Here is a 72089-nt window from a genome sequence, read left to right on the forward strand (position 1 = left end):
TTATGAACATAAGCCTAATATAATTGAGCTATGTGAAAGGCGTTTCAAATTTGTTTGAACCATGGGAATGTGTAGATTAGATTTTGGTTGTAATTTGATTTGATCAAATGTTGTAAAAGGGCATAAGTCCTTCTTTACTTTAAGGTAATTTGTTTTATGCAAATGTTGTAATGAGCATAAGCTCATCCTTTACTTTGAAGTATTTCTTTCTTGCTTTATATGATATGCATGAAAATGAAGTAATTGGGTCCAACGCCCCTAAGACAACACGCCTTAATGTGATTAAACGCGTAACTAAAATCAATCTCCATCCCTAGACCGAGATTCAACACAAGGCTCGTGTTGAATCTAAACAAAGGTTCATAGTCATCCTAAGGCCCTAAGGCAACTATATAGTCCATCAAATAAATGCAAACCTTATGTTAGTAGTAACATATACTCTTGCTTTAAAAACCGTTTTAAAAGCATAGTGGGAGTATTATGTACAACTAAAACAATCATATGGACCAATAGTTGTAATAGGACCAAAATTGTTTTAATAGAGATTAAAATGTATATTGATATGTGATGAGACCTAAAACCCTCAACCAAACCAATATTAAGTTGATAAGCGGAGAGTGCTTAGAACACTCTTTCGTGGCCTTCCACCGTGGTAGGCTCCGATCGTTTGTGACTCGTACACCGGCTTCACCCTATAATGGGGGAGTACAAAGTGCGTGCTTACACTCAGGAGGAGTTCTATATACATACATGATGAAGTGAGGTAGGCAACGAGTTTAGCCAACATGATATAATTTTGAGGCTATGCTTGAACACCTACACGAACTAGGCATGGTGGGAATGACTTAACTAAGTACAATGACGCCAACATGATATAATTCTGAGGCATCATTTTCTAGAGGCCAAACTAGATGGGTACTTGCAAGAGGTTGTTGCAAATGAGTAAGCGTACTCTCTCATTATTATTAACGCTAGCCAACATGATATAATTCTGAGGTGGGCTTGGTAGTAGTGAGTATCCCATAACCTACTAAGAGTTTCATCCAAAACTCTCGAATTCCTATGAGGGATATGGAATTTGCCAAAAATTGTGGGTGGTGCTATTTGATTTAAAGACCCAAATCAAATGGCTTAAAATCAATCAATTTATATTCGTTATGTATTTGATTACCAATATATTTGCAAACGCTATCCAACACTTGACAAATAAAAGCCGAACGTTTAGTTTACGGACTTGGTACTACAAAACCATAGATTGTCTTTAATGGCTTGTAAAAGTACCAAAGTAGTCTCATCCTCACAATCTTCCTATTGATAATGTATCATTAGAAGAATATGTTAGAAAAGGTCTATCATAAAGAGGACAACACTTTTAATGTCATAATTCTTCAATTACAAATTGTTGTATGAAGAAATAGGAGTTGCTTTGAACAACCCTTAGTCAATGCAAACACTTAGTGCTTGTTTCTTTGTTACATGAACAAGGAACTTGAGAAGAAAGCACAAAGGCATGGACACTTTATGTGCCATGATTCTTCACTTACAATTTGTTGTGTGAAGAAATAAGAGTTGCCTTGTACAACTCTTGAAAGTTTGTAATTATGTTTAGAACATAATGGTTGGTTGACAAAAATAGTCCATTAACATGGACTCATGATGATTTTGAATCATTGAGTGTTGAAGTGTTAAACCACTTAACGAGACGGAAACTAGGCAAGGACTTCACCTTTGTTTCCCCTATCCTAATGGTTCACTAAGTTTATGGTAAACTATGTAGTGAACAATAACCACATACTCTCCAAATTGTTTGATGTGTATAACACAATTGCAAAAGGTTTCAAGAGAGATAGTGGGAGTTTAGGGACCACGACTAATGTAGTCAAAGGTGAAAGTCAAATAAAGAAGATAAATAACTCCAAGGGAACAAACTTTCTTTATGAAAGGATGGACATTGGAAGGGGTATTTGCAAGAATTGTCTTGCAAGTGTCAAGAACACACCTTTCGAAGGTGTTGTAAATTGTTCTTGAATAGTTCAAAACAGTTGGTTCTTCTACTTGAATGTATGATTCCGTATTAGTAACTATGTTTTACAAATCGTTGTAAAAGTGTGACTAATAAGAAGTAGAAGATATATGAGAGAAGAAAAGGTGCTTCACATACGGAACGTGAATAAGATATAGATCTCTGCGAAAGCAGATAGTACTTACTTCCTCATATGAACTACCAAAGAAATTGGATTATAGTAATCTAATTGATTGTCTCTATAGTAGAGATGATATGGTAGTGTTAACTGTTTAGAATATAATGATGCTTAAAACCCAAAAGGTTGCAAGGTAGTGACTAATCCCAACTAAATTGTGATACCTCTAAAACATAAGTTACGAGTTGGTGAAACAAGGATACTTTGGATCGTTAGATCCGGATCCAATACCTTCTTGTTAAAATTGTATAGAGGCGAAATGTTTGAATCTTTATTCTTTTGGAAAGAAGAAAGAATCACAAAGTTGTTGAGGTTAATTCACTTAGATGTTAGTGGCACTTGTCCACAACATAATACTACTCATGTTATATGACATTCACCGAAGATCACTCTCGGTTGGACTATAGTTTATTTTGAATAAACACAAGTCCGAATACTTTGCAAAAGGTTTCAAAGAATTCAAGAAATGTAAATAGATGAGTAATATATCTAAAGTATTTACCTCCTTAGATTTGATCCAAGGAAAGGTAACACTTTAGATGAGTTTCCTTGAAAGATATCAAGGAAAATAGCATCATAAGATAATGTATTTCTCCATTAGGAGAAGAACGAACTTGAATAAGATTTAGTTCGTTAAATGTTATCTATTACCCATATATAGGATATATACTTCTAAAACAATATGATTGTCGATGAGAAGATCTTCCAATATTTTCATGACTCCATAAGATGTAGTTGGAAAAGAAAGACAAATCTTAAGCATGTTAAAGATTTGGGGTTGTGTGCTAATAAGCAATATTCGTTTGATAACAATCTTGTAGGATATCCTTAAAATAACTTTTGGATATCGCTTCTATAAACCAACTAACAAATGTTGTTTTGTTGGGAAGTTCATTGTAATCCTACAATGTGATTTGCCTAAGAGCAAATGAACGAGAGATAGAACTCAAAGAATGGGTTCTTTGAGAGACAAGGAAGTAATCAACAAATATAACAACCTAGTTCCTATACCACAAGCTCCAAGGTAGTCGATAAGAATGAAAATCCTTATGACTACATTGAGTGCATATACGATATATACTCAAGGAAATGGTAAAGTACCATTTGACTCGAAATAATGAAACCTTCATAGCTAATTGGTAGCTTAAGGTAACTACAATCAAAGAGAATGGTTGACTTTGAAGAAACCATCTTTGAGGTAGGCTTGGTTTCAATTAATTCGAAGATTGCTAGCTACAACTAAAATGGTGATTCAATGTTTTGACATAATATGGGTTTCCGAAACCATTATTAAGATAGTCTTGATAATATATGTCCAAAACTATAAATCACAAGACATGTAAGTTGTAGAGATCCATCCATCATGGATCTTAGCAAGATAGTGGGAGCTATTTGCATTTTATGAGGAAAAAGGATCAAATCGTTTGATTTCTCATCAAGATGTAAATGAATCTTTTGTTTACGAGTTTTACAAAAGATTAGTGGGAGTTAATCATGTTCCTAAAATTTAAGTATATATGATATATTAATTTTGGAAATGAAAAGAATACTTCTTCGTTAAAGTTATGACTTTAATACATTATATGAAGATAGAATGTATATGGGAGATATAGTCTATATACATGGGATGGAAATCTATAATGATATATTTCATGATATAATTGGATTATATCAATCCCTAATAATAGACAATGGATGCTAGGAAGTTTCTCATATGATGATAAACTTCAATAAGAAGGACGATTCTAGTGAGACTAGCAAGTTGCCCTTCTCAAAGGGAACGTACCCTTTGACTCCCATAGAAATAATGCGTAAATTGAATCCTTTATGCATAAGCAGAAAGGTGATTTATGTATTTCATATTGTATGAAAAACATTGATATGAGTTGTACCTAGAACGGTACAAGACGATATCAGTGCAAGCCCAGGATCAGAACCGTGGCAACTGTCAAGTGAGTCCTTAAGTATTTAAGAAATACTTAAGGATAGATTCCTCAAAGAATGAGGAAGAATTAGAGTAACGTAATGGAAGCGTAAATGTATTAGATTATGAATCTGATACATCATTGGATGTTTCTTCATTATGAATGAAGAGATAAACAAATATCTCTTTATTATGACTAAAGAGATATTTGGATGGAAACATTAAAGTAATGACTTTAGTGTGTTCCATTATGAATGCAAGATATATTGCCATATAGAAGTTTACAACAATGTTGTTTGGATGGGAAAGTTCATTTATGAACTCTCTATTCGATTCCAACCAGAAAGTGTATGACACTAATGGGGCGATAGCTCAAGCCTGGGAATCAAGGTCTCATCAAGATCCGAACACAAATGAGAGACTGAACCACATGATTGAGAATCATGTATAATGGTGACGTCGTTATTCTCAAGGTTGCTTCTGTGGATAACACATATAGATATCCATTGACTAGGCCTACTACTCAGCCATTTATGAAATGACTACAGAAGAGGTATCATCACTGATGACCAATGCTGATTGGCTCTAGTGCAAGTGGGAGATTGTTGGAAATGTGCCCTAAAACCAATCATATGATGATACTTTACGGACATTTCAAATGTTAAACTAATCTAGTTTAACATATAAAGGGCAAAGATTATTGTTTGAGCCATCTCATATAAATGTTATATGCTTAAACGATAAAGTCCAAGGAATATGTGATTGGGAGAATGCAATTTAATGAAGTTAGATTAATGAGACCATTCTTTCGTAGACACATCCTAAATGTTCCTGATCATAGGATTACCAATTGGGCATTGACAGTCCGTTAAGATCAGTACGTACTGTGTCTTCTCTCAGGGAGAGTGACTAGTCTCGAGTCATTGGTGTGTGTGACATCAAGACAAGTACGTAGGTGCTCAATAAGAGAATGAGTTCACTGAACGTGATCAACGAAGAGTTCTTATATTCCATGTCACATGAGAACTCATGGTTGGGATAATGCAAAGTAGTCCTTTGACCTGAGGCATCACAGTTGTCTTGTGGTTAAGTCCTTAATCTTTGATTATGTCTAATTCACCCCCTAGAGGTGTCACGGCATCGTTGGGGTTAAGCCACTTAGCTATGGAGACAAGTAAATGCGCAACAAGGGATCTCTAACGTTCAAACAGTTGAGGGAGAATACTCTATGATATGATTTGGAATCTCTGGCCAGAGTATGAATGAGATTGGGGAATGCGTTCCAAATCACATTCAAGGAAATCATATAAGCAAACGATTCACATTGGATAGTAGACATGAGTAAATAAACTATCATACCAAACAATGTGGTCAAGAGTATTAGATTAGAGAAGGACCGTATTGCATTTGTAATCCCGAACTGAATAGGTTCTCTAACCTCTTCTGATTAGCTTGGGTAACCATGACATGCTGCTAGGCGTCAACCATGGTTTGTGGAAGCCCTATACGTGTATAACCACTAAAGGGAGAATTGAAAATTGTTTCAATTCACAATCGATGTAAAATTGTTTTAATCGCCCACTGCCTCGCTAAAAGGAACCTAATGGATCGCACACCATAAAAGGTAGAGATTGAAGATTAAACGGAAATGAGTAAGAATGATTAAATGGTTTAATCATTTATTTATGGCAAGGATTAATTAATATGTTAATTAATCAAACGAATAAGTTCGTTAAAGACTTCGGGATAGTTTTGGACCTTAAGGCCCAATGGGCTTCGAACGTCAAGCCCATTAACTTAAGTTGTATGACAATTTAATGAATAAAGATTCATTAAGGCCCAAAAGCCCAAAACTCCCTAAATGGCCGGCCATATGTGTATGAATTAGGGTTTTGGTTGTTTAGGTCACTTAAAGAAGTGACTATATAAATGACTTTATAGCCAAATATTCATTAATGTGATTAAGGGTTTATTTTGGGTGAAAATGGGTGAGAATTGTCTCTCCATTTTCTCTCTAAAGAAGCTAACACCTTGGAGGGTACATCTAGCAATACTACTACTCCAAGGTCACTCATTTCTTCTACAATCAAACCTTGGTGAAGAGACTTAGAGGTTCCCTATTTTGGGAACTTGGAGAAACCTATTCTTCCATCCAAATCCATGGATCTAAGAAGCAAGGAATGAAGGCCCCTATCTCTTTGGGTGATTAGCCTTTGCTTATGCAAAGAGGAATCTACAAAGGTATTAATTTCAACTCACTTTGTTTTGAGTTGATTATTGGTTCACCAATCTACTAGGCTTTGAATTTCATGGGTAATGTTTTGTTTTTGAATGCATACAAGCATGATTCCGCCTTTAATTTGTTAATTGCATGCCATATGATGTTATTCAAATGAACATGTTTTTCAAAATAAATCCTTCAGTCTCAACGTCTTATGGATACATTGTACAAAATGTAAACAACTCAAATACGACCCATGCCTCCACGATTGATCCTTCAAGCTTTGCCCTATTTCATGCACTCTTTTTTAATTTACTCCGTAGTTTGCATCAATAAACAAAATATCGTATAAAATTAGTCAAATCGTAAATACATCACGAATTAAAGTATTTATGACGATTATATACCTTTCTATCGGATACATCCATCGATAGCTGACCGGTCCAGCTAGAAGTGCCTTTTCCGGCAAGTGAATCATCACGTGGATCATGCTTGTGAAGAAAGTTGGAGGAAATATTTGTTTAAACTTGTATAGCACTTCAATAATATCGTCGCACAACTATTTAACATCGGACTTGAGCAAAGATCTTGCAGTTAATTGAGAAAAATATCTCGCCGACAACGGCTTCACCACGTCTTCAGGCAAGAGGTGTCTAATTCCCACTAGGATAAGACGTTGAAATATGACATGACAATCATGACTCTTAAGACCGGAAAATTTGCCTCCATCCATATTTGCACGATGGCTGATGTTTGAAGCATACTCATCTGGAAACTTTATAGAAGATAGAAACTGCAAAAATTCTTTCATCTTATCCGGTTTCACCAAAAACGATGCGAGCTTCTTTTTGGCTATGTCTCCGTCCCTCGTTATCCATAAACCTGGCCTAATGCCCATTTTTCCCAGATCGATCCGATGTCTAGTATAGTCCGACCAATGTATCAAACACATTTTTCTTAACATGCATTACATCGATATTGTTCTAAATTTTAATTCAGACCAATATCGGAGCTCGAACAACCTCGTCTTGTGTGTCCAGTTTAGATGTGTGTCTGATTTTGTCCTATTTACAGATTTGCCCAATGGAGCAAAATCCAACTGATTCACCTGAGCCAAAATTTCATCGCCGGACCATTCTCTAGGTTTTTACATGCATGAATTTTTTCATATCCCAATCCAAGACCACTTAGTATCTTCTTTGCACTTTTATGATCTTTAGGAAGGAAATTGTCCTTTGGAAGCATCTCTTGAAAACCTCCAAAAAGTAATCAAAACACTGGTTCGACATACAAAACTTTATTTTGCCATGCATCAACTCAACAATGGCTTTGAGCACTGAAAATCCTTCGTAACCGGGGTATAATTCTTGCTTGGCACTTTTTAATAGTTTTTCATATTTTTCGAATGCTTCACTGTCCATGGTGGGAGGGACGTCATCTTTTACTTCCTCATTCGTATTCAAACTAGCGGTTGGAAAAGCATTATTGCTAATGTCCATAATTCGGTCATTTGGCTCCACAACATATGCAACTGTATCCACTGCTTGGGTAATGTCGGATGATGAAGCATATTGTATTTGTTCTCCATGATGATTCCACGTAGTATAGGTTTTCATTATCCCATTTCTGACTAAATAGTATCGAATAGTTTCAAAATATTCAATCATTAAGTTGTTACACTTTCTACAAGGACACCGAATTTGAGTTGAACCGCGGTTGTTTGCAAATGAAAAATCGATGAACTGATTTATTCCATCCAAATAATCATCAGCACATCTGATGGGATTATGTATCCACTGTTTGTCCATTTCAACTGTAAACAAAATTTTTTTACAAGGGTTACAACAACTTCAATTATGACATGCCACTTTATGCCTCTAGTATGGGTCCTATCTCATTCAAGAATGTACAGTTACATGTTGTAATTTACGGTTCCAACACATTAGAGTTCGATCGTGGGAAAATTTCGACAACATCTCCCTGCAGCTCTTCAAGTGCAGGACGTAGATACAAAAAACTACGATGCACCTGAAGAACACAAAGAGATGCTACCACATTTCCCACGTTCAAACTCTAATGCGTGAATTGCAAAATACAACATGTAACTGTGCATTCTCAAACTATCCAAAATTTTGGGACAATTCAAGAATTAATTGGACTGCAGTCATGCTTTCGCATCCATTCGCGAAATCCAACTAATTCTCAAACGAAAAAGGAAGCTCATATGAACATTGCAAACCACTTTTTGTACATCCATACAAAAATGTTTGCATACAAATACATAAACTCACAACACCTATAAACTCCATACAACACAATTTAAATGAATGGAAATTAAATAAGTTAGTTAAGAAAAATTATACCTCCGAGACTAACAACAATCTCGACGGCCGGAGGAAATATTTCTAGGGGAAGGCAGCTGCTGCAATGCGATTGTTTTGCAACTTTTGCCTTCCTGTATTCTGGTTAAGTTCAGTAAAGTGAAAGACTTTGTACGCAAAACCTTGGGCTTCAACTTTTTGGCGCCATCCAACTACACTTTGCTGCGTTCTTATAACACATTGCGCATGTTCGTCGAACATTACTTTTTTTTAAACGTTCTTTTTACGAAGAAAAAAAATTCAATTTTTTCATTCACTCTTCAAATTTTTTTCAAACCACATAAATACTTAATAAATCAATAACTTATTTCATTATACCATTTGTGCATAATTAATTAATATACATATTTATTAAAATGAATTAATTTTATTAATATTAAACATTATGTACATATTTAATTAAAGTCTTCATACTGGAAAAAACTTAAAAATAAAAAACCATATTCTACTCATCCGCTGGTAGTTGTGGTTCTTGTTGTAGTTCTGCCGCACGTTGATTATCAAACTTCCACTCCCGGAAATGCGACATAAACATGTTATTGATAGCCTTCATCAGATTGGGGTCATTTTTGTCACTGTCCCAATTAGGCTGTCATGCAAAAATTAATAAATTAAAACCTCACTATTATATTATTTTAACAAACATTATTATTTAACTAATAAAATTAATACATACAGCTAACTCATCAATCATGTGCATCTTTAGCTCCTCGGGGATGGCTTTCCAAGACTCCCAATCCGCAGCATATTTGGTATTCACTAATGTTCCAATGTCGAACCAAAAGCTGGCGCGCTGTTCTAACTTCACAACCCTTATTACTTCGTCAGCAGTGATTCGGTAACGGCTGGGACCATAAGTGTGCTTGACCCGTACCGTAGCAAATTTCTTCTTGTCTATCCACAAAATATATTTTCATAATACTTAAGCTAAATAAAAAATTTATAAAAAAATGCAAAATTTACAACGCATACCTTTTCTGAAACCTTTGTCATATGTTGTATTTGACGAATGCGCACCACTGTCGGCCATCATACCAACAATCAAAGAATGAACTAATTATAATCTGCAGACTTGGTAAGCATTTTCGAAACGAATTGTGAAGAATAAGGAGAGTAGAAGCATATATTTATAGCAAGGTTAGGGACTTTGCGTGACGAAGACTTTTTCGCGCAAACATCTGCACTAAATACAGTATTGATTTCTTTGATTCTCTTGCACCAAATACGTTGACCTAAAACTGAATGCGATTTGCGCGACGAAGGTTCTGTTGCACAAGGTTTTGCACAACGACAGCCTTTGTCGTGCAAACCGTTTAGCGACGTTCCTAATTTGTTTGTAATTATTAAGTTTTTGTGCTTGGTGAGATTGAACAAGGGTTGACAGATTCCCCCATATCCGGGGATAAACTTCCTGTAATAACCTGTTAACCCCAGAAAACCTCGCAACTGCTTGACATTCTTAGGCTCGGGCCAGTCTTGGATTGCTTGCAGTTTGTTTGGATCAACTTCCACCCCCTCTCGAGATACAAGATGGCCCAAATACTCAACCCTATGCTGTCCAAATGAACACTTAGATCTCTTGAGATACAACTTATTGTGCTGCAACTTGTCAAAAACCAATCTGAGATGTGCCAAATAATTAGACCAACTCTTGCTATAAATCAACAAATCATCAAAAAAGACAAGCACAAACTTCCTCAAGTAAGGTTTAAAGAGACGATTCATTAAGTTTTGGATAGTTGCTGGAGCATTGGTGAGACCGAAAGGCATGACCAAGAACTCATAATGCCTTTCATGTGTTCGGAAAGCAGTTTTTGGTATATTAGTAGGATTCATAAGTATTTGATGGTACTCGGATCGTAAATCGAATTTAGAAAAATAGTTAGCACCAAACAACTCATCGAGGAAGTCATCAATTAAAGGGATTGGGTACTTATCCTTCACTGTGAGTGCATTAAGTTCCCTATAATCAATGCACAACCGCCATGTGCCCTTCTTCTTCTTCACCAAGAGCACGGGAAAGGAAAATGGACTATGACTAGGCCGAATAAATCCTGCATCCAAGAGCTCCTGTACAACCTTTTTAATCTTGTTCTTTTGTAACGTGCCGTAGTGATATGGTCTAATATTGGGTGGTTTGGCATCAGGCAATAAGTGAATGTGGTGATCATGTATTCTTGAAGGAGGTAATTGAGAAGGGGTAGCAAACAGCTTCTCAAAATCATCAAGAAGAGATTGCAGCTCCTGCAATTGGGAATGAGTAAGATCATTATCCTCAAAATGTTTAGTTTCCATGGAATACAGAAGTAACCCCATATTAGAAGTGTGAAGCTCCCTATCCAATTGTTGCAGGGTGACCTCTTGGATTGATGAATCTATAGGGGTAACGTGGTGCAATACAAACTATCGTTGGTTTTTTGTAAAGGCCATAGTTAAGTGTTGAAAATCCCACAAAACTGGGCTAACTGTGGACAACCAGTAAACTCCCAATACTACATCACAGCCTCCTAAGGGTAAGGAATATAAATCCACTGTGCAATTGTAGCCTCCCAATGAAAGAGCTATAGACTTAGAACACCCTGAGCTTTTGACTCGTCCACCATCCGCAATCATAACTTCAAAATGAGTCGTGGCTATGACTTGGAGGATCTAACGTTTCATCAACTTTGAATCAATGAAGTTGTGAGTGCTGCCCGAGTCTAAAAAGATAATGACAGTGTGACCCTCAATGGTTCCCTTAACCTTCATGGTTCGAAGGTTTGGTGTCATGGCAGTGCCATAAAAGGCATAAGAACTGAGTTCCATAACCTGCAATTCATGATTAACATCCTCAACAACACAATCCTCAGGAAGGGTGGCATCAATGAAATCCATCATGAGCAACTGTTTGAGATCGCATGTATGCCCTTTAACCTATTTATCCGTAAAAAACCAACACTCTCCCCAATCACGTTTCTGTTGGATTTTAGTAGGAGTCAACTTCTTGATGGGTAAGTTAACCGGACGCGGTACAATGGGAGAATGATGAGCTGTGATTGCAGATTTAATAGCAATAGGGACCCGAGAGGAAAGAAGTTTTAATTCAGCACGTTTGGTGTCTAATTGCATAGTAATAGCAATGGCTTCATGCACATTGGCAGGTTTTAAAAATTTAACATCGTATTTCAATTCACGTTTAAGGCCACCCAAGAAACAACTCATAAGAAAAATTGGACCCAGATCAGAGGTACATTTAACAAGGACTCAGCGCTATTATCAAACTCAGAGGGGCCAAACTCATTACAAAAGGCTTGAGTGAAATCCTCCCAACGAGGGGTTGAGCGAGTGCAATTCATCCATTGAAACCACTGCAACGGCTCACCCTCAAGATAGAATGAGGAGGTGAACACCTTTTGATTCTCCGGCGTGTGATAAAAGGCAAAACACTGGTCAGCATTATAGATCCAGGCCAACGGATCGTCCCCCTCCATGAAATGATATCAACTCGAAGAGACCACACCGATCAGGGCAATGGAGCCTCATCACCCGGACCATTGAGACCACGAGGGAATGGAATCAGATCTCGGTCACGTGGATAAGCAGGATCAGCGTTCCCCATTGCAGAGGACCTACCGCCTTAGTGCGAGTAGGGAGTTCACGCCGAAATTGCTTGAAATAGAGGGGAAGTTGTTGATCGAGGTGAGTGGCGAGATGGCTAGAGAGTTAAGAAGCAATGGCAGAAGCCACCATGGCGTTAACCGAAGAGTTGACATTCTCAGCAATAAGATTGGGAATGGAGGCGAAGGCGGCCTCCAAGGTAGAGACACGAGCATCCATAGTAGTTGCGCGAGTAGCGGCAGTATGGCGGGGCATGCAGCTATGGTGATACCAAAGTTAGTATCTCAATAGTCTAGGTTTAACCTTGACCTACAACTATGGTGGAAGTGTAGAGAGAAGAAGAAGGAAAATCGAAAAGAAGTTTAATATTGATTTTTCATATGTCCCCATTGCCACAATGTAAGGGAATATAACAACCACTTTGCTGCCTTCACAGAGTATGAATGCCAGCTCACAAAACAACCTTAAGTTTACTTAACTACCCTTCCAAATTAGACCCCCAATTTCCACTAATAATTAACTCCCTATTACAATTTAACCCAATGCCCTACTATTAAAGGAATATCACAACTGGAATCACAACACCTTGAGCATAAAGTAGTGCGCGGCGGGCTTGTGGGGGTAGAAATTGGGATCGTTGGAGTCAGGTCGGACCACAACACTCGGGAATTTGGTGTCCATGGAAATCAAAGGGTAATCGTCTCGAACTCGAGGTTATCAGACCACACCGAGCGGATCAGGATGTCTCGTGGCGGCGGAGGCTTGGGTGGAGGGGGGTCGGATGATGACAAAGGGGTTTGGGTAGGGAAGACGAAGGCGTTCTGGGTTCTGTTTTTTTAATTTAAAAAAAAAATTTAATGACACGTGGAGCCCAGTCATCGTCCACATGGGCGCTACGTCATAAGTTTACGGGAGACTTAACAGTCAGACTATCGAATGTACGAGACTGTCCTAAAATTAACACTTTAGGTAAAACTCTAGGATAAAAAAAAAACTTTATGTACTAAATGTTGAAAACCATGAAACTTGAGGTTAGTAAACTGAGATTTACCCAATATTAAAATAATACTATAATAACAAAAATAATGATAAAATAATAATATAATAATTATAAGAAATATATAAAATAATAAATAGTAATCTTTACAAAAGTACTTTTCAAATTTGTAGTTTCATAAAACCCCTATTATAATTCCAGTTTTGATTCAGATCACACTTACACGATCGTTCCGTCGAGAACTTCGAGAGTACGGTAAGATAGTAACTTGCACACATCACTAAATGACGGTCAACGAAAATCAACAATCTCGCCAGTAAGGGCATTTTCATCAATTCACTCTTTTAAAGTTAATAAAATCGTAGAACTAAGGACGGGTTGTCACACATTCTTTATGTAGGTTCCAATAATCTTTGACAAATGATAAGGAACTACATCAACTCATATTCTTGATCTTTCCAACGATGAATTGTTTAGGATGGCTAATAGTCACTTCCTCCAAATTGTGCTACACAAAATTAGGACAGCTCAAACTTTGAAGTAAGCCAATACACCCACAAAAGGTGCATTGATATATGTGGTTGGCTCCGATTGTGGAACATTATATCGAGAGTCTTGAAATGTATCATTCTCAGCAGGCCCTCCCACAACTGCTCCTATTAATAAATTAGGGTTTGGATCGGCGCTTTTGAAATACAAGTCTCCTTCATGGCACTCCATATGTTGTGGGTGCTTATCCATGGAAGGTATCACTGATCCCCGGTGATGTATTTTCTGAGGGAACTTTTGCCCAAATCCAACCATGTATGACATCTCCAATGGGTTGCTTCCTAGTATATAATCAACCTGCATTAAAATTACCAATTAACTTTCAGCCACAAATTATAATGTAACAATTAAAAATCTAATAGGTTTGTTCGGACATATAATGTTATATGTTGCCAGCCGGACAGACACATATGTGTTGAATTATAATCTTGTCTTGGTCCAAGACAATGGATCCAGCCCACGTTGAAAAGGGCAACACAAGCATAATGGATGATTCATGCAAATGCTAGAGAAAAGTTTAAGTTGGTGGAAGAGTCTAGAAGAATGGTGAGGATTCCACCAACATACAAGATTAGCGTAGATAATTCTAGCTTAGGAAGGTAGTGGAATTATCTAGATATCTCTAGCATGATGCTTCCATGCTTCTCCAAGGTTCCATCCATGCCTATAAAAGGAGAAGGCATCCACACCATTTGTAACAACCAAGAGAGCAAGTAGTGAGAAGTGAGAGTGCCAAGTGAGAAGTGAAAAGAAGCAACAAAGCTTCTAAGAGTGTTTGAGTGTTTTCTCTTGTACTAAGTTTGTGAGTGAATAAAAATCTTGTGTAATACATTGAGTGTTCTTTCTTTCTCTTGCCTATCAATTCCGCTGCATTACATTCTTCTTTGTGAGATAAACATTTCCAAAGTAGTGAAGTTTTTTTAAGCCCCAACAATATGTTGCTAAACTATAAATCTAAACCGGACATTTTGACAAATATGGAGACATATATGTACCTGTCCTTTGGTGAAATTCACCAGCCTATCTGGAGTGATAATAACATTGTTGCCACAGTTCATAACTTTGTTGGCAGCTTTCATGTAGCCAGCATAAACTAAAAGAAGAAATGATAAGGATGTTGAATGTTGCAGGTTACTTCCTCCAGGTTTGAACAATAGCCCACCTGATATATATGTAGAAAATTAATAAATCAAGATAGGGAAATACGTACCGATGTTTTACACGCGCATGCGTGTGTGTGTATGCATAAATGCTAGAAAATTTTATATATAAAATCATTAGTTTACTATTTCAAAATACGCACATAAATAAATGCACAGTGACAAAGTAAGAGTGCGACTAACATTTCCGTCTTAAACATATTTTGAATACTTTACGATAGTGATTTACATTTTGGAAAACTAATGACATAAATAGTTGGGTCAATTATAGGGAACTACCTGGTGAAAATGTGACTGATTTTGGAGCAGGTGATTCAGGCAATATAGAGCATACTAACTCGTCCGCCTTGGGAATAAAGGGACTAGAAATGGTGGGATCAGTCATGGCCCACTGCAAACAAAGTAAATAAAAGAAAAGAAAATTTAGCTGGATTGAAAACCTAACGTAGGTTGATCAAAAGGGAGGAGACGAAGAAAATGGTGTTAACTGAAAACTGACCTGAGAAACAAGTATGTTGATGCCAGAATGTTTTGAATCCCATCCAAATTCAGTGACAGAACCAGTTAAGTACGGACCGCCATTAACCTTTCTTATTACAGTGGACTCCAAGTAGTGTATGTTAGCTAGGACATAGTCCCAGTAATATGGTGCCTTGGTTACCTTGTATAGCCACGCAGCTCCCCAGAGCAGTTCATCCTGCAACAATTGTTTTATTAGTCACACAAAATTGTTTATGATGAAAAAAGTTTATTTAACACGACACGGTATCAAAATTTTTGACATCTAACTAAATTTGGAAAACAAATTATAAGGTCCCATGATCAATCAGTTATATACCATGTAGCCACTGAAGTCGCAGTAAAATGGGCATGCTCCTTCACCAATACTGTCATTGTAAGACCCCCTATACCTATCCGCGAATTCAAACACCTGATTAATAACCATACAAAGAAAATTTATTAACCTAAAAGGTTTCAATATATATAGCACAAAACATAAGTAGAATACTATCTAATGCTTGGAATTTTTTATTATTTGACCGTGAATCTCGATCAGAATCATCAAATTGATTGTTGTCTGGATATGCGAGACACATTAATTGACTCACAATACATGAACAAGTCTAGAAAGAAAATATTATATACCTGAATAGACCGGTTAAGAAGCAAAGCCGAGTAGAATCTGTCCGAATCTTTAAACACCATGGAAGAAGCTGCGAGTGCAGCTGCAATCTCAGCTGAAACCTCTGAGCCTGGCTTTTCTTTAGTTACTACATAAGAGGTTCGAGGGGTGTCCATGTCTTCAGGTCTTTCCCAACAAGTGTGGTCGCTATTGGGGTCACCAACAACGCCAACAACAGAATCAGGTACCTTTGTGGATTTAAGCAAATAATCTGTCCCCCATCTTATAGCTTCCAAAGCAAATGGAAGCTCCGAGCCCATTGATTGTCCAAACTCTAGAACGCTCCACGACAACATTGTTGTAGTGAATGCCATGGGAAAGTTGAACTTCACATTGTCACCGGCATCATAGTAACCTCCTACAAGATCCATCTGTGGGTGGAAAAAGAGCATATATATGTCATGCATTTAGGTAGTACTTGATACAAAACCTTTATCAAACCCTAAGCGCTTCCACGTACTCTTGAGTGGTTCATGAAATTAAGCATGTTTACTTATAGGGAATAGGAAATCATTCTGATTCTTGAGTGCTGTACGTTCACTAATTAAAACATGGGCATGAGAATCATTTCATCAAAGTAAAAATGTGAGTTTCTCAAAATTCTTAAGCAAACACCTGAAAATCGAGAATCAAATTAACTAAAGGGCTAGTTGATCCTTGCGTACTTCCCCTTTTCCGTGTTCCCGATTCCTTTCTTCTTGGAGAAACACTTAATTTGATGAAGGTATAGTAGGTGCTTATGTATAAATCATTTAAAAGTACTTTAAATAAACCGTAATTAAAGTAATTACAATTTATTTTTGTCGAACACTGCTGAAAGGACTTTTTATAGATTAAATAGTTTTTAGCCATTCTAAAAGCACAAACAAGCAAGTCATTAATTTATGGTTATTGTTTTTTTTTTTTTTTTTTCCAAAATTTATGATGATTGTTGACTTTTGTAGACTAAATAGTCAACAAGTATCTGTGTCGGACAATGGATTGTGATTAATTGATTAACTCAGAGAGAGTGAGAGAGAGAGACTTACACCAACATCAGAGCCATCCTTTAGAGCAGAATCTTTCCTCCAAGTGATTCGTTGTGAAGGTGGTAACTTTCCCGACCTTTGTCCTTCAAAAAACAAAAGACACTTTGACAATGCATCTGCGTAGTTATGTGAAGACGCGACTTGTGCTGTGGCCATTGCCAACATCCATGCTAATATTGACAACCTTAGAAGGGAACTGCCATACATGATTTTACTCATTGTTGCTCTTCTTTTTAAAACCCAATTTTTTTCACTATATATATCAAAAACTTAAAGAATTCTCAATTTTGGAGAAGAACCAATATAATCTCTCTGATTTGATGAAAAGAAACTCAGCAAGCACCTGTTTATATACTACTTAAACGCGTGTTTATGCGTGCCTAGATGTTATGAATTATATGCATGCATTGTACACACAGTTGGCTTATTTCGTAGATGGAAGTCTACGAGGTCATCAAATTTGGCCTATTTTCCATATAATTCTGCAGTTTGGAAGAAAGCTGGGTACAATTAACCCATTCAATATTTTTTTGTAACTTAATTGGTAACTTATTTATCCAATATTATTGTAGGTCAAGTGGTCAATTCAAAGTCACCTTTAAGAGCCATTCCATATGTGCTTGAATGATTTTCTTATTATCTGGGATGGGTACGTAGTATACAGGTAGTTGGCTTTTCTTTCCTTTTCTGTCACAACAGTTATCTATGCGTACAAGATCAATCTTCGTTATTTCTGTTAGACACACACGAATTTGTCAAAATAAATCATCTAGAGAGTTGTTAATCAATTGTCGCGTGAATTTAAATGAGAGGGATACCACAACAACACCACATGCTAGATTATGTAGAAATAGAACGTTATATTTCACCGTGATCAACATTAATGTCGCAGCATGCAAAGCCGCATTGGAAACATGATAAAAATATAACTTATATTGTGTGATTCTACTACTAATTACACTAAGATTTGTTGCTGTGCATTAGGAAGATTTATTTTCTCCACTTTTATTTTGTCTTGTAGAAGAAGCTCTGAGCAGAGTTCTAAACTTACTTAACTCTACTAGACGAATCACTTCTTTTGTCATCTCGAGGTTGTTGCCCTCCACAATCTTCATTTTTGTGGGGCTTTTTTTTGCACGTCAACATGTTCCTCTTGCACCATATAGAGAAGAAAAAAAAAAAAAAAAAAGTCTACTTGCGATCTTCAATGTGGCATGGTTTGAAGCGTGCTTTATCCTATTTAAATAATCATAATCGTTGGCTTATTGGTTATGGAATGTCAGTTTTCTTTTAGTTTGATAAATATGGTTGGAGGATTTGATTATCAACCCTTCTTTATTTCCCGTCATTTCTCCTATAACACTTCCTCTCCTTTTAACAGTGAAAGATGACAAAAGTAACTATCCTCCTCTACTGGGGCAAGTTTAATTTTCTTTTGGGCATGAGCTTCTTTGAAGTAAACATTTTGATTGCGCTTAGGCTAAAGTTATATGGCATTCTTTCATCCCTCCACGACTCTCTATTTTGGTTTGACGGTTTTCTCATGATAAACTTCTTATGAGGGATGGGCAAAATATTCGCGGGTATAGGTGCCCGCTCATTAATTTACTGTTTCGGTTATGGGTAACCATATAAATAAATAAACGGTTATGGGTAAAACCGTTTACCCGTGAAATATAAATGGTGATTATGAGTATTACCCGCGGTTACAAATAAGTACCCATTTAACCATTTGTTTTAATATTTTTAGAATTTTAAAAGTTTAAAATTAAAAACCCTAAAAACGTTTCGACCTCTCCCAACCCCGCTCCTCTCTCTCCTCGATGCCCCCTCTCTCATCTCTGCCAAAATAGTTTCATCGGTTTAATACTCACTCCAACGGGTAAAAGGGTTAAATAGTTAATCGTTTATAAACGGTTATGGGTATGAGAATACCCATTTATGCAATTACTCAACGGGTAAACGGTTATGCGGATAAGAGCTTAAACGGTTAAGGGTAAATAACCGCAGTTACCCTCTCGCCATAACCATTGCCCATACTTCCCACTAAGGCTGCACTTCAACAACGAGGTATTTGTTCGGCATCTATTTGTCGCTTGTGGAATGGTTCTGAGGAATCTGATACTCATCTTTGCTTTCGTTGTCCTTTATCAAAGCAATTTTGGATATGTTTGGCTTGTCAATTTGGTATTTCCTTGCCCATTTCTGGTTTTTTGGCAATATTTCGGGATACTTTCGTGCATAAGCCTTTCTCTTGTCAGTTACACAATCTCTAAATTTTTGCGAGCCTTTTTTACCGTTGTTACTATTTGGAAAGCACGAAATAATCTATTTTTTAGGATAGACCAGTTTCTTTACACCACCTATGCATGTTTATTATGTCCGAGCTCATTCATGTTGGGAAGTTTATCCCCAGATACTCTTATAGTTTGGTATTCGAATAATTTCGTCTTTGGATATCCAACCTATCCTTTGGAAAGCTCTTGTTATTGTGCTTTAGTCTCCGCCTCGGTATCCTTGGGTTAAGCTTAACATTGATGGTTTGGCTAAAGGGAATTCTACTTGTGGTCGAGTTTTTAGGGATTTGCATGATCAAATTTTTGGTGGTTTTTGCCAAGGTATTGGCCATAACAATTCTGTTTTTGCGGAATAATTAGCAACTATTCTTGATGTTTATTTTGCTTATCAGAGGGGTTGACAAACTTTTTGGTTGGAATGTGGTTCTTCTAGTGTCCTCGTTTGTCTTTGCTCGGATGACTTTGTCACTCCATGGCCTCTTTGTACACAATAGTTAACTTATTTGGCTCGCATCCGGAATCCTGATGATGAATTTTTATTGCTCTCACATTTACCAGGAAGAAAATGATGTCCCGGAAAGCTTTGCTAACATGAGCTTGGCTCCTCAACCTTGGTGTGGAATGATTCACCAACATCGGCAATTCTAGCTTCACTGGATTCTGATTTTCTTAGCTTATGGTTTTCGATTTTCAAATCAGTGTGCATCGCAGCTTATAGGTTAGCTTCACTGGATTCTGATTTTCTTAGCTTACAACTTATAGATTTTCTAACATTACGTGTTTAGGTGTTCCAAGCTTGTTTGTAGGTTTCTATATTTTAGGCTTTGTTTTGGAGAAGTTTGGTTCTATGTCCCCTCCCACCCTTTTTTTTTTGTTTTCAAGGGAGGTAAGATTTATGTTCCTCATAAAAATGTGCAACTCTATTTTTTTATTCAATAAAATTCACCTCGTATGGTCGAGGTTTTCTTAAAAAAAATACAAAGATTGTTGTGATATTAGAACATCTCTAGTGGAGTCTCTATATATGGACAACCACCGTATAAAATGAGTATAAAACAAATATAGGGATAAAATAAATCTCCAATGGATCAAAAAGTGAGTCCCTAAAGTACAGGGACTCGCTGGATACTTGGTATATGTATCCAAATATGAGGACTCTATATGGACTGAAATGGTGGACCCAATATGACAATTTAAGTGGAAAAGTAGGCATGGGTCCCAGTCACATGGCCTTGTCTTTTTTTTTTTTTCAATCATTTAAGATAGAGGGTCCAGATTGATTCTTGCTTTTCAAAATTTTAACCATTGAAAGATCAATGATTCCAATTAAATAACTGTTTCATTTAGGTTACTCTCTTATGTTTGTTTTCAATTTTTTTTTCTTCTCTTTTCATATTGCCTCTGTTGAAAGATTAACAGTTCCAATTTCGGTTACTCTCTAATGTTATTCTCTCATCATTCCTATAAATACCAAATTATCTAACAAAAACTTACCACAACTTCATCTCCTATACTCAGTTCACTTGTACTCAATTCACTCACTCTAGTTACGTTTTCGTGAAGAAAAAAATTGGTGTCATAATTTGAAATTTTTTTGGTTAAAATGTTCACAAAAATATTTTACGAGAACGTAATGTTAAATTAATTCAAAACATGTGCACCTAATTATCACATAAAAATGTAAAAACCTCAAATTTAGGGATTCGACTATAAGGACTCTCTCATTAGAGGCAATATACCTTTAGAGACATAATGATTCCCTTTAAGTCCTTAAGGGTGTGTTTGTTTGGGCTCACTAACTCTCCTTGGACTGGACTGGCTTAGCTATTATTGTAGTACCATGTTTGTTAGGCTGAAGGATTAGGTTTAACGGGATTAAGTTGGACTCGCTCCGACTGACTCTCTCACTAAAAGTTCTTAGCCAGACCCCCCAAATATCCCAGGATTGCTAAGACCCCCACGCTGCTTTGTTTGGCTCGTCCAAACCTTGTGCCTCGTTCGAACTTACAAGATCACAATCCTCGAAAATAAGGGTTTTTTTTTTTTTTTTTTTTTTTTTTTCATTTGGGTCGGTGATTTGGGGTCTTCCACCATCTGGGTCTTTTGGCATCTCAGATCTCGCATATACACACATCACTCTCTCTCTCTCAGAAACGCCCTTAACTTTCTCACTTACCAACCACCTCGCTTCCGCTGATTCTTCCCCCACCAGTTGCGCTCCTTCACTAGAATTCAATTTCCGACTCTATCATTTTCAGCGGACCATGATCTGAATCCGGTACGCCAAACAAGGTGCAACTATTTGGAATTGGGGATTTTGAAAGGTGTTTGGTTTGTGAGAAAATTGAAAGAAAGAAACGAAAGAAAATGGAATGGCAATTAGTAAGAAATGGGGAATTGCATGAAAGGAAATGGGATTTTGAAACGTGTTTCGTTGGTTGATTTTTTGCAAACGGATTCCAAGAAAGGAACAGATGTTTAGGCCAAGCTTGATGAAGGAAACAATCAAAAGGCAGAGAGGATTGAGGTTATGGATGTAGAAAAAAAGGGGAGTGAAGAGGCAGAGAAGACAAGGCATTCTAGAAAAAGGGTTTCTAGAAGGAAAAATAACAAGAATAATTAATTATAAAAAAATTCTAGATATGAATTAAAATAATATAATTTTAGAGTTTGTTAATTATCTTGCTTCTTAGTCTAACACTGCACCAAACACTTCACTAAATTAGTTTAGCTTAGTCTCGTCTAAACCAGTCCAGCATAGTCCCTAAAGTTAATCCAGTCCAAAATAGTCCGGTACAACAAACGCACCCTAAATGAGTACTTAAAGATGGTAGTGGGAGTCCCCGTTAGGAACTCCCATTAGAGATGCTCTTATCGGGTGTTATAATCGATCGTTGGATATTCTCTTCAAAAACTGGACAACCTAACCCGACCATGACTATTCTTGTGAACTGACCTTGACCACCCCGACCTTTAAGTTGTGAATGTTGAATATATCGTTGCCCGAATTAACTTAAGAAAATAACAAGAATAAAGGGGTAACTATGTGTAATTGGATGCACGTGTAACTCATTAAAGAGTGGTTTCACGTGAGATGGAGTGTTGAAGAATGTAAAGTCTTAGTTCAAAGACGTGACAAAATTAAATATAACTTATATTGAGTGGTTCCACCGCTAGTTGCATTGTGAGTATGTGACATTTTGTGATAAAACACCACACCTATTAATGTTGAAGCCATTAATAGTGGTCCCACATGAGAGGGAGTGTTAAAGAATGAAAGGTCCTAGATCGAAGGCGTGACAAAATTAAATAAATTTATATTAAGTGGTTTCACCACCAATTACATTGTAAATTTTTGTCATAAAACACTACATATGGTTATCAAACAGAGCCTATGTATTTTAGTTTCTTGAAAAGATAAAACTGGTTTAAGTATGTCATGCATATACCAAACTATAAAGATGCTCTGCTTTCTGAATTGAACAGATGAATGTTAGCCTTATAAGGTTATACAATTAAAACACAAACGAAAGAGTGACTAACCTGATTCCAATGGCGGCCATGGAAGTTGAGCACAAAAGTAGCAGAGCACAGCAACACCATGATCTTCTATAAACTCCTAGCCGAATACAACTACTTTATGGGAAGCATTATGTTGTGTGTTCTAGGGCTTATAGGGACCGGTGTTTTTATATAGGCTAAAAGCTAGGGTTTCCATCCATAAAGGAAACCTAAACTTACTTTATTAGCCTCCAAGTCAAGTATCATAATCATATTCAATTAAGGATTCCATCAATCCTATTTCCAATATAAGACACCTTATATAGGATTGATATCTTTAAGAGATCAAATCACAATTAACATTATTCTCCAATATTACATTCCTATTACATGTAGTAGACCACTTAAAGGTTGATTTATATTGGATAAATCCAACATTCTCCCACTTGGTCTACAAAATGTAATATTCACGTTTATACTTGAGATTGGAGACTAATGTCACTTTAGTGGCCATGTAAGAGTGATTACATCTCGTCCTTAATGCAATTTCTGTCAAATGCATTTCTTAACATGAAACTAACAAGGTTGTAGGGTTGACATAACCCAGAACCTTCATAATCACACATGCTAAGATCCTCATTCACATGAAACACAAATTATGATCAAGAGATGAAACTTTAAATAAACTTTAAATTAACCAAAATGTCTTACTTTATATCATCTCAGGTCCACTTTATTGTAACTCACAAGTTACACTTTATGCTTCTTTGAAGCCTTAAATCTGCCAATGCAGATATCCTTCATCTAATGAAACCACCATAACCTGCAGGTCTGAATACATCTCCAAAACAATCATGCATCACTTTCATTAGATCAGTAATAATACAAACAATGTTTGTAGCCAACGGACACAACTGAAAATACCAAATAGGCACATGTCCAAGTAAAATATCCCAAAAACTTCATAAAACAAATTAATTCAACACTTATGAGCAAGATGAATTAATATGTTTCTGACACTGATCTATGCACCATACCAGTTACTTTCATAGTGATTTCCAACACCTGCGGGCAAGATGGAAATCCTCACAACTGAGGTAGTACATAAACCATGTCATGCCATTTAATATGCAATTTGATAACAATTTGATATCTTATATATATTTTATCAGATGATTGACTAGCACACCAAAAAATGTGACTTAATGAATCCAACTAGAGATTAAAATGAATACATGGATTCTATACATACCTTATAGGTCATCTGCAAATGTAAGACATTACTAACACGAAACTCAAACTCCCACTGATCTGCAACATCGTTACTTAATTTGCAAATCAATACTTAAATCATACTTTTGAAAATATGCCTTTGGGAGTAGCCTTACTTAGTCAATGAATGCATATTACCTCAATGAAAGGTACAACTAAGCTTGAAAGCATTCACTGCTGTTACACAAAACATGTATCCAACAACCATCTTATATGTATTAATAAGTCCACATTTATGCTAAGTTCTTATGAGCCCCAAAATAAATGATCAACCAAGAAATCCAAATGATTGCAAGTAATAGAAAATGTACGCATATACCAAGTATCCATTCGTGCAACTTAAACATATTATAGACATTCAAGTAACACAAATTCATGGAAGATAGAATAATGCTTTCATAGATTCATGCAAGTCCACTTAGTGCTCAAAATTTTAGAACAACTCCCACTAAGTTTTCAGAGTTTATACTTGCAAATAAGTTAATGAGTGTGAAGCCCAATTTTTGTTCACTAATTCTCCCACTTGGGCAAACACTCATTAATATATTCTTTCAAAGATGTTCCTAAAGAAAATTGCTCTATATTTTAGACATAATAAAATAGACATCTCAACCAACATAAAGTTGTCAAACAGAATTTCAGCAACGAGTTACACTTATTTTAGAATTAATCATAATTAATTTATAAGCTTGATTGCTACCAAATTTATACTAATCAAAATAGACATACTAATATTCATAAAATAAAATTATAGAGCCGTTTTGGGTCAAAATAGTAGTCTAAAGTCACGTCTCAAAAAGACCAACACAATCTGCCAGTAAAACTGTCTATACGATCATGGGTTACTAGTAAATTCACCATAATTAACATACATGGCAGAAAATTACGAAAATTCGCAGACACATAGTAGACATTTATCTGTTGAACATATCCAAAATTCAGGTCATTTGGTGACCATTAGACATGTCATTCATCCGATTTAAATCAAGACACGCAATCTGCCAGAAACAATTATGTGCATCTATCATGAATTTATGCATCCATAACAAATTCAATTTCATATCATTTCAATTTCAATGTCCAAAGGAAACTTTAGTAGTCAAATTTCATCCTCTAAACAGACATCATAGTTCAAATTGAAAAGATTTACAAGCATAAGACTTAAACAATGCGTACCTTAGCAATCCTTGATTAACCTTCATGGGTCCAATACTTTGCATCAACTAGTCTCGTAAAGAGATACAAAATACATCATGATGCAACCGATTTCCATGCCTTCAAACCACAACCTTTTATGGGGCTCATTGTGGAAATATTTGTCCCTAATGGCATGGAACTTTATCCCAATTAACTTCATGAAACTAAATTAATTTACACCTGTGGGCAAGAAAATTAACTAATTTCTAGTACTAGATTTTATGTCACAAAAGTTCCTTCATGAAAAACTTCAACACTTGTAGGCAAGATGAAGGTTTTCACAACTTCTGTGAAATAAAACTCATACTATGCCATCTCAATTAAACTAAAAGAAGTAATCCACACCTGTAGGCAAGAAGATTATCCCTTTTATTCTAATTAAGATGCAAAATTGACCGAAGTAACTCAAAAACACAGTTTCATCGTCAACTAAGCCGTTGCGGCTTGCTTAGTTGAAAGGGCATTGATCAACTACGCCCTGAAACGATACAAGAAGTCACATGGATTAATTAACTGTAAGTGACAAAATTATGATAACCTGATTCGAGTTTTGAGTCTTGCCAACAAATGGCACTAATTCCTTCATGACTCCCTTTGACATTAAATTAATCTCAAGAAACCTGACAGCATACTTGAAAGAGATTAATCACATATAGAACAAATTTTATTCCACCAAAAGAATGTCAATACTTATCATTATGGAGTCAATTGTTTGAAATAGAAATACTTTATGTAATGCAAAAGTACAATACATTCCTTTAATTTAAAAACTAAATTGCTCAAATGTTTTCTTAAGTCAAACGGGTTCCTTTTCTTTTGTACCTTTCTTTCCGTAATACAAGGCTCCTAAAACATTAGCATCAAAATCGTGCATTAGCCTTGTAAATACCAAATTAAATAAAGGAACTACCAAAATTCTTTTCTTCCAAAAGAAACATCTCCAATACATGCCATACATTAGCCTTGATTAATTTCTTTTCTTCTCCCCTTATGGCACATAAAAATTGATTGATTAAAGCATTGTTTAAATTCTTTAGGCATGGGAAAAACTAATAAACTATATACAAGTTTGAAGACTTATGCTTATCAATTTAGTCACATGCTCTGAATGAAATACATACCTTATGCCTTCATATGTTCACCACTTCTTTATAAACATATTTATAATCACATGACCAACCACAATTCTCAAATAAATAGTTAAAATACAAATGAGAATTGTCACATAATTACTACAAACCTTATTCACTTGTATTATACCCTTATTCTTGTCATTGGATGCTTTCTGTCATTCTCAGTCAATCCATAAGTTATGCATTAGTCATGTACAATTAAATGACTATACTGAGATAGGAAAGCAAAATTGTAGACAAAACTAATTTGATTAGTCATGCAAATTCCGCATGGAGTTAATATCATTATAAACCGTACTTGAATTAATCCCCCATCATGCTTAGTATACTGCATTACTAATCAACACATTTGTGTTAGGACAACCCAATCCCTTTAATAAAACATGCCATATGTCCATTTTAGTTATTACCCATGAAAAACAGAGCAATAGACTTACTCTTGTACTAATGCCGAAACACCCAGACTATTTGTACAAAATATAGTCTCAAACAATAAAATAATTTATGCATTTTTACATATGCTTCTCCGCATGTTGACCATATACATACCATTTAGATACTGGTGTCATGATAATTTTACACATGCAATGTGAACTTCTAGATACATAATTGGCTTTAGAAAATTACGTATACTTAGCTTGATCAAACAATTGCTGGCACTTATGCAATTGCAATTCATGGCAAACAATATTAGTCCTTATTCAAATGGATAACAAAGGCAATAAAGATTTGGAGTTTAAGAAGTAATTCCAAAAACCTTATAAGGTATGTAATTATATTTTGAGGGGTGCTTAGTGTCCCCTTGTTGCCTTTCCACCCTGGAAGCAGTGATTGGAGCTGCTGGGACCAACCAATAGGCTCACTCATGCATATTACTAACGAAAAGCCACGAACAAGCAAGATATATATGCACTTTTATATGCATGCATCTTGGCATATCTTAAAAAATCTACTTTTCCCTCGTTCTGTATGCCACTTATATGCAGAATTAATCATGTTCAAAACATATATTTTCTCTTTGTTTTGATAACCAAGTTTAAAACTTAATAGTCAAAACTAACCATATGCATGATCAACTAATTAATTCGCAATTGACACATATAATGATCAATATTGTTTGCTTTGATAGGAGACTTTACCGAGCTTGTTGACTTGAGATGCTTCATAGTCTTCCTTGGCAAGATTAGTACAGAAGTACATATTTCTATATGCTTACAAAATTGACAACAACGTTAGCCAAAAAGTTGTATCTACCACTAAATCAATTCAACCAAAACATTGGCATGAATATCGAAAGAAAGCTTAAAGCATGCCATCTTCTTCCAGTCATAATTAATTCAGTAAAGATGAGCAAAGCAAACTGTTCCAATCTTTCTTTATGAGAACTGAATACAAGAAAGGAAGCTTGAAGTGCTTGAAAACCTACCATTCAACAATTATTAGTTTACCAATTTATGTGTGATATATCTCAAAATTCTCCAGTGCAAGGTTAGAACCGACCTCCATCAGGATCTCATATGCGATGCATATATGAACCTCCTTATTTGGCTTTGCTGATCAACTCAAATTCTCCGGTGCATGGTTAGAACAAAATGACTATTTCAATTGAACCAAAACATTAATATGAACGTTGAAATAGAAAACGTTAAGCACCATGGTAATTCCAATTATACAATTCCATGAAATAATGAACCAACTATTTTAATCTTCCTTTATTATAGTTAATTCAATATCATCATTTAGTGCTTCAATTAGAAAAGCCCACATTTGGAATTGAAGGGTGGTGGTAGTGGAAGAAAACTTGAACTCAACTGGCACCACTCGCAGAAACAGATTATCCAATTATGTAATTGTTTAATTTAACTGATAATTTCGGTCTCTAAGACCAAATAGGAATTGATGTAAAACATGTGCCGTGCATATCATACTAATATGCCAAGTATATACAATTATATGCAGAACCGTACTATGCAGTTTTCTAGCAGGTCCAACATGGTGATGTTGCCGAATGCAATCACAATTTGGATTTAAAAAACCGCAGTCCAAAAGAAAAGATATTATATAATCAAACTTCAAACCTAATAGGTTTTAATCATATAACCAGTGGCTCTGATACCAATTGTTACTTGATTCCAATGGCGGCCATGGAAGTTGAGCACAAAAGTAGCAGAGCACGGCAACACCATGATCTTCTATAAACTCCTAGCCGAATACAACTACTTTATGGGAAGCATTATGTTGTGTGTTCTAGGGCCTATAGGTACCGGTGTTTTTATATAGGCTAAAAGCTAGGGTTTCCATCCATAAAGGAAACCTAACTTACTTTATTAGCCTCCAAGTCAAGTATCATAATCATATTCAATTAAGGATTCCATCAATCCTATTTCCAATATAAGACACCTTATATAGGACTGATATCTTTAAGAGATCAAATCACAATTAACATTATTCTCCAATATTACATTCCTATTACATGTAGTAGACCACTTAAAGGTTGATTTATATTGGATAAATCCAACAATGAAGTGAATGTGCAACTACAAGCTACCACCACCAAATTATAAAGCCCGTAAAAGGCTAACTGAAATGAGGCCAGGTCTTATCTTCTTCATCACTAGATTTATTGCACACTTGAAGTGCTCAAATTTAAAATCCTGGAATTATTCCAATATAGTCTAACTAGTGGCGAAGCTAGGATTTGCCAAGGGGAGGAGCGAAATTCAAAAGAGTCAAAGGTTCAATCGAAGCGGTTGCTTTCACATTGGAGAGTGCAAAGTTTTGAGTCAATATTCATAGAAGAAAATAGTTTCTCCACCAAAGCAGTTGTAAGCAATAATATCAAAGCTAATGTAAGAAGCTTAAATTGGCTATGATAAGATCCTAAAAAATGTTAGGTGCTAGTCAAATAGCGGACTAAGACCTAGCAGCTAGGTGCCTAGATGAGATCTAGGCAGGAACCTAGATGGATTTAAATTATCGTAAAATAAGCACTAAACAATATTTACATTGTTTTTAAAAAGTAATACAATATTTATAAATAATGTGAGAGTTTATGATAAATACGGTGGGAGTCTTAAACAAGTCTGCCAAACACAAATCCATGATTTAAACTCGTGACCAAACAATAATCTTCCTCATGTCCAACAAGTCTGCCAAGATCTTCACAACCGACCACCGTGAACTCCTCGACTCCACCATTTCAAGACTTCCACCAATCTTGTCCTTCACAACCGCGCCGAACTCGATCATCGGCCATTCGTTGCTTATGCAAAGAGGAATCAACAGAGATATAATATTTCTCAACTCACTTTGTTCTTTAATTGAGTCTTGGTTCACCACACTCACTAGGCCTTGAATTTCATGGGTAAAGTTTTGTTTTTGAGTGCACAAGCATGATTCCGCCTTTTAATTGTTAATTGCATGCATAGATATTGCTCAAATGAACTAGTTTTCACAAATATTTCCTTCAGAGTGAAGGGGCTGAACCAGCGCTCCTAGGCGTGTTTTTTGACGAGAAGAGGGGTGGCCGCCACTCCTGCCACTGAGTCCAACTATCATTTTCTTTTGCTCGAGTCATATCTAATGAGAGCAATTAAGTCAAACATTAATCTTGATCTAATCATAAATTTCACTAATGCTTTTGGATATGTGGCTAGTTAGCAGTACCTTTTGACGACGATTAATTAAAAGGAAAACTAATGAAAATGATTTGAAAACTTTGAGTTTTAACGATAAAGACAAAATAAATGGTAAAGTGAATAGTACCAGGATTGACTTTTTAGTGTAAAAATGTGGTTTTTCGTTAAAGTGAACAGTACCGGGAGATTTTCGTTAAAGTTCCCTTAATTAAATTACCCGTGATTATTGATTAAGTCAGTCACATTAATAGTTAGTGTGACTTGTAAATTAGAGATGATCTAGGTCTGCTTACTTTTCCTAAAGCCTATCGGATTTAGCTAGATTAGGTTTAAAGCAATAGTATTAATCAATATAATATATTACTTTTTGTTGTTGTTACAGTATAGTACTTTAATTTCCACTGATAAAGCATAATAGTTTATCTAAATAAAATGCAGTGGAACTCAAATAAATAAATAAAAGCAGTGGTTTTACTTGCAAATATATATACAGATATGATTGTATGTGTTAGATATAGTGTGTAAGGTAGTTAAGTTGGTTAGCATATCATGAACTTAGATTGTGACAAGTGTCAACATCTTGTGAGCTTTATCTTAGCTTAGTAGTTAAGCTAAGATAGTTAGACATATATACATTTGTGTAAGTGTAATCTGATATATTCAAGAAAATACAATACAAACAAATACTTTCTCTCTAAACAACCTTTCTTATTCTTTGAGATAGTTCTTTCTTTCTTTGTTTACATGGTATCTTTCGCCTGAAAAGCTTCGGCTTGACGGTTTCTTGATATTGGTTCTTTTGCTTCCGCGTTCTATTGTGATTCACGATTGCTCTCTCTCTCTCTCTTAGGGTTGTGATTACTCTCTGTCCTCTATACTCGGTGTATCTTCTTCTCTGCACACCAAGTGTTTGTTATAATTTCTTAGTGAAAATATTTATCTGGGTTGTCTCGAATCTCTGCAATGGTGACTTATGCTTAGTTGTAGATTCTTCAATCTCCTATAACGTCTCTTATCTCCACAGTTTCTTCATCTGTGAATGTTAAACTTGATGATTCCAATTATCTTACTTGGAATTTTCAGATCGACTTGCTTCTTGAAGGTCATGGTCTTATGGGTTTTGTTCTCATATCTGCCCTCCACGGTTTGTTGCTTTTACTTCTGGGGATTCTAATGTTTCTTCAAGTGATGGGGGTTCTCTGATTGAAAGTGATGAGTTCAAGGTTTGGAAGATGCACGATAGGGCATTGATGCAATTAATCACCGCCACTTTATCTCTCTCGGCAGTCTCTTGTGCCATCGGTAGTACTAGTGCTCGTGATCTGTGGGTGCGTCTCAAAGAACAATTCTCTATTGTTACTCGAGCTACGATTTTTCAGATGAAATCTGAGTTGCAGAACATTAAGAAAGGTACTGATTCCATTTCTCAATACTTGCAACTAATTAAAGAAGCTCGGGACTATCTGGTTGCTGCTGGGGTTCATTTTCATGATGATGATATAGTTATCTTAACCTTGAATGGTCTTCCATCTAAATACAATACTCTGCGATCTATTATTCGAGGCCGTGAGAATGTGATTTCCATGAAGGATCTCCGGTCTCAGTTACTTGCTGAAGAAGCAATGGTTGACAATGTCCCTATTACTCCTTTCTTATCTGATATGGTTGCTGATGCTAAAATTAACTTAACACACAAATTAAACTCTCTTGTATCAATTGTAGTAAAGAATGTAAGTAGGGATCGTTTTGGACCGGGGATTAGGAGGGCTTGCTAATAACCTCTAAACTGACTTAAAAACATATAAACAAAGTTAAAAACACTAAACTAGACTCAAAGAACTCAAAACAAACTCAAAAGACTCAAAACAAGCTAAAAACGCTCAAATCTGCCTAAAAACACAAACTGGGCAGATTTGGACTCTAAATGCACTTTTGGATGAATTTTGGTTTTAACTTGATTCGAAACACTTAAAAACACAAACTAAATCAGTTTCTAACTAATATGACTCAACAAGGTAAAGGGGGTTTTGGTTTTGACGAATTTGAAAACAAAACAAGTAAATTAAAGAACTAATGAAATTTGCATGAATTTGAGTAAATTGAATGGATGGAAGGCTAGCTAGGAGGTTCTTCTCCACACATGACACATTTGCAAACAAAACGATTTCTAGTTGCTTTTCAATAAACTACTGATTCTCAACGCCCCAGATTAACTGTGAATTGCACTAATTAACCCTAAGATTTTCCTAATTTCATTGAATTGGATGATTGCATACAACAACCCAAAGCATTCCCCACAAGTTTCCTACATGAATTGCATAATAGAGATACGAGCAAAGATTATTAAGTTCTATGAAAATCATAAGCATTGATGAGACACTTGTAACTATGAATTGCATGAAACTTATGCCAAGAATTTACTTAACGCGATTGTGACAAACAACCTTCACTACTTGTGAATATAAGTTCACTATTTGTGCATGAAAATTAAGCGTGCACTATCATCTAACACATATAAATCAGTTTTAATTCAAACGGATAAGTAAATAGAATTCACAACTTATGAACCACAACTGGATGTAATCAAATCATATTGCAAGTCTGAACATGGTTTCGAATTCCCTCTAGCTAAATAGGGGTTTACCTACTCATAATTACAACAAAATCAGAAAATAACAAAGTAGACATTGAAAGCAAGAACGAAGTACACCTAAAACGCTCCAAAGTTCAAGCTTGAAAACCCAAGGACCTTTGTTTTCACCACCTTGTTGCAGTACAAGTATCTAAGGATGTGTATGGATATATGGAAAGGTTACGAATGTATTTAGGTTGGATGGATGCCACGACAAGGGGAAGGGAATGTATGGAATTGTGTTTGATTTTTGGTTGGATGAGTGCCACAGCAAGGGAATGGAATTGTATGTGCTTGTGGGATGTGGGAATATATGGATGAATGTAAGGTCTTTTTAATGGATCCTAGTTATGGTGAAGGGTGGATGTATTTATAGGCTAGGAAGAGGAGTGTATGGAGTTGTAATGAGTGGATGTAATGGGTGTAGTGGGTGAGTGTTGTGGTAATGAGTGGATGTAATGGGTGTAGTGGATGGATGTTGTGCTAATGAGTGGATGTAATGAGTGTAGTGGATGGATGGTGTGGTAATGAGTGGATGTAATGGGTGTAGTGGGTGAGTGTTGTGGTAATGAGTGGATGTAGTGGTTGGTGAATGTGTTGGGTGAAGAGTGGATGTAGTGGTAGGTGAATGTGTTGGGTGGTTGTAATGAGTGGATGTGTTGGGTGAAATGAGTGGATGTAGTGGTAGGTGAATGGATGTGTAGGGTGAAATGAGTGTGCTAAAATGGTTATTTATAGAGAGAGGATGATGCACAAACTTCAAATTTCGTCCATTCCTTTTGCTCAAAGCATAAGCTATCCATTCCATGCCCAAAAATGCTCCAAAATGCTCCAAAATGCACTTCTTTGCCACATTAACCCTTTGGACCTACAAACACACGAAAATAGCTTAAAATACTAAAATAACTACGAACTAACAACATAAATGCCAATAAACAAGCTAACTAAGTCGCATAAATATGCTCCTATCAAATTCCCCCACACTTAGCTTTTGCTAGTCCTCGAGCAAAACAAAACAAACAAAACAAAACAAAACAAAACACAACCTAGACCTTCCAACAATTGCCTCAGGGATTTTTAATGAAACATGACATGTTAAAAATCATCATTCCCACAGATTTTGGTCAACTTTACACTTGAGCACATACTTAATCATAGTCACCACTTACTAGTTCACAATTAACCAATTAAAACGATGTTTTGAATGTAGTAACATGCCTTAGAGAATTTGCTCAATTCCTTACAAGATACTCTCTATTTTCACACACACTTTCTGACTACACACCTTACACTAGTATATGTGAGAAGATTGATGTAAACACGAAAGACTAGGACTCACATATGTTATAACAAAGAAAGCAATTTTCTGGAGTTATTAAGCATGTTTAGATATGATCTCATGAATGGAATGCTACTACTTAGATACGAGAACCAGTGACACCATATGCTCATACCAATTTCGAACTCCACAAATTGAAACACACAACACTCAAGATTGAAGTCAATGGTTGTAACAGGGCTTGGGGGTAATGGCTAACAAAGAAAGGATAGGGATAACAAACGTTCTTAAAGCGATAGCAAGCAAAGCAATGAAATAGACACTTGGAAATCACTTTAGAATGCAGAATCAACTTTTAATTTCAAAGGGAAGATTTATGCAACACTTATGGTCGAATTCAATGTTTTGAACCCTTTCTTTAACAAACAACACTTTAGAGCTCTTTTTCATACATTTTTTTTTCAATTCTTTTTTTTTTCTTTTCTACCCGTGCCTTATTAAGGACTTTGGCACACACACACACATAAGAATCACTTTCCCCACACTTGCTTTCTGCAATACATTGATAAAAAAGGAGTTCATTTTAAGTCATGCTTTACTATGCTTCAAGAATAAGGGTATGGATGGTCCTAAAACTAGGCTAGGTAAGGATAGTGTTGGTTAACAAAGAACATAGGCTTAACAAGGCTCAATGGGGTTAAACTTAAACACATAATGAAATAGGGGCACTGCAATTTGGCTTTGGTGGTCACTACACAACTTCATCTTGAATGTGTGTTATGCAAATCAATAGCATGCTTTGAATGAAATAGGCATGAGTTCTAGCATTTGGACCTAAATGATGAAACGCCTTCTAGGTAGCAACCAAGCAAAGAAAAATGAGATCATGCAACGACTTTTTAGAAAACAATGGTGCACAGATTATTAACTCTCCAAATAAACGTTTAGGCTCAAGTCTTACAAGGTTGTAGCGTTCATTTGAGTTCCTTCCTTCAAGCATGTTACAAAAACTGATTTTTCCTTTATGATTGCATGTGAATTCATAATTTATAACCACAACCAAGCATACATCAAAGAGTAAATCAAATTTTCATCCATGTTTATAACTCTCTTTAATAGTTATGTAATTAAAAACCAAATCCTCATCATTGTGTTGGAAGGTACCCTAAGACACAAACAAACACACAAAAACAACTCTTTTTGGGTTTTTCAAAATAATTTTTCAAATTTTTATGAGATTTTCGGATTTTTATGTCAAAACACACTAAAACACTCGAAAACAGCATTAAAACACTTAAAAACAGCAAGGAACAACACTAGAAGTAATGGGTGATAAACTCCCACGAATTTCATGCAAAACAACTTGGTTACCCCCCCAACACTTAAATCAAACATTGTCCTCAATGTTTCAGGCAAAAACTCACACAAAAACAAGCAAACAAATAAACAACGAATAAACATGACAAGTATGGCAAAGTAAAAACCCGACATAGTACAGTTTAAGAACGCAAATCTGGTTATGGAGAGATGATCTTGTTGATTTTCCACAACTTTGATCTCGAACTGGTTTGGAATTCTGAGCAAGGAATATGAGAGTTCCATGGTTTCAAATCAAACTCCTTCTGCTGGGTTGATTTGATTATGCAGTCTGCATTCTTCTCTGCTTGTTTCTTCTGCACGGCAAGCAGACACTAGGTAAAGGTGATGGTCTGTTTCTTTTATCAATCTTTCCAAGTGCCCACCATTTGCTTTCTTTCTCCTTGTCCCTAGCTGAGGATGAATTAGCACATTGTTTCCACATGCTTTGATGTATCATTTTCACTTCCCTTATCTGTTCCCCAGGCAGATATGGTAGACGAAGAGGAAGCATAAGATGTTGAAGATGAGTACTCGAGAGCAAGGGTAGGTAAGCAATCAGGAAGGGGTTCCAGGCAGTTGATTCCAGATCAGAAGATTGATACCAAGTGTTGGCTGATTACTCTCTTTCTCCTTGTCCCGCAGATGAAAACAACGACAAGGAGAATGACAGGGAGAAAGCATGATATGAGATACTCTTGCTTTCAACCTTCATGATATGAAATACTTTTGCTTTGGATGAGTTGTTTGCAGAGGTACCCCAAGGAATAAGGAACACTGAGTGACTCGAGAGGCTTCGTTAGGAAGGCATTCTCGGAGATGAAGAAAAGTTATGTATGTTTTCCTTGCAATGGAGGGTGAAGGTTGACATTTATAGGAATTAATAACCGGTATTATTCTTTCACTCTTGTCGGCAACCGTTGAATGATTTAACAGTAACTTCACGTGCTTTCTACTTCACAAGAAATCTTCAATAGATTGCCCGTAATTTCTGTAAGGCTGAGTGTGCATGTGACAGATGCTGACACGCCTGGAAAAGCAAGTGCCTCTTTGATATTTGGAATCGGCACTTTGACAAACTGCCCGTGATTTCCGCAAAGCTGAGTGTGTATGTGACAGATGCTGACACGTCTGGAAAAGCTAACACGTCTGGCAAAGCTGAGTGGGCATCTTCAAGTTCTGAGCTCCGTCGAGTGCAGAGGTTGCATGTGACAAGTGTGGACAAATCTAGAAAAGAAGATTGGCCCGTGGTTTCTGAGCAAGCCCAGCTTTTGAGAAAGCTAGCGCCTCCTCGATTTTTGAATTGGCCTATTCGATTTCTGAGCTCGCCTCTTCGATCTCTGAAATCCCGTCGAGTGCTGATTTTTATAGAGGCACGCAGTACGTTTCAAAGCACACTTGAATTTCTGCCTGTAGAAACCCCCTTCTTGCACTTCTAAGATCTTGACTTGTTCGACCTCTTCTTTCTTCAACACCTTTGAAAATGTCTGGCCCCTCCGACCATCATTTTGACTTGAACCTTGGTGAAGAGGCAGCCATGCCTTCTCCAGACAACATATGGCGCTCATCCTTCATATCCCCTACTGGTCCTCTTACCGTTGGGGATTTGGTAATGAAGAATGATATGACCGCTGCGGTGGTGGCCCGGAACCTTGTCACTCCCAAAGATAACAGACTACTTTCCAAACGGTCTGATGAGTTGGCTGTTAAGGATTCTCTAACTCTTAGTGTGCAGTGTGCAGGTTCTGTGTCTAATATGGGCCAACACCTATTTGCTCGAACTTGTCAAGTTGAATCATTGGCGGCTGAAGTGATGAGTCTCAAACAGGATATTAGAGGGCTCAAGCATGAGAATAAACAATTGCACAAGCTCGCACATAACTATGCTACAAACATGAAGAGAAAGATTGACCAGATGCAGGAATTTGATAGTCAGATTTTACTTGATCATCAGAGGTTTGTGGGTTTGTTCCAACAGCATTTGCCTTCGTCTTCTGGGGCTGTACCGCATAATGAAGCTCCAAATGATCAACCTCTAATGCCTCCTCCTTCTGGGGCTCCGCCGATTACTGAGACTTCTCCTAAGTAGCCTTTGTGAAGGCTCTTTCTTGTATTTTTCTGCTTAATGTTCCTTTTTTTTTAAATGAATGTAAAATACCTTGCATATCTGTCAATGTTTCAAAAATAAACCTACACCAAAAACAATTAAACAAGCAACAAATAAACATGACAATCATGGCAAAATAAAACTGCAGAAAATGGAAGGTTTTTAGAAACGCAAAACCAATCGTGGAGTTATTAAAAAATCTTCCTTATTTGAATACATGGGTTGCCTCCCAAGAAGTGCTTGCTTTAACGTCTTCCAGCTGGACGATACCTCCATTTAAGCTTGAACAGGGCCCACGGCATGGAGGGGTACATTCTCCACGACATGCTCCTCAAAAGCCTCATAATAGGGCTTCAAACGATGCCTATTCACCTTGAATTCTTGTTGCGTCTTCAAACTTTGTATTTGGACTGCACCATGAGGAAAAACATTAGTAATAACAAAAGGATCAATCCATTTGGAACGCAACTTGCCCGGAAACAAACGAAGACGGGAATTGAAGAGTAGCACTTTCAGCCCTATAGAGAACGTCTTGCTACGAATCATCTTGTCATGGAATGCCTTCGTCTTCTCCTTGTAAATATGTGCATTCTCAGAAGCTTCATTCCTAATTTCCTCAAGCTCATTCAATTGAAGCTTTCTATGAAGACCAGCGACATCAATGTCCATATTGAAAGTTTTGACGGCCCAATGTGCACGATGCTCTAACTCAACGGGAAGATGACATGGTTTCCCATAGATAAGCCAAAATGGTGACATCCCAATTGGTGTTTTGTAGGCAGTACGATACGCCCACAGTGCATCAGTTAAGCGTAAGCTCCAATCCTTCCTTATTGGCCCAACAGTCTTTTCTAGAATCTGTTTGATCTCTCGATTTGAAACCTCAGCTTGGCCATTTGTTTGAGGATGGTAAGGTGTAGAAACCTTGTGGTTGACATTGTACTTCCTCAATAACGCCTCAATGGTCCGATTGCAAAAATGAGACCCTCCATCACTTATGAGTACTCGTGGCATGCCAAACCTTGCAAATATGTTAGTTCTAATAAAATCTACAACCATTTTAGAATCATTAGTCTGGGTGGCTTTTGCTGCCACCCATTTTGACACATAATCAACTGCAAGCAAAATATACATGAAACCATTCGAGGAAGGAAAGGGACCCATAAAATCAATACCCTAAACGTAAAAAATTTCAACAGTAAGGATGGAAACCTGTGGCATTTGATCCCTTGCACTTATATTTCCTGTTCTTTGGCATTTATCACATGTTAAGCAAAAAGTTCTAGCATCCTTAAAGATACTAGGCCAATAAAACCCACATTGTAACACCTTAAGTGCTGTTCTTTGTGTGCCAAAGTGACCACCAGATGCATATGTATGACAAAAGCTTAAAATGGAATGAAACTCAGAATCATGCACACATCGATGGACAATTTGATCAGGGCAATATTTCCACAAATATGGATCATCTCATACATAAAATCGTGCATCATTTCTAAGCTTATCACGTTGCTGTCTAGTGAGAGTGCTTGGAATTCGTTTAGACACCAAAAAGTTGACCAAATCAGCATACCAGGGTTCACTTACCTTAATGGACATCAATTGTTCATTAGGAAACGTTTCAGCAATGGGTAGGGAATCCTCATTATGCATCATATGGCTTAGGTGGTCAGCCACCACGTTTTCACTTCCCTTTTTATCTCGAATCTCAATGTCGAACTCTTGAAGAAGCAATATCCATCGAATTAGCCTTGGCTTGGCCTCCTTCTTGCTAAGCAAATATTTTAAAGCTGCATGATCAGTGAAAACAATTACTTTAGTACCAATTAAATATGATCGAAATTTATCTAAAGCAAAGACAACGGCAAGAAGTTATTTTTCTGTTGTGGAATAGTTTAATTGGGCATCATTCAACGTCCGTGAAGCATAGTAAATGACATGCGGCCTCTTATCCTTCCTTTGTCCTAAAACAGCCCCTAAAGCATAATCGGATGCGTCACACATGAGCTCAAAAGGAAGGCTCCAATCCGGTGGAACAATAATGGGAGCCGTGGTCAGTAACTCCTTGAGTTATTTGAAGGATGCTGTGCACTCCTTATTGAAGTCAAACGCCACATCTTTTTGAAGGAGATGACAAAGAGGTTGGGAAACCTTTGAGAAATCTTTGATAAATCTTCGATAGAAACCTGCATGTCCAAGAAAAGAACGAACCTCTCTAACCGAAGTAGGAGAGGGTAAGTGACGTACAAGATCGATCTTTGATTTATCAACCTCCATTCCTTTTTCAGAGATGATATGTCCTAAAACTATTCCTTGTTTAACCATGAAATGACATTTTTCCCAATTGAGAACAAGGTTAGTTTCAACACATCGTTTTAAGATCAAACTGAGATTATGCAAACAACCATCAAATGAATCACCAAAAACGCTGAAATCATCCATAAAAACTTCAATAATTTTCTCAACATAATCAGAAAATATGCTCATCATGCATTTTTGAAATGTGGCAGGTGCATTACATAAACCAAATGGCATGCGACGATAAGTAAATGTACCAAATGGGCATGTGAAAGTGGTTTTTTCTTGGTCTTCGGGTGCTATGACAATTTGATTATAACCAGAATAACCATCAAGAAAACAATAGAAAGCATAACCCGCTAACCTCTCAAGCATTTGATCAATGAATGGCAAAAGGAAGTGGTCATTCCTAGTAGTGGCGTTGAGCTTCCTGTAATCGATACACACCCTCCAACCTGTTTGGATTCGAGTAGGTACAAGCTCATTTTCGGCATTTGTCACCACAGTTACTTCGGATTTCTTTGGAACACATTGAACGGGCAAAACCCAACGACTATCGAAAATAGGATAGATCACTCCACAATCTAAAAGCTTGATTATTTCCTTCTTGACAACTTCCATCATCGGAGGGTTGAGTCGGCGTTGAGCCTTTCGAGATGTTTTAGACCCCTCCTCCAAAAGTATGTGATGCATGCAAGTGGTGGGACTAATTCCTTTTATGTCGGCCAATGTCCACCCAATTGCTGTACTCCCTTAGCACCCTTACCAACTTGTCCTCCTCTTTTGCCGTGAGTGTGCTTGAGATGATGACGGGCAATGTCTCATCATCGCCCAAGAAAACGTACTTTAAATGGCTTGGCAATGGCTTAAGTTCAAGTGTAAGTGGCTGCACAACTGAGGGAAGTAACTTATTAGCCGAAACTGAAATGGAAATTGGGTCCAAAAACTTACCAGATTGTAGTGGCAATGATTCGAGGGCAGCCACCATCTCAATCATGTCTTCATTAGGGGGTACGGCAAGGGAAAAATCATTCATGCCGTGGGGGTGCATGGTTAATGCTTCATTGTTTTGAATGTCCATTCCTCGTGCAATGACCAATTCAAGTGCATCGTCATTCAATTGTTCAAAATGGTCCTGTGCCAAAGAAGTAAATACATCAATAGAAAAACATGAGTGATCCTCACTAGGATACTTGATAGAATCAGAAAGATTGAAATTGATAACTTCCCCATCAAATTCCATCGTCAAAGTTCCATTAAACACATCAATCTTAGTACGGGCAGTTTTCATGAATGGTCATCCAAGGAGGATGGGCAATGTAGCGGAATGGTCCGACTCGTCCATTTCAAGCACGTAGAAATCCGCTGGAAAGATTAAGTGATTGACCTGCACTAAAACATCTTCCAAAACTCCTTTTGGATAGGCATTAGATCGATCGGCCAATTGTATAATCACACCATCATTTTTCAATTCGCCTAAGTGCATAGATGCATAGATTGAATAAGGCATGACATTTATAGATGCACCTAAGTCTAACATGGCAGATTCAAAACGAGTATTACCAATTACACAATGAATGGTAAAACTACCCGAATCCTTGCATTTAGTGGGCAGTTTACGTTGTAAAACAACTGAGACATTTTCACTTACCTTGACAACCTCCTTGCTCGAAATTCTCTTCCTAGTTGTGCAGAGTTCTTTTAAAAACTTGGCATACCTTGGAACTTGCTTAATTGCATCCAAAAGTGGTATATTGACTTGAACTTTTCTAAACGTTTCCAAAATATCCTTTTCAGCCTCATCTTTCTTTGATTGCATAAACCTACGAGGAAAGGGTACATTTGGAGGAACAACGTTAAAATTGATCAAAATTGGAACTTCCTTACCTTTGTTGGCCGAATTGGATGGTTTAGGAGAATTTGGGGCCTGTGGCAAAGGTGTTTCCACCCTTGTTGTGGGGGTGCTTTGCTTCTCTTCTTCAATTATCAACTCTTCAACCTTATTGGAACGTGATTTGGAAGGTTGAAGATCAGATCCAACTTGTTTTTCACTTCGTAAACTCATGGCTTTGGCATATTTGAATCCTCCATTCAGGTTGACAATGATTGAACTAGGCAACTTACCTTGCTCTCTGAATTGTCCTACAAACTCCGCAATCTGACCAATTTGCTTCTCCATTTGCTTCTCCATTTGGTCCACCCTTTTGTCTTGATTTTGCATTCCTTTGGCTTGATTTTCTTGCCCTTGAGACAAATTGGTGAGTAACTTAAGAAGTGTGTCATTATCTAAAGATGTACCTGAGGTGTTTTGGGCAGGTTGTTGTGGGGCTTGTGTTGGTGCGTATTGCTTGGTATAGAAGCCCGGAGGTTGCTGCCTAAAGCCTCCTTGTTGTTGGGGTTACTGAGGCTCCCTCCACTTGAAATTTGGATGGTTTCTCCAACATGGATTGTACGTATTAGAATATGGATCGTTCCTTGGCTGGTTTTGGCCTTGAAATCCAATTGCGTTGGCGCTTTCCCATCCACCATTTTCAATCACTTGAGGGCACTTTTTAGAGGCATGTCCTTGGATAGAACACATACCACATACACTTGGTTCTTTCATCCTCATTCCTTCGGCCATCTGAGACACAATGGAAGTAAGATTAGCTAATTGCGATTGAATGTCGGATGTGGAACTTACCTCATTCACTTGCTGCAGTGGGGTGTTCCTTTGCCCAATGCCTTCATATTGTTATGGATTCAACGGTTTGCGATTAGTGTCTTGGCAGCCATAGGTGTTTTGTCCACCAAAGCTCCTTCCGCCGATGCATCTAGCATTTGGCATTCAATTGGTAGAAGCCCTTCATAGAAATATTGAAGAAGAAGCTCCTCCTTCATCTGGTGTTGTGGACATGAAGCAACAAGGGTTTTAAAACGCTCATAGTAAGTGGGAAATGATTCACCTTGGTTTTGCTAAATGCCACTAATCCTTTTGCGTAGTAGAATTACTCGAGAAGTTGGGAAAAACTTCTCCAAAAATGCCCATTTCATACTCTCCCATGATGTGATAGTTCAGGGGGCTAGCTCATACAACCAATCTTTAGCATTTTCTAAGAGAGAAAAGGGAAAAGCCTTCATCTTCAAAATGCTCCCATCAACATTCACAGGAGTCATACTCGAGCAAACAACCTCAAACTCCTTCAAGTGTTTATTAGGATCTTCCATGGACATCCCATGGAACTTAGGAATGTGATGCAACAAACTTGATTTCAATTCGAACTCATCCGTCTTCCCTAGGGCATCCATGGGGTATTGGATACATAGGGGAGCGACATTGTCCAATCCCGAAGCGGAAAGCTCATTGATTGTTCGATTGTCCGCTGCCATGTTGGGATCTTCCTCTACAACCTGTGCCGTGGGCTCCTCTTCTTCTTCAAGTGGATGTTCTTCAAATTCAGGTTCAGGAATAGGTGGGTTACAATCTTGTTGATTCCTATTCCTTCTCAAAGTCCTCTCAAAATTGTCATCAAAGTCCAAGATATACTCACGAACCGGATGAGAAGTCTAAGTCATAAACTAGTACCTAAGACAAGAAAACAAACAACGTCAGTAACTAACATAAAAGCACACGAAAATAAACAAAAAGAAATAACAAGGGATTAGCAAAGTTGCTAAGGGATTATCAAAGTTGCTAATCCCCGGCAACGGCGCCAAAAATTTGATGTTAAAATTAACTTAACACACAAATTAAACCTTCTTGTATCAATTGTAGTAAAGAATGTAAGTAGGGATCGTTCTGAACCGGGGATTAGGAGGGCTTGCTAATAACCTCTAAACTGACTTTAAAACATATAAACAAAGTTAAAAATACTAAACTAGACTCAAAGAACTGAAAACAAACTCAAAAGACTCAAAACAAGCTAAAAACGCTCAAATCTGCCTAAAAACACAAACTGGGCAGATTTGGACTCTAAATGCACTTTTGGACGAATTTTGGTTTTAAATTGGTTCGAAACACTTAAAAACACAAACTAAATCAGTTTCTAACTAATATGACTCAACAAGGTAAATGGGGTTTTGGTTTTGACGAATTTGAAAACAAAACAAGTAAATTAAAGAACTAATGAAATATGCACAAATTTGAGTAAATTGAATGGATGGAAGGCTAGCTAGGAGGTTCTTCTCCACACATGGCACATTTGCAAACAAAACAATTTCCAGTTGCTTTTCAATAAACTACTGATTCTCAACGCCCCAGATTAACTGTGAATTGCACTAATTAACCCTAAGATTTTCCTAATTTCATTGAATTGGATGATTGCATACAACAACCCAAAGCATTCCCCACAAGTTCCCTACATGAATTGCATAATAGAGATACGAGCAAAGATCATTAAGTTCTATGAAAATCATAAGCATTGACGAGGCACTTGTAACTATGAATTGCATGAAACTTATGCCAAGAATTTACTTAACGTGATTGTGACAAGCAACCTTCACTACTTGTGAATATAAGTTCATAACAATTAGGTGAAAATCTCTTATATCCTAGCATCATATTTATGCATGAAAATTAAGCGTGCACTCTCAACCAACACACATAAATCTGTTTTAATTCAAACGGATAAGTAAACAAAATTCAAAACTTATGAACCACAACTGGATGTAATCAAATCTTATTGCAAGTATGAACATGGTTTCGAATTCCCCCTAGCTAAATAGGGGTTTAGCTACTCATAATTGCAACAAAATCAAAAAATAACAAAGTAGACATTGAAAGCAAGAACGAAGTACACCTAAAACGCTCCAAAGTTCAAGCTTGAAACGCCAAGGACCTTTGTTTTCACCACCTTGTTGCAGTACAAGTATCTAAGGATGTGTATGGATATATGGAAAGGTTATGAATGTATTTAGGTTGGATGGATGCCACGGCAAGGGGAAGGGAATGTATGGAATTGTGTTGGATTTTTTGTTGGATGAGTGCCACGGCAAGGGAATGGAATTGTATGTGTTTGTGGGATGTGGGAATATATGGATGAATGTAAGGTCTTTTTAATGGATCCTAGTTATGGTGAAGGGTGGATGTATTTATAGGCTAGGGAGAGGAGTATATGGAGTTGTAATGAGTGGATGTAATGGGTGTAATGGGTAAGTGTTGTGGTAATGAGTGGATGTAATGGGTGTAATGGGTGAGTGTTGTGGTAATGAGTGGATGATGAGTGTTGTGGTAATGAGTGGATGTAATGGGTGTAGTGGATGGATGTTGTGGTAATGAGTAGATGTAATGGGTGTAGTGGGTGAGTGTTGTGGTAATGAGTGGATGTAGTGGTAGGTGAATGTGTTGGGTGGTTGTAATGAGTGGATGTGTTGGGTGAAATGAGTGGATGTAGTGGTAGGTGAATGGATGTGTTGGGTGAAATGAGTGTGCTAAAATGGTTATTTATAGGGAGAGGATGATGCACAAACTTCAGATTTCGTCCATTCCTTTTGCTCCAAGCATATGCTATCCATTCCATGCCAAAAAATGCTCCAAAATGCACTTATTTGCCACATTAACCCTTTGGACCTACAAACACACGAAAATAGCTTAAAATACTAAAATAACGACGAACTAACAACATAAATGCCAAGAAACAAGCTAACTAAGTCGCATAAATATGCTTCTATCAGTTGCTAGAAATAATGGCAGTCATTCACCATCTTATGGAGATTCTACCAAAACTGGAGATTCTTCCAATGGTTCTTCATATGGGGGTTCTTCTGGGTTCAAATCGAATTATAGTAAGAACAAAAACAAGGGTAAATTTCAGCATAACTCCTACTCTCATTCTGGAGGTTTCAGGAATACATATGGGAATTACAATGCGAGTCCAGCTCCTGGAATTCTTGGTTCTTCTCCACCACTGCAACAGGGATTTTCCACTACCTCATGTCAGATTTATGGCAAGTTTGGTCATTTAGCTCCTACCTACATATTTCGAAATCCTAATAATGCAGTTTCTGAAGGCTGTCAAATCTGTGGGAAAAAGAATCATAGTGCCAAATACTATCACTTCAGGAATTCTACTATGTCCTCTCAAGCTCCGACAGCTATGCATGCTTCGACATCTCAATCTCATGAACCAAGTGCCCCTTCTCAGCAACTGTGGCTTACTGATTCCGGAGCTTTTTCCCATATGACTGCAGATTTGACTAATTTGTCATTGGTTTCCTCGTACCCTACTAATGACACCATTCAGACTGCGAGTGGTGCAGGTTTATCGATTTCTCATATTGGTTCTTCTACTCTTGACACTTCCTTTAAACCGTTGCAACTAAATTCAGTTCTTTATGTTCCTCGTTTATCTCAGAATCTTTTATCTGTGCATAGACTTTGTTTGGACAACAATTGTTGGCTAATATATGATGCATTCTCTTTGTGGATCCAGGACAAAGCCACAAGGATGATTCTCTTTCAAGGCAAATGCAGTAATGGATTGTACCCTATCCCAATTTCTGCTAAGAAGAAGGTTATCACTCATTCGGCTCTCACTGCTTATCTTGGACATCGTGTATCTTCTAGTCTCTGTCATAATAGGCTAGGTCACCCTTCCAATTCTGTGGTGCCTTTGATGTTAAAGAAATGTAATGTGTCTGTTTTACCTGATTCACTGTCTGTGATGTGTCATACTTGTCTGAAAGGTAAATTCTGTAAACTGCCATTTGTCAACTCTGTGTCTAAGTCCATTCATCAATTTCAAGTCATTCAAAGTGATGTTTGGGGTCCATCTCCTTGTAATTCAATAGATGGTTTTAGGTATTATGTGACATTCATTGATGAATGCACAAGACATTGTTAGTTGTTTCCTCTTATCAATAAAAGTGATGTTTTCGCTACTTTTGTTGGTTTTTCCAATTATGTGTCCAATCATTTTGCCACTTCTATCAAAATATTACAAAGTGATGGTGGGGGTGAATATCTTAGTAAATCATTTCAACAATTTTTACTGGACAAGGGGATTAAACATCAATTGTCTTACCCTTATTAAACATCAATTGTCTTGCCCTTATACACCTGAGCAAAATGGTTTGGCCGAAAGGAAGCATTAGCATATCATTGAAACAGCTATAACTCTTTGGCAAACTGCTTCTCTACTACCAATGTTCTGGTCTTTTGCGTGCCAAACTGTTGTGTATCTTATAAATCGCATGCCTTCACCTATTCTTGAAAATCAATCTTCATTTGAATTGTTATTTAGTGCTGTTCCAGATATACATCATCTCAAAGTTTTTGGTTGTTCAATATTTCCTTTACTAAAACCATATAACAGTACCAAATTGCAACCTAAGACATCCAAATGTATCTTTCTTGGTTATGCTTCCAAATACAAGGGTTTCATTTGTTATGATGTTTGTTCTACCAAGTTTTATATTTCCAGACATGTATTTTTTGATGAGTCTGAACTTCCATACCCTTCTCTCTCTGCTAAATGTTCTGTTAACCTACATTCTACTCCTAATTTTGTTGTTCTTCCATCATCTTCTTCCATATTAGTTAATCGTGACAATCATATCGTGTCTATGTCATCTACCTTGTCTGATACTATGGCATCCCAATCTACTCAACACAGTGGTACTTCTAGTTTATTACAATCTATTACTGCATCCACAGATCAACAATCCTCTTCTGTACTCCCTGTGGTTCCTGAGATTTCAAGAAGGGTATTTTCTGAGCCTTCTCATAAGTTGCCTTCTCATGAGTTCACTTCTGCAACTCCGAGTACTATTGTAATTGAACTGCAACATGAGTTTCAACCTGATAGTTTGCAGATTATTCTTCCAATTCCTCCTATGAATACTCACTCTATGCAAACACGAGCTAAGAGTGGTATTTCGAAAAAGAAGGCTTTTCTTTCAGTAGTTCAAGAAAGTGACAAAGTTGATATTTCACAAGTTGAACCTGCCACTTACAAGTTTGATCTTAAGTCTCCAATGTGGTTATCTGCTATGGAAGAAGAGTTGCAGGCTTTTCACACTCAACACACTTGGTCTTTAGTTCCACTGCCTCATAATAAAAATTTGGTAGGGATTAAGTGGGTGTTTAAGATAAAAAAGCATGCTGATGGTTCTATTTCCCGATATAAAGCCCGCCTTGTTGCCAAAGGGTTTAATCAAGAAAATGTTACCGATTATGGAGAAACTTTTAGCCGGGTTGTTAAACCAACAACTGTGAGGTTGGTTTTGGCATTAGCAGCTAATTTTGGATGGCCAGTATGACAACTTGATGTCAAGAATGCCTTTCTTCATGGCATTCTTCAGGAAGAGGTGTATATGACACAGCCACCGAGTTTAGTGATCCTCTCTATCCTGCACATGTTTGCCGACTACACAAGTCCTTATATGGGTTAAAACAAGCCCCAGGGGCATGGAATGACATGTTTACCTCATTTCTTCCTTCTCTGGGATTCCTTTCAACATATTCTGATCCCTCATTGTTTGTTAAACATGTTGGCAAGTCTGTGGTTATCCTACTCCTTTATGTTGATGATATCCTCATCACAGGTAGTGATTCAGCTGCTATTGATATCACTATTGGGGCTTTGACCAAAGAATTTGATATTAAAGATCTTGGTTCTCTTCATTATTTTCTTGGGACTCAAATCACACAGACGTCTAGTGGGATGTTTCTGTCTCAATCCAAATATGTGGCAGATTTGTTGGGAAAAACAGATATGGTTCATTCTAAACCGTGCACTACTCCTTGCTTACCGTATAACAGATTGGTAAAAGATGATGGACATCCTTTCAATAATCCATCTTTATATAAAAGCATTGTAGGTGCTCTTCAATACCTGACTTTTACCAGACCTGATATCGCATTCTCTGTTCATCAAGTCTGTCAATTTATGCATTGCCCTATGGAATCACACTATGCTGCTGTGAAACGAATTCTCCGGTATTTGCAAGGTACTATTGATTTTGGCATTCAGTTTAGCAAAGGGGATTTGGATCTTCATGCTTTTAGTGATGCAGACTGGGCGAGTGACCCAAATGACCGTAGATCTACAACAGGTTGGGTTGTGTATATCGAACCAAATCCTATTTCTTGGTCATCCAAGAAACAAAACACAGTCTTTAGATCATCTACAGAGGCTGAATATCGAGCACTCTCAAGTACTTCTGCCAAAATCGATTGGATCACACAATTACTTCAGTTTATGCAGATTGAGGTTTCTGGTCCAACAAGTTTGTTCTGTGACAATCTTTCTACCATTGCTCTTGCTTACAATCCTGTCATGCATCAGCGAACTAAACATATTGAAGTCGATGTCCACTTCATCCGAGAGAGAGTTGCCAAGAAGCTACTGCAAGTGCAATTCGTTTCATCAAATGACGAATTTGCCGATATTCTTACATAGGGACTCTCTACTCCTTTGTTTCGCACACATTGCTACAATCTCAGAGTTGGCAAGCCTCACTCTGAGATTGAGGGAGGATGTTAGATATAGTGTGTAAGGTAGTTAAGTTGGTTAGCATATCATGAACTTAGATTGTGACAAGTGTCAACATCTTGTGAGCTTTATCTTAGCTTAGTAGTTAAGCTAAGATAGTTAGACATATATACATTTGTGTAAATGTAATCTGATATATTCAAGAAAATACAATACAAACAAATACTTTCTCTCTCTAAACAACCTTTCTTATCCTTTGAGATAGTTCTTTCTTTCTCTGTTTACAGTATGTATTTATGGTAACCTTAACTATAAGCGTGAGAAAATTTGCTTAAAAAAGACTGACCTAAAACCTAGCAGGAAGGTTTACTGTTGAATATATCTTTGACTTATCTAGGTTAATTATATTAGATCAAGATATCGTTGTAATTCTGCCCAGGTTGATGAACAATATTGTTTCAAGTGTGGGATTATGATGTTAATCACTTAATTTCTTAGCGATTAAATTTCGGTTTTTGTATTGTTATCATTTTGGGTTAACATCTAGTCGCTTAATTTCTGTATAGAATAGGCATGCAAATTTGACGGAATAAATTTGGAGGTCTACTTCTTATTTTGGTCCATGTAGTTTTGCTGAAGTTTCACACGTGCTAATTTCTCGAAGGAAAAATAATTAATTTGATTATGTAATTAAGCGATTGATTGTCCTTGAGTTGCAAAAGTTCCTATATTACTGGTGTTAAATTGTGAAATAAATGTAAAAAAGTGAAACTTCTATCAAACTACTGGGATCAAATTACTTGCAAATCCTTTCCAAGCCAGATAACAGCCATTAGTTGAACTTATATATTGCAGATTGCTTTACAGAAAGCATGCATATGATCATGACCCATACACATTCTGCCATTCTTACTCTAATATTTTACGTATATGGAATACATATATGATAAGAATACAAATCAAAGTACTCTATTTGATTCAATAGAAACACTTATTGAGCAGTACTATAGCAGCAACTAGCTAGCTAGTGACAAAACAAGCCACAACTCTTATTTGAACAGGACGACATGCGAAAAAGTTAATAAGATTAACAGCACGATCGCGCAACAGCAATACGCAGTGGTACTGAAGCTATTTCATGCTTCTTAACATTCGAAGTAGCAAAAACAAGCCCAAACTCGAAGGTCTTCATGACAAGCCCCATGCTTAGCACCCTCCCAATTCTTGCATTGTTTGTCACAGTTGTTCGTGTTCCCACACCACCCCGATCATGTTTTGCTACGAAAGCGCAGACTTTTGCTTCGACCATTTGTCAACTGTATAACTTGACTTATATACCCATGTCAACCAATACCGATAGATATCTATGTTATTATATATCTATATTTATTGAAATTAATTTTATTTCTTTTTAGAATAAATGAAATGAATTTAAAGGATTTATATGCACATTATTTCGTTATGCTAATTATAGAACCTTGCATATGCATATAATAAAATGCATGGTTCCGACCCACCGGCTCACCCTTTGTTTTGTATATGTCAATACTAAATAATAATGATTTTTAGTATAATTTTAAAAGTCCAAGATCTAAGGCACGTACAAAGGGTTTCAAAGAAGTTATTAATTTTTTCTATATACAATAATATATTTACATAAAGAGTGAGAAATAAATTGGTATCAAACTCATCATTTACGATATTCAAATTAAAATATCTCACTTAAAATGAAGAGTAACACCACTAAATTGTATTATTAAAAAACAAAAGTCATATTTTAAAGTTACATGATGCCCATTACCATGCACACAAAATGGAGAACAAGTGGTAGTAGGGTTGGTCGTAGTTTTCCATTTTTATTTTTCGATTTCAAAAGGATTATTCTATTTTCTGATGCAAAATTATGCTGGCAACGATGTAAATGTAGTTTAGGTTTTTATTTTTTATTTTTTTCGGAGGGAGGGGAATAACATGAACAGAACCAAGGTTCTAAAAAACGCTAGGCGCTAGTTAGGCGGCGAGATGAGGCCTAGCGCCTAGGCCCCTAGGCGGGGTCTAGGCGAATTTAACTAAATCCATTATATTTCGTATAAATTAGTGTATGTGTATACTTAAAATATATATAATTTCATCATAAATTACAAAATAGAATGACACATATATTATGAAGTATTGGAACATAATGAAAACATGGGGAACAAGCATATAATGTGTGCTCATTTAAGTATTCAACAAGTCTCTTACAATTTATTGAAGAAAAAAAATGAAATAAAATGCAAAATGAGAGTTATCTATTTTCTGCCTAAGTGAGTTGCTGCCTAGACGGGTGCCTAGGAGGGTTTGAGCGGGCTAGGAGAGTGCCTCAGCATGTCGAGGCACCCTTTCTTAATTTTCAAACGCCTAGGCATTAATCGGGACGGTGACCAGCCGCCTAGTGCCGCTAGGCGAGGATTTTTAGAACGGTGAACAGAACATGTGTTTGGGAAAGCTTCCGAGTAATGATCCCAATAAAATGTTGAGATGTTACTTTTAGTACTAAAAGAAGAAATGTTAAGGAGACTCTTTGAAAGAGAGGTTTTTATGGAATTTCTCCAACCTTATAGTTTAATATGAATTTTCGTGTCAACATTATAATTTATTGTGCAAAAAACATGAGGTGTTAGACAGTCTATGAAAAATCTCATTTTTGAGAAAATTTCCTTATCATTTCTCTTCGCTGAAACATATTTTCCCCATGTTTCACTCCAACATACTCTATAAATACATGATTCCAGCTTGGCATTTGGAAATCGTCGCCTTCTCATTCCAACTTTACTTTTCTTAGTAAGCTTAATATACAGTATTAACTCATTTCCCGACAACTTGTGGATCATACTAATAACCAAATTATAAGAGATTGCAAGTTTGACCATATAAATGGTGTAACATTGATTGTATGCATGTACGATGATTATTATATACTTGAAATTTTACTAATAACCTAAGCAATGTTTGGGACGTGAATGAACATGAGCTCTACATGTTCATGTATAAAAAGTGGGATTAGCGGCTCAGTGATAGAGCGGCTGGCTGTTAACTAACTAATAGTAGTAGATTCCAATTCGTCTGTTTCAGATATAGCGTGTCTTTTTTTACTAAGATTGCTTGGGAGACACGGTCTAAACCCGATACTTGTTAACAGTAATTTCAAAGCTCAAATAAGATTAGAAATGTTATTTAAGAGGTTGTAGGAAGGTCCTAGTGCAGTACTGTAGGTGATGATATGTGCTTGCTTGGTTAGGACAAAGGTAATATATATATATATGATATGAAGGGATAACATGCCAGAACGTGAGAACTTAGATTGTCTACAAAACAACTGATCTTTGCTGCAGCTTGGGTTATCTATATATACAAAAACTAGCCTTTATTTTAGAATGAAACAAAATTATAATAAAGAAGAAGAAACTATATATTTACTACTGTAAATGCATATCTTATTAATGCATTCTTTTGCCAGCATTTCATTGAGTTACTTTTTTTGTTCTTGTTTTTTTTTTTTTCTCTGTGCGCAATGTAATTAACATTGCAGTTGTGATGGCGTGAGTTGGTGTAAAAAATGCCTGTAGAAAATGAATTGGAAATTGTTGGATCTTAAACTGATTCTGGAAATCAGCTCAAGGAAGGTGAAGAAGCAGCAGCAAATCAAGAAAAGCTAACGGCTAGTTTTTTTGTTTAAATGTAACCACTTGTTTAATATAAGTGATAGTTTTCGACACATGTAAGGTCAGATTAGAAGCTCCAATGAAAGACTAAGATTAGGAGGGTAGGAACTTGGTTGGTATGGTTTTTGTCAGCTAATTTCAATGGAGATAAGGGCTGACTAAGCTTTCCGAAGACCTACCTCAATGATATATATGTGTCTAAAAGGTGCTGTAAAATGCAGTCTCCAATAGCCGACATTCTCTTCTGAAATTCTGTGCAAACATCATCATTTTTTGTACCTTCCATCCTTTCCAAAACCAGCATACAAAATCATTATTTAATAAAACACTCTCAGAAATGACTAGTTACAATTAATCATTTGAAATACATGTATTTAATAATTTCATTCCAAATACACACAATTTTTCATGCACTATCACAACTTTTTTTGAAGAATCATGCATCATCACACTAATAAGACAATGTTATACAATCCAACTTTTTTTTTTCTTCCTAACTTTTTACTTGCATTTAGCATTTGAATTCTATAGCATTTTAAACTTTTTTCCTCTTCATTTCGTGCAATAATATTACTACTGTAAAGTCGACTACGGAGAGAGAGAAAATTTGAACTTGAAACACATTGCAATGAAGAGAAATACCTTATCTGTTGGGGCAATCCACCATCTATTAGTAGTGTATAAGATTGCGGGATTAGATCATTAGGGATTTCTGTAGCTATAGAAATTCAAAAGTCATATCGTTTGGTTAATTAGGTAACTTAGGTCAATGACCAAACAATTGGAGATTTTACATAAGTAGAACAATTATTATAAAGAAAAAATAAACATATATAGAGTGAAGATGGCATTGACAAGTCTATATCTCTTTGCATATAATCATATTCTTTATTCGGCTATATTGCTATAACCATACTCATACCTCGAGCTATATGCATGCTAGATTGAATGTGTCCAAAACTTGCCCTTCTTCTATAGATTTTGACGTTTTGTTTTGCTTTGCTATTTGATTCACAGACAACAATCCCATGTCAATCTGGGTACGTTTTAATTCCTATCAACATATTTTTGAGGTAGTTAACCCCCATAGATCTGTGGCAAACTTTAATTATCACTAGTAGGAAAAACTACTTGCAGGACAAAATTTTACGCAAGGACGCCTTGCGCAACAAAGAACATATCTTTGTCGCGCAAGGTTGGTGAATGTTACGCTACGGAGAATTTCGTTTTGAATGGTCTAGTACGGCTGCAGAAGCTTTTAACAAGCTTAAGGCTACCATGGTCTCACCCCAAGTCTTGGCTCTTCCTTGTTTTTCTAAACCTTTTGAAATTGAATGTGATGCTTCAGGTTGTGGTATTAGAGCAGTACTACAACAAGGAAGGAGGCCCATAGCTTTCACTAGTCAATCATTGGGTCCTAGGAACCAATCTTTATCCACCTATGAGAGGGAATTGATTGCCATTGTCTATGCTGTGAAGAAATGGAAAAATTACCTCCAAGGTCGGCATTTTGTCATCAAAACAGACCATAACATCCTCAAATATTTCCTGAATCAAAGGGCTAATACCCTTTTTCCAACAGAAATGGGTGTCAAAACTCTTAGGCTTTGATTATGAGATCCAATATAAATCGGGTCATGACAATGTTGTGGATGATGCACTATCTCGGGTCCATGGTCCTTCTCCACTTCTAGAAGTCTCTTTCATTGCTACTTTAGAATGTGCATCCATTTCATATCCATATGGTGGGTGGTTAGATGATCTCAGGAGGTACAATGAACATGATAATTGGATTGCAACAAAGACCAGAGAGGTTTTAGAGAGCCTTAATACTAGCAATGGAAACTCACCACTTGCTAAGTTCTCAATTGATAATGGGTTCTTATGTTACAAGAAGATGATTGTTTTAAGTCCCGACTTTGCGTGGAAAATTAAACTGTTGGAGGAACATCACTTCACCCCAGCTGCGGGGCACCAAGGAGTGGTGAAGACTTATCACCGATTGAAGAAAAGATTTTATTGGTATGGAATGAAGAAGGATGTGCGACAATTCATAGCTACTTGCCATGTATGTCAGCAAAACAAGTATAAAGCAACCTCTCCCCCAAGTTTGTTGCAGCCATTGCCTATTCCCCTTCAGGTATGGACTGATATCAGTATGGATTTCATAACTAAGCTGCCTATGTGCAAAGGGAAATCGATGATCATGGTTGTGGTGGATAGGCTATCTAAGTACTCTCATTTTATAGCCTTATCCCATTCGTACACAGTGGCTGGAGTTGCACAAGTTTTCCTTGATAATGTGTTTAAATTGCATGGCATGCCTCAGTCCATTGTGAGTGATAAAGACCCCATCTTTGTCAGTGCCTTCTGGAGAGAGTTCTTTAAACTAAAAAAATTCCAAATTGTGCATGAGCTCCTGATATCACCCTCAGAGTGATGGACAAACTGAGGTGGTGAATAGGTGTTTGGAAAGCTATCTAAGATGTTTTGTGGGAGGACAACCTAAATCGTGGGTGAAGTGGCTTGCTTGGGCCGAATGGTGCTTTAATACTTCATATCACACTTCCTCTAAATTCACTCTTTTTGAGTTGGTATATGGCTACCTCCTCCTCATGTGGGAGCATATGAAATGGCCAGTACTACTGTGGAGTCTGTGGAACAAAGTCTTATGGACAAGGATAAGGTGCTATTTGTGTTGAAGTCTAATTTGGAGTTGGCCCAAAATGGAATGAAGACCCAAGCTTATAAAAAAACGCATTGAGAGGCAATTTGCAATGGGAGATTCTGTTTTCTTGAAATTGGTCCCATACCAGTTATAATCTCTAGCACCACATGGCTACCACAAACTGTAACCAAGGTATTATGGCCCCTTTGAAGTGATTGAAAGGGTGGGAGAAGTCACTTATAAGCTCAGGTTGCCTATGGAGAGCAAGGTTCATCATGTCTTCCATATGAGCTACCTCAAAAGGAAGTTGGGGACTAACACTGCGTTGCATGCTGTTGTGCCTCAAGTTTTTAATAATGGGTTATCTGTGAAAACTCCTAAGGAAATTCTAGCTAGGTAGATTTACAAGAAGGGCACTTTGGCCGGAGTTCAATTGTTGGTTCATTGGATGGGACAAGATGTTGCTGATGTTTCCTGGGAGGATTTTGAAGACTTCAAAGCACAATTTCCAGATTGTCCTCTTTGAAACCTTGTTGACAAGGTTCTTGAAGGGGGAAGTATTGTTGTGATTCCAGTTGTGATATTCCTTTAATAGCAGGGCATTGGGTTAAATTGTAATAGGGAGTTAATTGTTAGTGGAAGTTGGGGGTCTAATTTGGAAGGGTAGTTAAGTAAACTTAAGGTTGTTTTGTGAGCTAGCATTCACACTCTGTGAAGGCAGCAAAGTGGTTGTTATATTCCCTTAGATTGTGACAACGGGGAGATATGAAAAATCAATATTAAACTTCTTTTAGATTTGCCTTCTTCTTCTCTCTACACTTCCACCATAGCTGGTCAAGGTTGAACCCAGATTATTGGGATACTAACACAAGGCCAACGTCGATGGCCTCAATCTGATCCAGGTCGATCACACCCTTTTGAACGACAGCAGAAATCTGTTGGATTTGGAGACCATGAATCTGTACATATGGGAATTCAATTTCCAGGACTTCGACGTCGTGCAAGACGCCTACGCGCATAACTCGATCAAGTTACTTCGCCACCAGGGGATCGATTTTGAATGGAACTGGATTTCTGGATGGACTCGGTCCGGTTCGAAGAGCTGATGATGTCATCGGGGCTTGTCTGCAACGACGCCGTGGAGGGGATGGAGTGTTCTGACTTTTGGGTGTTCTGGGTTCTGTTTCTGTTTTTTTTTTTAATTAAATTTTTTTAATGACACATGGCGCCTAGTCATTGTCCACATAAGTGCCACATCATCAATTAACGGGAGACTTAACAATTAGACTAACGGATGTATAAGATTGTCCTAAAATTAACACTTTAGGTATGACTCTAGGACGAAAAAAAACTTCATGTACCAAATATTGAAAACCACGAAACTTGAGGGTAATAAACTGAGATTTACCCTTTAATATTAGTTGGGAAAGGGACATATGAGAAAGGAAAAACAGAGTTGGGGGTGGAAGGTTTGCCCAATCATGAGGGGATATGGGCGGCCAATGAAGAGGAGAGAAGGAGGTGAGGAACAAATCAGGAAGGAGAGAAGAGGAGAAGGCCAATGGGAGGAAGTGAAAGGTGGGAAAGGAGAGAGAGAGAAGGGATCCAAACCCCGGGTGGTCCTTGGACCCGCGCAACAGCCTGATTTCTGGGCAGAAAATCCGATGCGTTCTCCGATGAAATTCTGGAAAATTAAGCCGAGCTACCACTTGGAAACATCTCACCATTGTTCCACCTTCCTTTCCCATTCAAAAATGGGGTTCTTTGGGCTTGGATTTGGAAGAACCGAAGCCGTTGGCTTCAAGGACACCCGATGGTAATTTGTCATTTTCTGCAACCCTTCCAGTCGATCTCCACCATCAAACAACTTCCCTTGAGCTCATGATCAATGCCCAATCATTGGTTGAAGCGTCGGAGTTGATTTGAGGACGAATCAAGAATCACCCATTCTAGGGTTCCAGCGGTTCGTAGAGATTTAAAGCTTTTCCCGACCAAATTGGACTTGGCCACAGGTATAAAACTTTCTCTACTCATTGAGACCTTCATTCCTGTCAAATTTAAGAATTTTTTTAAATTAGTTGATTTTTCCGACGAGTCTGGGAGGCAAGCCGCCACGTGCAACAGTGAGTGGGCTGAGACCCGACCTGCCCATCCTAGGATAATTTGGATGCCCTGATTCCATAATAGACATCTGATTGAAGAAATTCCATTATTTGGTTATATTTCCGTTAAGGGCCACCACTTGGTTATTATATGATTCGATGATCAGACCATTGGATCGTCACCAAACTTTAATGCGTTATAGTAGTAATATTTGAGGACATTAGGAACTTACGGATTGGGAATCCAACGTACGGATCTTCCCGAATTGGATTTGTAAGTTTGTAGAATAAAACGTTGACCGAAACTTAAATTGTGATTGGCGGAGATCCAACCGTCGAATTATGGTAAGATTTTAGTATGTTGTTTTAGAATCATAATGTGAATCTTTGGAAGTTAAGGATTGGAAATCCAAGGTGCGGAGCTTCCGGATCGAGTTACGTAGGGTTGTGGACCCTACCGTCAACCTTCGATCGGCGGTTAACTTTTGGTCAATGGGTTTCAAATGATTCTAGAACGTCCTTAGGGATGTGTTTTATGTAAGTTACATGTTCTATCGATAAGAATTCTGAGACATGATTTGATATTTGTTCTAGGCGACGATCGTTCGTGATGCCTCGATTTCGTGCTATGGAGTTGTAGCGCGGACTTCAAGTGAGTGGGTCTTTTCCTTTTTATAGTATTTATATATATACAATTGACAATTTTCATTTATGCATTTGAAAAAGAATTTCTTACGTACACCTGGATTAGACTAAAGTTTATAAGAATTAGCGAAATGATGGAACATATGAAATATGCTACATCCTACAAGATGCACAGGTATGCTTATAATCTTTGATGCCATAATTATATCTACAACTACGAATGTTAGTATATTGATTAGAACTATCAAATCATTGTGGCATGCTTATATTTATGTAGTCTGCTCATCATTGATGCACCCCAATGTTAGTGCTCGCCCAGGGCTAGGGCCAGTCTTTCACGTGTATGTTCACCTTCACACTGCATGCTTACCTTGGATCCAAGTAAGTGCCAGTCCTGTCGTACAGGTTGCATTAGGCAACTCCGACTCGTAGGTGATCGCGAATAACGTCAATCTTCACGTGATTGTAGCACTAGAACGTATATTATGATTACACCGAGTCTTGTCGTACAGGTTGCATTAGGCGACTCCAACTCATGTGCTAGCATAGATTGATGAGCATCAGTTCAGTCGTACAGGTCGCATTAGGCGACTTCAACTTGTGTGCTAGCATAGATTGATGAGCACCTAATTTTACTTATATTACTGTTCAAATTTTGTGATTTTGGATGTCCTGCATTTAGTTACAAGATATTGTGCCGTAATGAATTCTTGAGATTTTGCAGGCTACGGTAAGTATTTTTATACTATACGTAGTAAGTATATTTTGGAAACTTTGCTTGTTTTACGGCGAGGGGTTACAATGTTTTCAGAAAGGTTTTTATACAACTTTATTTTTAGGCCCACTCACCCTTATTTTTCGCCCCTCCAAGTTTTAATAGCTAAGCTTTCTTATCAACAAGGATTCATGGCAATCTTGGTATTGGAGATTACCTTCGATGGTATGATTCTCAATCCACTTTACTGTACTTTACTTATGTTATGTCATCACGTATGAAATGAGTTCATTCCCGCTCACAGCGCACTCTTATATTTAGGCACTTTTAGGTTTAAATTTATTCACATTTTCCACATCATTGCACTTTATGGCTTCGTTACCTTCCAATTATCGGCCATCACAACTCGATTCGGATTCCAAGTGAACATTCCGGGTTGGGGTGTGTCAGAATGTGATCATGATCCTTTAGAATTATTATTTACCTTCTAGTAAAAAAAATTGATCCTTTCTTCTATCTGTTTTTCTTATACAAAGGTTATGTGATCGTTCTGTCCTCCTACTATTCTTTGTACAAATAAATAAAATTTAAATAAATAAAATTTAGTGTTGTAGGAAATTAAGAACTTATTCTGCATAGCAAGAGGCTTGTAGCTCGGTGAATCAAAAGTATTGTTAACTCTTGCGTCTTAAGTCCCGAGTTTGATTGCTCCACTCCGATATCTCGTTTGTTTAAGAAAAGACTTTATCACCTTAAACAAAACTAGAAAGAAAACATATCACGAGTTATACTTAGTAGACATTACCAACCACCACACTAACTTCATTACACATGGAAAATGGGTATGCAAAGACCACAATATGTGTGTGTGTTTATCTGTGTGTAAAATTGCAATAGCATTCCGGTTTTCTCACACAATCATATACAGTCATGGCTAAGTTTCAGAACTTGTTTCCATGGACAGTGTCAATGGCTCTTTTGGTTCCAGCCATGGGCAACAAAACTGCCATTGGCCGAGAAAGCCATGAGCAATGATTGGGACGACGCACACCCAACGCTTTATGGTGACATGGGTGGATCAGGAACCATGAGTAAGTGAAGAATTTTTTATTTTATTCACTGGTTTCATATAACAACTCTCTCTCACGGTAGTACTGAACCCACTTAGTGCCGTACGTAATATGAGAAGAATGTGTATATATAACCGGCACATACAAAATTTTTGTTTCCGATACATTGATAGTTTTAACTTGATCTATTTCTTGTACTTTAAACAGAAGGCGCATATGGATATACGGTGATCTCTTCCAAGAAGGCTATGGCTCGGAGACAACGGCTGTACAGTACTATTCAACGACGGGCTCGTCTGTGGTGCTTGTTTCGAGGTAATGTGCGTCGATGATCCACAATGGTGTCCTGCTAATGTTAGGACTATCAAACTTACAGCAAACAACTTTTGTCCACCAAACTGGGACCCAACTCCTGACCATTGGTGCAATCCACCACAAAAACACTTTGACTTGTCCATGCCTATATTCACAATGATTGCACAGGCCAAAGCTGGGATATCTCCCATCAAGTACACAAGAGTCCCATGCTCCAAACAAGGAGGGGTCAAATTTGAGCTCCATGGAAACCCTTACTGGCTTGAGGTGTTGGTGTACAATGTCGGTAGTGCCTGAGATGGGATGAGTGTCAGAATCAGAGGCTGTAACACCGGTTGGCTTCAGATGTCAAGAAATTGTTGCCAAATGTGGCAGACCGAATCAACATGGCAGGGCAAAGCTTGTCATTCCAGGTTACCATTAGCGACGGGAGAACACTCAGAGTTTGATAACGTTGCACCAGAACATTGGCAATTTGGCCAAATCTTTGAGGGCGGAAGTAACTTTTAGTCTCACATATTAGAAATTCGATGATCTCTCTTGTGATGCAGATGGTCTATAATAACTATGGAATTCGTATTGAATACCAGCGTTGTTTTAACCCTTAATTAGATCAAGGGGCTCACCGTACGCTGCTGTCGCCCTTAGTTGTTTTAACCCTTCAACAACTTTAATGTTGAAGCAGAGAGGGAGGGAGAGACAGCAAAAATTGTATATATTAACATATCATTTAGGAATTTATAGTTATACATATGTAATCGACTGCATAGCGTCTTGCTCTTTAACTACACAAAATTACATCAACAAGTTCATATCAACTCTCACCACAGACGATGAGCGGAGATGGGGTTACCAGTCGCACAAATTACCAACATATTCTTCTGCAGAGCAGAATCTTCCGTTCAAAACTCACTCTGATATGAAGGCCCTGTCAACTTGGTAACTCGCACATACCCAGCTACTACAAATAGAATGTAACCATGGAAAGGAAGGATCACACTGAAACGTGAATGGATCCTATCTCAGTGAAAAACTTTCGCTGCACCCGAGCAGATTTTCCCAAACATTCAAGAAGTATCACGGGGTAGTGTCCTGCAATTGGTTCAAAAGAAATTCTGACCCATCATCCGCTTTCTCATCGTCATCATCCCCATTAACATTAGTTTTATCATTAACATCATCAGTTAAGCCAAGTAGTGATGCATACAACTTATTTTTAAGCTGTCCTGACTGGCTCAAAAGTCCCATGAAAACCTCTTTGCTTACCGAATCAGCTTCTTGCTCACAAAGTTCAAGGAAGGCAGAAATATTTACGGGCTTTGGCCTCCAACTCTTTGATCCCTCAGCAGAAAAAGCTTCTTTCCAGCAGGATAATGCCTCAGAAATTCTCCTCTCTTCCATGTGCCCTTCAGTGAGGGACTCCCACGTACTTGAGTTGGGTTTTCCTCCTACATCAACCATGTGGTTATAGAAACTTTGGGCAGAATCAAAATCCCCTTCTTTAATATAAAACGTTATGAAAAGATTTGCAATTCTAGGGTCGTATGTTGACTTAACTGTCAGCCATTCCTCATAAAGCTTCTCAGACCCTTCAACATCACCTAATCTGAGTAGAGAAGATATTATAGCATGGTAACCCAGATTCGGAATAGTGGGAAAACTTGCTTTGTATACATTCCACACCCGATAAGCCTCCTCTTTCTTGCCAACACTGCCATAAAGACTTAAAAGATAATGATAAGGTATCCGATCCCGACCTGTGATTCTACTCTCAACCTTCCTCAGGCAAGCTTCGGCCTTGTCAAGCTGCCCCATCTTGATGTACATTGTAGCCATTGTGCTGAATGTGGTCCAGTTGGGATTAATGGTTCTGTCCACTTTCATCTTTTCGAAAACCTCTTCCATCCGTTCTGCAGATCCTTGGGATCCACGAGACGATAACCAGATATTGTAGGAGTATATATCTAGCTGGATGTTTTTCTCTATCATTTCAGAAATAATCGAATCAACTTTATCATAGTCTCTGAGATTCATATAGAGTGTCATCATCACATTAAATGGAAGAGATTGCAATGCATGACCTTTCGTTCTCATTTTTTCCAGTAATGCTTCTGCCTTCTGTTTCATTCGAGCCCGAACATAGGCATTGAGTAGAGCCCCATATATTCTCCTGTCCTTTAATGTATCTGGCAGGCTCAGGAAGTAATTTTCAGCGCTAGCAACTCCCCGAACTTTAGCAAATAAATCTAGTTGAATTGCAGCATCGCTAGTGGATATTCTAAACCTCTCTCCTCTGTTGCTCATCCAATCATACACCTGACAGGGTGCATGAAAAATTCAGAACCGATAATAAGACATGCCATCTTGTCTCTCCAATTCAAAAAATACAGCAAATCAGGTGAAATTTACTATTTTACCATTTCTATCCTCAGACTTCTCCACTCCATGTCATTCAGTAATAAAATCTTAATCCCTCTCGCTTTGGTTCATATGAGTCAAAACCTTCCATATGGTCATAGAGCCCTTATGATATAAATCAATTTAGCGTGCACGTTACGTTTTCATTTGTATCTATTGGCTTACTATAAGGTGACAAACAAATATTGCTAAAAGTTTCAGGACATTATGTGAGTTGGCCTGTAATGAAAACATCTTTTCATATATTATTCCATTTCTCTCAATCACAGTATACTTGACGATTTGTCATTTTATACGAACATGCATAATGCATTCTAATATAAGCAATCTCAAGACATCTTGAGAGAATCAGCAGTTGTTACATCTAAAAATCTCATTGTTTTTTCAGCAAACAGACTCAAAATAGGCCTTTAAACTGATAAGTGGTTGCTTATCACTTTAGGCCAAGAGTATCCAAATACTGAAATTATAACCTCGAGAAACATATGAACTGCATTACCTAAATCAATGCATGATTGTACCAAAACAAGAGAAACAAAACTTTCAGACCAATCAATTTAAGCATTAAATTTGATTTTTCACTTACCTATCAATAAAAGTACACTCACAAACACCAAATTAACAAAAACCCAATGTAGAATTTACCAAGGAGCATAAAAACATAAGATTCAACTGAAGCATTTCCCAGTAAAACTATGAATTACCCACTAATCAAAACCCTAAACCCACAAAAAAAGCGCACAAAATACAATTTTTCAGTATAAATTTTACTTCTTTTACCTCAAGAGCTCTGTCATAGCGCTTGTATTTCCGCAATTCCTTGACCACTCTACAAAGCTCCCACTTGGTGAGCTTCCTGCCCTCCTTCTCCCACTGGTTCAACATGTCAGCAGACCGCACTTCAGGGTCCTCCGTGAGCGATATTTTCCGGTAAATGGCGTTCCATTTGACCATGGGCCTCCGCTCGTAGTCCACGGTGCCATAGTTGTGGACTTGGGATATGGAGCAGGAGATGGTGGGGAGTTTTAGAAAATTTATGGAACCGGGCAGGGTCCCAGTTGGGATTTTGCATAGGAGGGGGCGGGTGTAGAAGAGGGAGGAGGAGAGGGTGGCGTTGTGGTGGTGGTGGACGGAAGTGTGGGGAAGCATTTTGTTTGGTGGAGGAGGAGGGTTTATTGAAGGGTTAATGGAAATGGGGGATTGGAAGCGGGGGTGGAGGAGGGGAGAGAGAGAGTGGGAGACTGTTGGTTTGGAAGATAAAGTTTGTGAAAATACTTCATGGCCCTATTATTTTCATTTCCTCTCTCTTCTTTTGTTTTTCTTCTTTTCCTAAAAATAATTTATTTATTTATTTATTTTGTTTCAATTCATGATTGGTTTGATAAATTTAGTGCAAACAATAAAGTTAGATTCACACCAATTACTAAGCACAAAATTTGTTTAAATACAAATGGGAGAGAGATTCAAATTTTGAACATTTTTCAATATTGAGAAGAAAAGTATTACTAAATAACAAATAGTTAGTGTCAAATTCAACTCTGGTAACCTAAGAGCGTTTAGTCTAATGGTCAGGCCCTTGGTTTGTTACCAAGAGGTCTGGGGTTCGACACCTCTCAAGGTACCCACCTAGCAATTGCTAGCGTTTCTTGCCTACCAAATGTTGTGGGGTCAGGCGGGTGGCCTAGTGAGTAGTCGGGTCAAAGACCCGGAGACACTAGATTCCAAAAAAAAAAAAAAAAAAAAAATTCAACTATGGTGGATGACAAATTATTATATTTGGCATATTCCCTAGCTTAGGCTTAATTTATGATCTCCTAATGTAAATATATCATCATGTAAAACGCACAAATAATTAGTGTCCTAATGTAATTATTTTTTACTTATTTATAGTGGAAGTCTAAACTCTAAGTAATGTTTTGTTTTATTTTTTTCATACAAAGAACATTTGCACTAAACAGTGGAGGAATAAACTCACCATCCATGAAATTTTTTGATGCACAAAACCGGAGGGGTCTTGGGACAACGTAAATCCGACCGTGAATCTGCAAGAAAATAAATAACGCAAGATGTATCGTGGTTCATCCCAATGTTTGGGCTACGTCCACACTGATATTGTATTTCTCTGAGATGTTGAAGAGGATGGCGAGGGAGAGAGAGTTTGTGAGGTGAGAGTCAGGCCTCTGGGGGGTGAGGAGGCTCCCCCAATTGTGAGGGTAAGGAGTCCCTTTTATAGAATAAGGGCTCCTCACTTATTACATATTTGCTCATTCCTTTATTACATAATTACATTTGAGTCCCCCGAGTATTTATACGAGGTCTAAATATGGAGGCCTTAAATATGGTACAAACAGTAATACCTCAAGTATTCAGTCAAGAGAGTCTTTTGGTTGGAAACTTGAAATTCAGTCCATGTGTGGAAACTTGAACTGATGCTTGACTAGAAGTAGCACATGTTGCAAGGCGGCTCAGTTTGTGTCTTATGTTGCCTTGGTTGACTCGGCTTGTGGCATTGAAGGTGAGGGAGTCCCTTTTATAGAATAAGGGCTCGCTCCTCAATACATAAGTGATGGGCTAAGAGTGATGCTCGCGGCGAGGCAGTTGCTCAGCTGGCGGTGATGCTCTCTAACGAAGGTGAGGGAGTCCCTTTTATAAAATAAGGGCTCGTTCCTCAATACATAAGTGATGGGCTAAGAGTGATGCTCGCGGCGAGGCGGTTGCTCAGCTAGCGGCAATGCTCTCTAATGAAGGTGAGGGAGTCCCTTTTATAAAATAAGGGCTCACTCCTCAGTACATGAATAATGGGTTAGGAGTGATGCTCGCGGCGAGGCGGTTGCTCAGCTGGCGGCGATGCTCTCTAATGAAAGTGAGGGAGTCCCTTTTATAAAATAAGGGCTCGCTCCTCAATACATGAAGAATTGGTGCTCTCTAATGAAAGTGAGGGAGTCCCTTTTATAAAATAAGGGCTCGCTCCTCAGTACATAAATAATGGGCTAAGTCCCCCAAGTATTTTTCATGAGGCCCAGTTGAGGTCCAATATATGGTACATAATGTAGTCCCCCAAGTTTTCGATCAATAGAGTATGTTGGCTGGAAACTTCAAATTGAATCCATGTATGGGCCGAAGTGGCAGTTGTTCGGAGGCGGTATTTGTATACCTTACACTGAAGCTTTGTAGGTGAAGCTTTGCAAGTGAAGCTTTTGAAGCTGGAGCTTTTGTAAATGAAGCTTTTGAAGCTAGAGCTCTGTAAATGAAGCTTTTGAAGCTAGAGGTTTTGTAAATGAAGCTTTTGAAGGTAGAGCTCTGTAAATGAAGCTTTCGAATGAGTGATGCTCATGAATGTTTATGTTGATTGATATGAGTGATGCTCATGAATGTTGACATGAGTGATGCTCATGAATGTTGACATGAATGATGGTCATGGATGTTTATGTATAATTGACATGAGTGACGCTCATGAATGCTTATGTATGATTGACATGAATGATGCTCATGTATAATTTTGGAGTACTGGACGTACTTTTGATCACCTAGTTGGTGATAATAGTGGCAGGCTGCCGAATAATTTTGGAGTACTGGGCGTACTTTTGATCACCTAGTTGGTGATAATAACGGCAGGCTGCCGAATAATTTTTGTAGCACTGGACGTACTTTTAATCACCTGGTTGGTGGTAATAGCGGCAGGCTGCCGAATAATTTTTTGTAGCACTGGACGTATTTTTGATCACCTGGTTGGTGGTAATAGAGGGCCTGGCTCTTTTAGGCCTATGGGCCTTCGCCCTCCACATAACATTCCAGCCCATTACTTTGGGCTTGCCCTTTTTTTTCATTTTTTTTTATTACCCTCTAATGGGGTTTATACAGATGTCTCCGAAAGATAAGAAAAATAAATCACATCATTCAAAAAACAAGAAAAGTAAATCACATCATTCTGGTGGGGTGTTTATTCCTTTCTTTTGTAGTGTGGATGTTTATTCCTTGCTTTTGCTTTCTTCTTTTCTCTTTTATGCTGCATGGTCCACGAGTCCATCCCCAAGGCTCTATTTTTAGTGAAAAAGAATTCTTGTGAATCATGATTGATACCACCTCCAACCATATCCCAGAGGTGTAGGTCAAACGCTTCTCATTTTCCATGTCCCCGATAAAGTAGTCCATCATTGCCATAATAGCCACGACTATTTGCTTTTATTATTGTTTTCCCGATCTGCCAAAATATTGTTGAGTATTCTGAACTTATCACATGGTTGTTGGGTAAAGCTCTAAATGACAGTTCAAAGTAACAGAGCAATGAGCTCGTGGATCGATGCTTAACCCCTGATGTAGTCAAATGCCGGAATCGGAGAGGAAGCTCCTAACAGAGGCGATGGAGCTGCGATCGAGCGCTATGACGGGATTTGGGTGCAGGAGAAAACCCGAGTACGATATGACTGCTTTCCTCATCCCACGGTGCCAATTCTCCCATATTAACCCTGCTATTGTTTGACCTTTCCCCACACCAGCTTCATCCCCAACGAAGAATCCTGCCCTCTCACCATTTGGAAGATGTTGCAGGTGTCTCTGACAAGCGTTGACCAATATCTCAATCTGTAAACATGACAAAGCCTTTAAATTTTCCAAATCAACCTTGATTTTCAGATCGTAAGTGGGCTCAGGTGGCTGCACAGTAACCAAGGACGATGTTTCGACAACATGATCTGGATAAGGAAGGCCAATGGATAGTTTTAGAGGGCGATAGTCTGTAAATGTTTCGCCTGCCATGCCACCTTCATCCTTTTTTCGCTCTACTTCGGTGGCGACCTCATTGACCTTCTCGGGTGGAGAAGGAAGGGGCAAACGAGGCGGGAAGAACTGCTGGAGTTTCGAGACATTGACAACCAGGTCGAAGTACCACCGCCCCATGTAGAGTTGCAGATCCACGCTCTTAACGACTATCATCGCCTTCTTCGTCGCCATTGTTGCAGATAAAGTTTTTTGTGTTCTGGTTTTTGAGAGAGCGATGGTTGCAGGGCGAGCCAGCGCAGCAAATCCCTCATTCGAGCAGTTTCTTTTCCTTAGTTTTCAGTAGCCAAATAGAGATCGCTGCTTCTTCAGACACTGACATCACTGCTTCGTAAAGACAGAAAATGATGTTGATGGATCTGAATGAATTTTGCTCTGCTCATGATTTAATTGGAAGACAGCTTAGAGAGAGAGATGTTTATATGGGGGTGGCCTCATGGGTAGTGTAGAAGCCATCTGGAGTATAAGACTCGACGGCTTTCTGGGTGAAAATGGGGAAGTGGGTGGAGGCCCGTAAGGCGGACAAGTCGGAGGTGCAGGACCATGTCGGGTCGGTGGGCCGGATCTGTGCGTTGAGCTTGGCGAGGTTGAAGACTGATGGGTCAACGTGGCCGGTGCTCTACTCAGAATCTATGAAGGTGTTGGGTCAGATCAAAGAACAGCTCAAAAAGCCGGTTTGGGGAGTACCCAGATGCGGAAATGTTTGAAAGATTGCAAGTTTGCAACGTTTTTCACGAAGGAAGCCCATTTTGTTGGATGAGCCCACCTCAGAGTTGGACTCCACTACAGCTCAGCGGATCCTGACCACACTAAAAAGGCTTGCTAGTGGGGTCTGTGTCTTCTCCATTTCATGTGCTCTGCTCCTGCAGTTGAGCTCTCTGTGAGAGGCATGGTTGCCTAGAAAGATAAGAGAGAGAAAGAGAGAGATGGAAAATGGGTTTTTGGATGGTTTCTTAAAACTGCACAGAGTCTGCGAAGGTTTTCTGGAAAAGCACAAAGAGTGAGGTTTTCTGGGTTTCTGGGTTTCTGCAGATTCACGGCGGAGGTGAAAAAATGAAAGAGAACCGACATAACTTTTCGTATCGATTCCCACAGACGGTGCCAAATGTTGATGCACAAAACCAGATGGGTCTTGGAACAACGTAAATCCGACCGTGAATCTGCAAGAAAGTAAATAACACAAGATGTATCGTGGTTCACCCCAATGTTTGGGCTACGTCCACACTGATATTTTATTTCTCTGAGATGTTGAAGAGGATGGTGAGGGAGAGAGAGTTTGTGAGGTGAGAGTCAGGCCTCTGGGGTGAGGAGGCCCCCCCAATTGTGAGGGTGAGGAGTCTCTTTTATAGAATAAGGGCTCTTCACTTATTACATATTTGCCTCTTCCTTTATTACATAATTACATTTGAGTCCCCCGAGTATTTATACGAGGTCTAAATACGGAGGCCCTAAATATGGTACAAACAAGATTCAAACATAAAAATACTACTAGTTAGTAGTAATTTGCAATTCTAAAGTAATTTTAAAGTACAAAATTTGAGTCCAATTAATAACCCAAGAACCAAGAGGTTTTCTACGTTAAGGATGTCATCAATTTTTTTCAAAAATATAGAAAAGGACTTTCCACATCTTTCTTTAACATCTTTCTTTAAGGCTACCCATAATGTATTTTAATAATCAAAACAGTCTACATTTTATATTTTATTTCGATAATCATCACATAAAAATTTTCAAGAAAATTAATTAGTCATCTTAAATTTTCGAGAAATTATAATTTATTGGATAAAATAAAATGAAACTATAGATAATCAAATCGTAAAGAGGAATGCTAGCAATCTTCTCATATTGACATTTTCATTTAACTTTTTCATCTCCCCATCTCATCTTGCAATGATGCTTAATGATTGGAACTGTCTACTTTTTACATCACTATTTAAAAATCATCAATGCAAAATATTAACTAAATACGAAATCATTTAGTCATCTAATGGTTATCCAATAAATAAACAAACCATGTTTGTCATTATACACTTAAATTTTTTACCATATTTATCAAACAATTAAATGATATATTTGATTATTGGTTGATTTTTTTACAGAGTTGATTTTTAAAGGGTGATCTAGAAAGTAGACAGTTCTGGTAATCAAGCAACATTGCAAGATGAGGAGAGCCGAGAAGGTAGAGCAAGAATGTCCAAATAACAAGGTTGGTAGCATCTTAATGATAAACCAATTTCATTTTTAACCCATTTTTTGCAAGTATATTAAGTGAAATTAAAATTTGAACAATTATGATCATTGGATTAAAACCAAAAAATAGGTCTTTATTTTTCTTAAATAAATATCTCAACCATAATCTTTTGATACAAGCGAGACATTGGCAGATGAAAATTGAAGGGAGGACATCAGGTGCAAAGAAAAACACTCATACCAACTAGAGCTACAAGTTACTTGATCAACTCAAGTACTATTATTAAAATCCACAGAATTTTCAAACTGAATCCGCCAACTTGGGTTCTTCGGTTGTTGTGGGGGGAACATATTCACCAAAACCACAAGCCTCTTCCTCAACAAAACCATCATCTCTAACCCTAAAAACTGCATGAACCAAAATAATTGGCACCGTACAAGCTAAAGTCACAAACAGATATTCGGCTGCATCCGTAAGTATGAGCTCAATCATCGTCCCAATGGCCAACAAAACCAGCATCAAACGCCTTTCGACGGTCTTGTGCAGCAGCAGAGAATCAGGTACTACCCTCAACAGCGCAAGGTACGAGCATCCCGCTGCCGTCATTATCACCAAGAAAATTAGAGACATCCGGCGCTGAGGCACTAGGGTTATGGAGAGTACGATCCATATGAAGAGTGTGTAGTACGATCCGAAGTAACCAAAGTTTCGGGTGAAGCGAACCGCGGCAGCTTCTGGGGTTGCCGGGATGTTGAAGAAGCAGAAGAGCTTGAAGTCCTTGCTCATTTTTCCGGTTGAATCTTTCGGTTTATGGGGATCATCAGTAGGTGTTGGTGTGGAGATGGTGGACGGCCTTTTCATGGTGCCGTAGTCAGCCATTTTCTGACCAAACAAATATGGTGTTTAATTTGAATTGAAGGGATTAGAAAGGTACTCGCTGATGTTTTGGATCGAATAAGTTATAAGTTTTGAAAGGGTAATGCATTTGTATATATACACACACGCATGATAGAGAGTGACAGTAGCAACTTCAAGGAAATAAGTCAAGACGGACGTTTTAAACAAAGTGACGATTACTACGACATTTTTGTCCACATTTGAGTGGAAATTTCAGGGTGAATTACAAGAAGAGCGTCCTGGCTAAAAACAAATCTGTTGCTGTGCGGCAAGTTAATTTCAAATTCTCGAATTCTCAGATTTGTTTGGTTAATTCTCTTGATACATAAGAGATACTCTTATTACCAGTTCATCACATGACAAGTTTTTAATGTACGAATGACATACTTTTCGTATCCTTGACAAACATATGTTCAACGATTAAATAGGGCTGTAAGTAGATAGGATAAAATTATTTCTTATTTTGTTCCTTATTGTAAATAGAGTTGCTAAGTAATTTGCACATTTATGTAAATAATATTGCCTATTGAATACATTTACAACTTTCAGAATGTTTTATATGGTTCTAAAACCCGCAGCATAGCATGGGCACTCCTTTCTAGTTTGAGCTAAAAGAAACAAAATGATAAATTTGGCATGGCTCGTTCAACGTATCCTCTCTTGTTTGTAGGGGTGGGCACTATTAGGAAAAAATATTTCTTATTAATTCAATGCATAACTTTACACTTTGAGTATTTATACAAGGCTATCACAACCATCACAGTTGTCATCACAACTAACAAAAGGAATAACTAAACTAACTAACTAAACATTCCTTAGCCTCTAAGTATTATCCCTTGAAGGTATAATTACATTTTTATCCTTAATATCCCCCCGCAAACGAGATTGTGGTATTCGCAGTTGTAGTTTGTCACGAAGAAGGATGAACCGAGGCTGTGATAGAGATTTGGTGCAAATATCTGCTACCTGATCCTGTGTACAGATAAACTGCACAGAAACTTGATTGGCTAGAACCTCTTCACGAATATAATGGTAATCAATCTCGACATGCTTTGTTCTAGCATGAAAAATGGGATTTTTTGCTAAGGAAATGGCAGAGAGATTGTCACACCAGATCTTGGGAAAATGAGGCAGAGAATAAGAAATGTCAACCAGCAGTTTACATATCCATGTGATTTCTGCAGCTGTATTGGCAAGAGATCGATATTCAGCTTCAGTTGAGGA

General features: G+C 37.6%; 4 protein-coding genes and 1 pseudogene across 10 annotated transcripts; 1 reads left to right on the forward strand and 4 right to left on the reverse strand.

Moving 5' to 3' along the window:
• Positions 1 to 13675: 13675 nt before the first annotated feature.
• On the reverse strand, positions 13676 to 17448 carry LOC126629760 (endoglucanase 4-like). Of its 3 annotated transcripts, none has more exons than XM_050299876.1 (7): positions 17242 to 17448; positions 16177 to 16584; positions 15869 to 15961; positions 15501 to 15727; positions 15310 to 15392; positions 14866 to 15032; positions 13676 to 14167 (listed from the first exon to the last, which is right to left on the reverse strand). In XM_050299876.1, exons 1-7 carry the CDS (start codon positions 17446 to 17448, stop codon positions 13850 to 13852), a joined length of 1503 nt encoding a protein of 500 aa, XP_050155833.1. In that variant the 3' UTR covers positions 13676 to 13849. The 3 variants fall into 3 exon arrangements, with proteins under 3 accessions (XP_050155833.1, XP_050155834.1, XP_050155835.1); XM_050299877.1 differs by having other exon boundaries at positions 15310 to 15421; positions 15530 to 15727; positions 17242 to 17415; XM_050299878.1 differs by having other exon boundaries at positions 15519 to 15727; positions 17242 to 17415.
• Positions 17449 to 32790: 15342 nt separating this feature from the next.
• Positions 32791 to 49628, reverse strand: LOC126628836 (uncharacterized). Of its 5 annotated transcripts, XM_050298689.1 has the most exons (4): positions 44730 to 49628; positions 37924 to 43516; positions 37490 to 37736; positions 32791 to 33779 (listed from the first exon to the last, which is right to left on the reverse strand). In XM_050298689.1, the coding sequence occupies exon 2, from the start codon at positions 42170 to 42172 to the stop codon at positions 41249 to 41251; it is 924 nt and encodes a 307-aa protein (XP_050154646.1). In that variant the 5' UTR covers positions 42173 to 43516; positions 44730 to 49628; the 3' UTR covers positions 32791 to 33779; positions 37490 to 37736; positions 37924 to 41248. The 5 variants fall into 5 exon arrangements, with proteins under 5 accessions (XP_050154646.1, XP_050154647.1, XP_050154645.1 ...); XM_050298690.1 differs by lacking the exon at positions 37490 to 37736 and having other exon boundaries at positions 40316 to 43516; XM_050298688.1 differs by lacking the exon at positions 37490 to 37736 and having other exon boundaries at positions 39241 to 43516.
• A 10500-nt stretch (positions 49629 to 60128) lies between these two features.
• LOC126628837 (expansin-A22-like) lies at positions 60129 to 61093 on the forward strand (annotated as a pseudogene).
• A 188-nt stretch (positions 61094 to 61281) lies between these two features.
• LOC126628835 (pentatricopeptide repeat-containing protein At1g02150) lies at positions 61282 to 64279 on the reverse strand. Its single transcript, XM_050298685.1, has 2 exons — positions 63782 to 64279; positions 61282 to 62899 (listed from the first exon to the last, which is right to left on the reverse strand). Exons 1-2 carry the CDS (start codon positions 64148 to 64150, stop codon positions 61661 to 61663), a joined length of 1608 nt encoding a protein of 535 aa, XP_050154642.1. The 5' UTR covers positions 64151 to 64279; the 3' UTR covers positions 61282 to 61660.
• A 5801-nt stretch (positions 64280 to 70080) lies between these two features.
• On the reverse strand, positions 70081 to 70936 carry LOC126628838 (PRA1 family protein F3-like). Its single transcript, XM_050298692.1, has one exon. The coding sequence runs from the start codon at positions 70845 to 70847 to the stop codon at positions 70269 to 70271; it is 579 nt and encodes a 192-aa protein (XP_050154649.1). The 5' UTR covers positions 70848 to 70936; the 3' UTR covers positions 70081 to 70268.
• Between the last annotated feature and the right edge of the window lie 1153 nt (positions 70937 to 72089).

This window comes from Malus sylvestris, chromosome 7, assembly GCF_916048215.2.
Source record: "Malus sylvestris chromosome 7, drMalSylv7.2, whole genome shotgun sequence".
In the NCBI taxonomy this organism is placed as follows: Eukaryota; Viridiplantae; Streptophyta; class Magnoliopsida; order Rosales; family Rosaceae; genus Malus; species Malus sylvestris.

Bases quoted from the DNA above. Each gene is read 5' to 3' on its own strand.
- LOC126629760 (XM_050299876.1), bottom strand. From the start codon at position 17,448: ATGTATGGCAGTTCCCTTCTAAGGTTGTCAATATTAGCATGGATGTTG. The intron at 15,962-16,176 runs GTATATAATATT...GTTATTAATCAG, and splicing joins TTCTTAACCGGTCTATTCAG to GTGTTTGAATTCGCGGATAG. The intron at 15,033-15,309 runs GTAGTTCCCTAT...CATATATATCAG, and splicing joins ATCAGTCACATTTTCACCAG to GTGGGCTATTGTTCAAACCT.
- LOC126628836 (XM_050298690.1), bottom strand. From the start codon at position 42,172: ATGCAAAATCAAGACAAAAGGGTGGACCAAATGGAGAAGCAAATGGAG.
- LOC126628835 (XM_050298685.1), bottom strand. From the start codon at position 64,150: ATGCTTCCCCACACTTCCGTCCACCACCACCACAACGCCACCCTCTCC. The intron at 62,900-63,781 runs GTAAAAGAAGTA...GCACCCTGTCAG, and splicing joins GCTATGACAGAGCTCTTGAG to GTGTATGATTGGATGAGCAA.
- LOC126628838 (XM_050298692.1), bottom strand. From the start codon at position 70,847: ATGGCTGACTACGGCACCATGAAAAGGCCGTCCACCATCTCCACACCA.